The 72,089-nt window shown below is 38.0% G+C and overlaps 1 protein-coding gene across 3 annotated transcripts; it reads left to right on the forward strand.

Moving 5' to 3' along the window:
• The first annotated feature begins 1,307 nt into the window (after nucleotides 1–1,307).
• Nucleotides 1,308–26,979, forward strand: OPRK1 (opioid receptor kappa 1). 3 transcript variants are annotated; one of them, XM_083824824.1, is made up of 5 exons: nucleotides 1,308–2,476; nucleotides 2,996–3,363; nucleotides 3,846–4,173; nucleotides 19,216–19,568; nucleotides 25,409–26,979. In XM_083824824.1, exons 3-5 carry the CDS (start codon nucleotides 3,914–3,916, stop codon nucleotides 25,939–25,941), a joined length of 1,146 nt encoding a protein of 381 aa, XP_083680950.1. In that variant the 5' UTR covers nucleotides 1,308–2,476; nucleotides 2,996–3,363; nucleotides 3,846–3,913; the 3' UTR covers nucleotides 25,942–26,979. The 3 variants fall into 3 exon arrangements, with proteins under 3 accessions (XP_083680950.1, XP_083680951.1, XP_083680952.1); XM_083824825.1 differs by lacking the exons at nucleotides 1,308–2,476; nucleotides 2,996–3,363; nucleotides 3,846–4,173 and adding an exon at nucleotides 11,566–12,513; XM_083824826.1 differs by lacking the exons at nucleotides 1,308–2,476; nucleotides 2,996–3,363; nucleotides 3,846–4,173 and adding an exon at nucleotides 15,627–16,193.
• The last annotated feature ends 45,110 nt before the right edge of the window (nucleotides 26,980–72,089 follow it).

The following is a 72,089-nucleotide window of genomic DNA, read 5'->3' on the forward strand; positions in this document are numbered from 1 at the left end:
TTTGGTCAATCAGGTAGTAAAAACAATTATGGACTAAAAAAAGCATTTCGATAGCCAGCTGCACTTAACTCGTCTTGCCTCCCTCACAATTTCTGGAATAAAAGAGACCTCTGCACATGATCCTGTACCAAAGTGTCTGGCTCATGGCTGGACTTCAAGGTCTGCCCTATTCCAAAAATTTAACTTAAACCTAGAAAGTGGCACAGTCTTCAGGGAAGCAATGTTGGAAACTCAGCAGCTTTCACACAGCACCCAGAACCTGCGAGCTGCTGCGGCACCGCGAGTCGTGCCGGTGATTCAGTACACTTCGTTCTTACCTCTGAGTCAGGGCTGAATTAATGTCCCAGTGCATTATTGTGATTTTGAAGCACAGTGCTGATGGTGGCAGCTCTTTAGTTTAGATTTTGGCAATTACAAAAAAAAAAAAGACAATATGGAAGCCTTCCCACCTGCTATTGTTAAATATCGCATATATCCTTCCCCCACTGCTACTGTGAAATATCACATAGCTCCCTTCCCCCATGTTCTTTATTCATTCAAAGAATTTCACAAGGATTACAAAAGAAAACACTTTACAGTTACAAGATTCCCAGTTTATGGGTTTCCTTACACTTAAACGTAGTAATATCGTGTAGTTTACCTGTGAATGATGCAGAAAGCCTGGGAAAAAAAAAAAACACATTGCTGGGTAAATACATGTGTATTGTACTGTCTAGCTATCAGACAGATGGATGTGGCATTTCTGTACCATAGAGGGCTGGGATTCACATTTTAAATCATGATTCTTAAATATAGGATTTTGTACTTAGTTTTACATTTTTAATGCAAAAGTTTTGCATTTAATGCAAAGTTTTTGCATTTAATGCAAAACAAGTCCAGGTGATTTCTCTTGTGTCTCCTAAAGTCCAGTGAGGTGAACACTGAATCTATAGTATTGTAGTGAAAAAAAATGAGGGTGCATAAGCCACAGGTTTACAACTTTGGTGCAAGAGGCGGGTTATAGCTTAATGGTTGAGACTGTGCTCTTATGCCTTTTTTTTTTCAAAAAAAAAAAGATAAATATTTCCTTGCTTTCCCCTGAAAGCACAAGGCCTTTTGTCTAGCAAGCTCCATCAGGGGGGCTTCAGGCAGAAGTGTTGGTGTGTAGACAGGTTAGATCTGCAAACTCCTTTGTCTTCCCCTGTGACTTCAGGGCATGTGTCCCGTGCAGCTGTAAGGTACACTTACTCCATTAAGGGTCAGTGACCACAGCTGTTAGCACATCTTTTTTGTGCTAACTCTAAGATGACTGAAGAATTTCAGCACAGAATTTAGCTAGGGAAAGAGGAGCTCACTGTCCAGCCACTGATGCTTAAAAAATCTTTGAGTCTGTTGTTAATTAATCTTACTGATTTCTTCACACCATCTGTGCCTGAGATTTATGCAGAGCAATAACAAACTTTTCTTCCTCATATAGATGTTTTTTTATCCAACTGTAGCAATTGCAGGATGACAAACTGTTGCTTCTTCCTCCGTATCACCAGCCTAACCCTTATAATCCATTTTATTGATTATTTTGCAGCTGCACATGCTCACATTTAAGGTACAATCCAAATAAAACAATGGTTTTTAAGAGACGGATTATCAATGAATGCTAAAATATTGCTATCTTTTGGCTTTCCTGTATTTTTTAATTCCAGAATGTGGAGAAGTCCAGTGAAGATGTTCACAAGAAGTTAAAAATTGCCAAATAAATATATGTAGGAGAAGAAGCAGTGGTAGTAATTCCTTTTGGTGCATTTGCATGGGCCCACGGATTACAGAGGGAAAAAATGAGGGGTGGAGGGCGAGAACACTTTATGTTAGGATCTCAGTTTTTCTTCCAAGAAATTATGATTATTGTCAAAGGCCTGTGTTTCTCCTTCAAAATGTATTTGGCTTGGGGGTGTTTCTGCTGTGTGTTTGCTGTCTTGCACTTTTTGACATCTCCATTAAAGGTGAAACTTTCAGACAGCTTTTCAGACAGGTAATGAGCAGATGCTGATGCTCTGGAGGAAGCAGGAACCACTGTCAGAGCCATCACCATGTTTGCTTGAGCCTCTGCCTCTGAGAAAGGGGATTCTGTACCTTTTAAATCTCAATAACTTTTGATTCAACAGCTGACACCATTTCTCATCTTGATTATAGGTTTAGAAAGAAACAGATGTTTTAAAAATAGAAACCTCAGCCTTATCACAGACAAGAGGAACCTGAAGTAAAGTTTCTAGAAGGATGAAGGAAACTCACGACCCCTTTTCTGGATGTCTGAGCTTTGACACATGCCCGGAGAGGCACAACGGTCTGCAGTTGCCTGTGGAGACCTGCTGTCCTGCTGGGAGCTTTGAGGTGCAGCCAGTCTGGACATTTTCCACTTCTTCCAAGGGAGAGGCCACTTCTCAGGTTCTTGCCTCACCTCTCCGATTTGCCATTTAGAGGGAGTCCTGGTGGGGATTTCAAGGTCTGTGTGCAAATTAAGGGGTATCCTGAACACTAAGTGGTGTTGGTACTTGATGGAGTATTTACGGGATCAATTCCGAGGGATTTGATTTCTGCATGTGCCACTTCTCTATCGCTGGTATGCCTAGCTTCTCACACCGTGTGGCACGGCTTGAATAAATTAAGGACAGTGATCGGGGTGTTCTCAGCTGTTTCTGCCTCTCTGCTTTGATACCCTGCTTCTGCCTGAGTTACAGGTATAAGGGAATAGGAGCACAGCCACCCTGCAAGAAGCATTTGGGACGTACAGTTGTGAAGCTGAGGCAGGAAAAGGCTGGTGGACCAGACAAGGGATGTAAACTGAAAAAAATCCTTTTATTCAGCATCTACTAGCCTGTAAAAGCATGCAGAATTCAATAAGGCAGAGGAAATCATTGCTTGAGGCCTGGGAGTGCAGGGGAAATGAGAAAAGGTGATTTGGAAAAGTGAGTAAAACCAAGTATTCATTCCTTACAGAACTTATTTCTTGCTTATCTTTTAGTTTGTCTGCCTCTGAGCGTTTAGGCAGAAGTCATGTGAGCTCCTGAGCTGCAGGGACAGAGACGGAGGAGAATGCGTGCATCAGAGCAGAGTGCTGCCAGAGCCCTGGCAGGGGGAGAGGGAGGCAGAGAGAGCCTGGGAGGGAAAAGGCGAAGTGGTGGGAGCTGGAACAGCAGCAACTGCTGCTAGCACGCCACTGCTCCTGCTCGGGAATTGGCTCGGCTGCCAGCACGCATCTCCAGAGGTGCAGGTGCCTCAGGTTCAAAAGTCCAAGAAGATCTGTGGTACTTCCAGAAGCTATGGGGATGCTTTTTTTCCTGCGAAGAACATCTGTCTGAGGACTCTCTTCCTTTCCCTGGACTGAAAGAGGTAATTCATGTCCCTTCTTCGGAAGCAGATAGGGGATCTGGAAAAAGATAACTCAGGGCTGGAAGTTAAAGCAGATGTGCAGAGAGGTGGTGGGTTTCTCTCTCCTTGCTTGTAGTAGAGCTTAAAGAGCTCCTGTCATTAGGATGCTGTTTGATTTAAATATGGAGGATGGGAGAGACAGGGTTAAAGTGTGGGGGTGGATCTGAGCTGCTTCCCATCTGATTTGTTTCTCTGTGTAATCTCTGAAAGTGGAGGAAAACTTTCCTTGTGCACCCGGAGGAGCAGCACTTACCCATTACACACCGAGATGTAAAACTTGCATTTTTTTTTTTTTTTTGAATTTGAATGTGGTTTACTTAAATCTCTGCTTGGCAAATTACAGTTCCTGCCACAGCAGAGCTTCCCTTAACAGGTACAAATTTTGGAGGGCTGAACATCCAGTGGCTGTGACAGCACTTTTGCCTCGTTCCCTCTCTTTTCAGCACACTTGCCTCCCGCAGCCTGCGCTCCCCTGCTGGTCTCTCTCCTGCTCGTGGGGGCTGTGGCCCCTATGGATGCCCCTGTACAGATTTTCCGTGAGGAGCTGGACTCCACCTGCTTGCCGGGGCCCTGTCGCCCCCCCAGCACCAGCAGCAGCTGGCCCCTGGGCTGGGCAGACTACGACAGCAACACCACCGGGGCCTTCGGGGACACCCATCACAACCACACCAGCATCTCCCCCGCCATCCCCATCATCATCACCGCTGTCTACTCAGTGGTCTTTGTGGTCGGCTTGGTGGGAAACTCTCTGGTCATGTTTGTCATCATAAGGTAAGGGGCTTTGGGGTACCTGTTTGAAAGGGATGCAAATGGCTGTCCTGAAATTTATCAGTTGGTGGGGTGCATATATGAGGAGGTGGAAAAGAAAAGGTAGCTGGAATGACTCCAAACCTTTTCAGTCACTGAGTCTTGTCTGGAAGCGCAGATTCAGGCAGAAGGGAGCAGCTGGTTAAAAGTGATGAATCCTGCAGGAAAGGTGCTTGGTGCCCGGGAGCTGCGTTCACCGGGTGCCCTCTAGGGATGAGAGGCTGCCCTTGTCCGAGGGAAAGTGGAGAAGGAAACTTCTGCAAAGCAGCCTTTTTTTTTTTTTTTTTTCTCCCCTGTGAGGAGTCCCCTAGGGATGGCTTATGTGTCTAGTTGTGTGGACACTGATACGTTGCTGCCTTGTCACCTAGTGGCTCGTTTAACAAGACGAGAAAAAAAGGAAATGTTTAACATAAACCAAGGTGTGCTGTTTCTCTGCTTAGTGGTGTTTAACTCCAGTTGTTGGTGTCTTGAAGAAAGCAAAGCAGATGCAGAGACCTTTCCGATTGTTTTTCCAGAAACAGGACAAAGCTGTGTATCTGTATCAATTAGTTTTTCACATTAAAATACTTAGTGAAATGCACCAATACTTGTACATTAGCATATATTTTAGCTCACAGCATGATTTTTCTCTCTTCTTGTCCTGTCCATTTGCAATTTATAAAGATGCCCGGATAGTGCAGCTCAGCAGAGTGATAATGAGCAACCAAGGGAACTGAAATCGTACAACTTCTTGGAACCCTGCTTCACATTCTATTTGAATGCTGGAAAAAAAAAGGAAAAAAAACCTCTGGAAAAAATAATTCTGTAGAGTATTCATTCCTTATATAACATCAGCTTGAGCACAGTAAGAAAAATGGAAGGATTGCAAGGGACCTTGTTCATAAAGAGTGCATGATAAGGGTCAAGCAATTGCAGAATGGCAAAATAACTCTGTTAGACTTGATATAGAGGGAAGTTAACTGGAAGCAGTGAAGTTATTTATGATGTACTATGTGAAAGATGAGTTATAACCAGGTGAATACCCTTGAAAAATGGAAGTAAAATTCCCTTTAAAAGTTGGTCTAATAGATAAAGATGCCTGTGGTCAATGTGGAGTAACTGGTTTGCTCCATCTTCGTGGTACTGTAGATTTTGTACTCCTTCCCACTTTTTTACCCTTCTTTCAGAGTAGAGATTTCTTTTCTTTTTGAACTTACCTTGCAAGAAGAGAGACTCCATACTTGACATGCATAGTGGCAAAGGCAGTTTTTCTAAATCATCACTTGCTTAACAGCAGTAGTGTTGATTAACTGGCTTGAGAAGTGGAAAAAATTTCAATTGTAGCCAGAGCCCTGAAAGTTAACATGTATGGATTACACTAGTTCATATATATATATATATATTTTTTTTTTTTTTTTCTCTTGTTCTTTTTCTCTCCTAAGATTATTTTTTGTGAGGGTCTAGCTAGCCTTGCCTCCCTCTCTTACCAGTTCCAGCAATTACATTACAAACTTATTTACATTACATTTGGATTGTTTAAATATTCCAAATGTTCATGCAAGAGTTGTATTTTTTCTTTTTCATTTTTGTCTTAGCCTCTCATCTCCCTTTCTCTTTCCCTCACATCCTCTCTCAGCATGATTGCACTTCAGGATAAGTTTTCATGACCCATTGAAGAATGCAGACTGCAGTAATGTGCTTTTGTGTGGGAAGTTTGTGAAAGATGGTGGCAAGGCATAGGGGGAACCTGTCCCCTTGCCATGCCACATTGCCTTTCTTTCAGCTGCCATGAATCTCAAGGAGGATGGGAAAATGGCTCTTCTTTATCCACCAGTTGAGCAGAGGGTTTCTGTGCATCCCCTCTTTGCCATGTCTCATGTCTCCAAATCCTGGATCTGCTCTCCTCTTCCTAACTCTGGCTGGACCAGCAGGCAGAGCAAGCCTGTCTCCTCCTCCCTTTTCTCTATTAAACAACAACTGATATTGTCATTGTCCTGGTTTCAGTTAGGATAGAGCTAATTTTCCTCCTTGTAGCTGTTATGGTGCTGTGTTTGGGATTTAGGATGAGAATAATGTTGATAACACACCGATATTTTAGTTGTTGCAGAGCAGTGCTCACACAGAGTCAAGGCCTTTCCAACTCCTGGTGCTGCCCTGCCAGCGAGGAGGCTGGGGGTGCACCAGGAGCTGGGAGGGGACACGGTCAGGGCATCTGGCCCAGACTTGCCAAAGGGGTATTCCATACCATAGGGCATCATGCTGAGCAAATAATATGGGGTGGCTGGCCTGGGGTGTCACCCTGGGGTGACCACTGCTTGGGGAAAGGCTGGGCATTGGTCAGCAGGTGGTGAACAATTGCATTGTGCATCACGTGTTTTGTACACATTAGTAGTAGTAGTACTATCATCATCATTATTATTATTTTCCTTTCTTTTCTGTCCTAATAAACTGCCTTTATCTCAACCACAAGCTTTCACTTTTTTTTTTCTGATTCTCTCCCCCATCACACTGTGCTGGTGGGAGGGTGAGCAAACGGCTCTGTGGTGCTTAGCTGCCGTCCAGGTTAAACCACAGCAGTCGACCACTGAGACACTTTTTGCGTGACATAAAAAATACCCCTGATGTTCTGAAACTTTCAATGAAACTGTTGAAGTATCAATGCTGTGGTAGATTCGGGAGACTCCAAATGGTCTTGAGACCCTTCCAAAGCAGGCTCAAATTCAGCCAGAAGCTGTAGAGTAGGCAGGCCTTGACCTGTTCCTTGATTTAAGACCAACACAAGGGTAGGCCCTTAGCTATGTCCTCACATGTGCTGCTGAAGGAGCTCATGGAGACCAGCAAGTCACCATCCCAGCAGCATACATGCAGAGTGCTGGGTGTCTGAAATATCTTTCGGGTGTGGTGGTTGTGCTTCTGCTGAGAGGGAAAACCCACAGAAGTGACAGGAGAATGACACTTCAGTGGCGTGTACAAGTCCTGAAAGTTAAGTAGCTGCATCTGATAAATCCATGGGATCTTTCAATTTTGGTTAGGGAGCAAACCATGTCATTTCACAGTTTATTAAAGGAGGAAAGAATTACTTCAAATATATGTTTCCTACATGATTGTAACAACTCCTTTACTGGAGGGCTGGGCTATGTTCCAGACCTTAGCTTTTTCCCAGGATGGACAGCTGGTGTCCAAATACCTACAGTGTTGAGGGAGTGGGTGGGATTTCCCTCTGCCCAGTAATGAGGAGGAGACAACATGCACAGAGATGGTGCATCCCTCCTGAGACAAACAGGTGTGTGTTCTGCTTCAGTGAGTGCAAAAGTGGAAGCAGGAAGAAAACAGAAGTGTTGAAAAGGCAAGAAGAGAAAGACATATATATTCCACATATAAATGGAAAAGTGTAGGTTGAGACAGAGGCAGCCATATATTCTTTCATATAGTTTAAAGACATAGGGAGAAAAATGCATTGGAGAAAATAGAGAGAGAAATATATCTCTTTAATGTGTTGAGAAATCTGTGTGATAGGAAAACATTAGAGTTGAAATAAGGTAATATGGACGTTTTTCACCACTGTACGGGTATCTATCTAATTTCCTCATATTGGCAACCAATCATTCCAGCTCCCATAGAGAGCTGTGTTGAAGGAAGGGCGGGAATGGTACTTTAGTACTGTGGTAGCCATACAGCCTGGTAACCATGTTTCAGGAAACCTGGATTCTTCCCTTGGTTTTACTTTTGGGATACAACACATTGTTCTTACCTGAGAAGGTCACTTTGTGGCTCTGTGGCTCAGATTCCTCATATAAAATGGAAGTATGGGTATTTATTCTCTTTAAACGCACACAGTAACTGTTAGATTAAAAGCCAAAACTCAATCACTAAATATCCTAGGCAAGACCAGGGCTAATGTAAGCACCCCAGGTTCCTCAGGCACATTGATAATGGTGATTTTTAATATGCAGAAAGTAGTTCTGCCTTATGTATGCAGTGCAACCTGCACTCTTGGCACTCTCTAAGGTTTGCAGGAGCTCTCCCTGTGTTATGATCAGATGCGTGGTCCTTGTACAAGCCCTGAGACGTCTGCTGTCAGCCAACAGCCAGCGGGGCACACGGGATGTAAAACTTGCCTGCAGCTGCTGCTTTTCATTGGGAGACAGTAAGAGAGAAACAAGGAATCATGTTGCTTGCTAAACTGGTGGGAATTGCAGATGCAATGTGGGAAGCACAGTCCCCCTGTGGAGGAGAAGAGGAGGCACAAAATATTTTTGTAGAAACCACGTGAAATTATCTTACCTCACCTGCGTAAAGTTACACATTTGTGTGTGTCTTAACATGATGAGAGTCTATTTCAAACCCTCACAGGCCTTATTTTCTGGAAGTAAAATAGATGGCTGAAGCTGGTAAACAAAATTATTTGTCCTTGGAAGCAAAATAGTCCTTTTTTTTTTTTTTTCTTTTTTTTTTTTTTCTTCCTCCCTCCCCCACTTCCCCTCTCCTGAATTGATTTCTCAAAATGTTAGTGCAAACTTTAAACAAAATGGTGCTTTCTTGTGATAGCTGGAGGGGAACAAAAGTTCTCTAAATGAAAGCTGAGTTACGATTTTAACAATGGATTGGCTCTTACAAAAACCATAAACATACTCTGGTAAAAACTCTGTGGGAGCCATGTGACTGCCTCTTACCCGCTCCAGACTGACTTTTTGCATGTGCCTTACCTCCATTGTTAATGAAGTCATTTATTGAGAACAGCTGCTGACATCAAATTCTTAAATAAGCAGTCCTGTATTTCTTTTAAAATTATCTTTCAAGCTTCCAGTGAACTGAATAATTTTCTACATTCAAAAACAGTTTTAATGAGAGGCTGTGTCACAGATATGTATATTCATTCCTAAGTGAGAAGACAAAGCTTGTATTCTGCTGCTCAGTCTAATGTTTAAGAAAAAAAGTAACTAGTAATACCTTTCTGTTCTGATATTCATCGAACCAAGTGGCATCTTATGTAACAGGAAGAGCCTTTTAAGAAATATCATCTAAAACCAGCTCCTTTCCAAATCGTTTTTAAATTTTATCCACTGTTCATTCCAAACCATAATGAAAATAAAGTAGACATATATACAAAAATGAAATTGATTTAATATCCTGGTGTAGATCTATATTAGATTTTGATAACATCAAAGATTACATATTAATGTGCTTTAAATTATTGTTCTAAATTTTTTAAAGTGTATTTGGAAATTATATTGTTCTGAAATGAAAAATGAAACTGGGGACAGTCAACCTAGCTGAATTGCCTCTTCTCTATTACTTGCAGTCATCCATTTCATTCTTTTATGAAATCACGGGATTAGCTGCTGAATGTAAAGGCCTTGTTGTAGTATACTTTTTGAAGTTTATTGATTTTTACCTATTTTTACCTGGTGAAACACATAACACCCGACTATTATCAGTCCAGAGGCATCAAGTAGATTGAAAGTAGTTCATCACAGGACCTGAAGGAACATCTGGCCTCACCTTGCTGAATGGAGGTACTTTTGGTGGGTTCTGCAGAACTTGGCCAGACATGGCATTATTATCAACAAGACTTTGACGGATGGTCACTACTGACAGCTTTTACAGATAGCACAAAGACCAGGGTAGAGCAGGTAGAACAGGTTTATAAAAACAAATATTGGTAGTTTGTCAAGCACAGTTCATTTAAACAAAATTAAATGTTTTAAAATATATTTAATATCCTGCTAGACAGTAAGACCTGGGATTTATAAGCAGATAAGAAACTCAACATGATTTTCTGATAACATGCTATGATAAGAAGATCTGATACTGAAAAACTAGAGAGAGCACAGGAAAGAGTTAGAAGGAATATTTATTGGAGAGAATATTAAAGAGAGGCAATAGCTTATAGTGAGTAATCTCTTTGGCTTCTGGAAAGTAATTTGGTATCCATCCAGACACTTCCGCTGGGCTAGCAGCCAGGTAGTCATCTCTCTCAGAGAAAGGCATAACTGGAATTAATGGCCGGAAACAAGACAAATTATGGGGAGCCCTTTTGAACTGGCAGAAAGTGAAAACTTACAAGAACTTTCCAGTCTGGCCGCTGGCAAGGCAGGAAGCTTGAGACAGATCATCAGTCCTCAGCTGGGAGATGGGTGCGGAGGACTATGCTCCTGGCCAGCATGTGGGGAGGGAGCGCAGCAGGGAAACAGTGAGGGGGACAGAGTGAGGGAAGAGTGGGGACCCTTCCTTTAGTTTTGCACAATGTAAGAGTTTGAATTTGCTGGAAGGGTGTTGAGGTAGAAAATGTTTAACATGGTGACTTTGGCCCAGGATGCACTATGGGCAAGGGGGGATAACCTTACTGTCTACCTACTTTCACACTCTGTTCAAACTGTGATTTGTTGGTCCCTTACCTGAAATTCTTTGAAACACGTGAGTTCCCAAGGAGAGTTTCAATTTCAGTTACTTTCCAAAGGAAAAGCAACCAGGAAAAACTTTATAAAATCTACTTCTAGGAACCTTGCTTAATGTTTCTTGGTCCTCCTATCAGAAAACTCTCTCAAAGTGTGGACCCTGTGTTTACTCCTCAAGTCAGTCTTTGTGCTTTGTTTATTGTTTTTCTCTTTGGGGGAATTTGAGAGGCATGAGGAAATGCCAATATTAATGTCATTTTGTTTACTGGCAGGCATGAGTGCACAAACTGAATTAGCTTTGGGGAAGGGGTGTGTACGGATGGAATGAGGACATAGAAAGAGGTGTGTTTGACCCATGCTGGCATTCTGCAGAATATAAAAAAGATATAAATAAATAATATATAGAGGTGCACAGCATTTTTATGATCCTATTGGGAAATTTGCATGCTAGACTGTGTATTATCTTTGAAATATTTACTTATCCTGAAACCAGAGGGTTCAGATCTCATTAGATTCAGCTTTTAATCCCTAGAGAAGTGAAAATTAGTTCTAGGCAGTTTGCTATTTTCAGTTTCGAGACATTGTTTAAAATGAAAGCTCTTTCCTTTCTGCATGAATGTTAGAACCTAACATGGTTTTCTTCAGAGAACGAGTTTTCATTAATCCATGGCAAGAACACGTGCAGAACCTTTCTGTTTTCTCTGTTCCTCAGACCACTGCACCTGTGCAACACACGGTGCTCTGCCTGGCTGCTCTTCTCTATTATAAAGTTGGTGCCGTTCTGCAGTGCACTGTGAATGCATACCTAGGGTTGCCAAACCTAGCTACCCAGCATATGGAAGACAGAAGACATTGTATTTCCTGACTGACTATTTAGCCAAATTCACTGCCTGCTGCGTTCATAGTCTACCCACAGTGGTTAACATGGGGCAACTAAGAAAGTCCTCCTTGAGTAGTGGTGGGAATCTGCATGGTAGGATTAGTTCAGACAAGCTATTCATTATGTTCAATTACTATTCACAGTCAGAAATTTTATTTTACCATTCTGCTAGCCAACAAACAGCTTTGCAACCTACCCTTTTACATGGCTTTCAGAAAGACTGTTTTGTTAAAGTGCATTGGAGAAGAAAAACATTTTTAATGTGAAAGCTATCAGTTGTGCTTTTCAGTCGACTATATCTTAATGTTTCCTGCATTTCACTTACCTCATCTCCTTTGGAAAACTGTGTGCTCAGTTGGTCTGTGCTGGGGGCTTCTCTGAGGCAAGTGAGGAAAACAGATGAATGAGTAAAGTCCAGAGAGTGCCTCTGGGCTGCCTCCTAAGAGGGACTTATGACTTTTCGCTGAGCTGGCTCACTGTTAGTGTATGCATTCATTACCTTACAACATAATCCTGTACTTGTTACAGAGGGAGGTCCCTTGTCTCCCATTCAACTCCATTACAGGATTGCTGACCTGAGTCTCAGGTCTCCACACAACCCAATTGTGTAGTTGTCCTATAAAACACTCCCAGCAGTGGCAGTTATTATTCATCCCTGTGGCAAAATGGAGGCTGGATGTCTTGTTCTGAGAACAAGAGTGATACCCATTCCACAGGACCCCTCTGTGAGAATTTTCTGAATTCTTTCCTTATTTCTCTCCTGCAGAAACACCTAGATGAGAATAAATGTTCAGTAGCATTTGGCTGCTTCTGCCAAGTTCTGCATATGTATGCTACCTAAGTAGCAGGAAAACAAGACCCTGAAAAAACTTCTGAGGGAGCTGCTATCCCTGTACCCCTGAGCAATGAGATCTGTTCTCTCTGCCAGGCAATCACTATTCTACTGCACAGAAAACTCTCTTCCCACTCCTACAAGAAGATAGGAAGCGTTTTGTTCTGTTAAGGGGGCTCATGATGTCCTTCACGAAGAAAATAGGCTTTCAAGAGGTAAGAGCAATGGGAAAAGTGAATGTTACCTGAGACAGAGACTCAGCTCACTAGGCTAATATGCAGGTGGCAAGTGAGAAGGATTAGGATGGGCTGTGTAACACCCTGTAACACTCAGTGTAACCTGACAGTTTACCAGAAAGCATCTGCAGCTGCATAAAGTTTCTCAACAGAGTCAGTTGCTTGACAAGGACTGGATTCTTCCATTAGATGTCAAAAAAATCAGGTACATAGTCTACATTAGTTGTCTAGGCTCCCTAATGATAATATGAGATGTACTGGTTTTAAGTACCAATTTTGTAAAATTCTGCATTCCCTTTATTTCAATATAAGACATGATAAATCACAGTGCTCTCAAGGTCTCTCTGAGCTCTCCTAGCAAAACCATAGAAGTACAAATTTCGGAGTATTGGTGTTTCTAACATTAAGCATATTTCTTCAAAAAGATGCTTTTGAACTCACACAAAAATATTAAAAGTCCTTATCATAGAAGGAAGAAAAATAGTTCATCCTAGTTATGTAGAGGTTTTTTTTTCTTTTTTTCTTTTTTTTTCTTTTTACTGGGTTATATGTAAACTTGAACCTTCTCTTCCCTAATTCAGAAGCTCAGGTAGGAATGTTTCTACATCTAAATCTGGAAGATCTCGTTCTGGCTCAGCCTATGGCTAGTTCACAAGAATAATTGTAGTGGTAAATTGTCAGGATTTTGGTGATATCTTCTGACATTCCGGTAGATTAAGCTCCCTGAGGGAAGCGTAAAAGCCAAGATCATGTATTATTTAAGCCACTTAAAAATAGGTACCTGCAGGTGTTTATGAGTAAATAGAATTCCACTTTAGGATACTATTTTGAAGGCAACATATACAATTTTTCATAAGCTCCTAACTAATTTGATGTTGCAGACAAACAAAATTTAACTGTGTACAGTAACAATGTTTGCTTTTGCCTAAAGTGGCAGACTCAATTGTTTTCTAATTGTTTGCTCAATTCTGTCTGTCATTCAAAATATAATAATAACATATAACCCAATGTGAACATGGAAGCAGCAGCATATTGATTTTTTGCGTTCTTCTTTTGACCTCAACCTTAGCTTCATATTATCATAAACCTTTTACATTGAGCTTGAAGATCCAAAAGATAGCTGAGCCATCCTTTTGAATTGGTGTTTGGAATGCATACTCCTCCTTTTTTTTTTATTTTATTTTTTTATTTTTTCCTTGTTCTGACGGAGAATGGTATTGAGCGTGCCCTGAATATAGCCTTGAGATTTAGAGCTTTCATGAATAAGCTTTTCAGCTGCTTGATCTCCATATACATCATTCAGAGGAGCCTAGTGGAACAGAGCCTGCATCCTGGTGATAGGTGTTTTTGTAATTTGCTTTTAGATGTGCTTTAGCTTTCATTTACATTCGCTGGCTCAGGTATCTGCCAAAAATATGTTTGTTATACCTTGTATTTCATGCTTTTGTACTTTCACTCTGCTACTGCAGAACATTGTTGTAGTATATTTGTTAGACTTGCTCCCCTCCCTACCCCTCATTTCACACTGCAGGGAACATTTTAGCCTATTTCAGGTACATGACAAATTTTTGACCAGATCTACCTTCTCAGTTTTTATTAACTTTACTAGTATTATGCTGTACTGTAGAACCACACTCCTCTCTTCTTCTTGAGATAACACCTTTAAGGGGCTCTGCTAGCAGGTTTACTAATGAATTTTATTTTTTTTTCTGAAAGTGCACCAACTTCTTACTAGCATGATTCCTTCTTTAATCACCCCAATTTCATTGATAAGATTGGGTTGGAGGTGTAATTTTTATCCTATTTAGTGTCTTAAAAACACATGCAAAGGAAACTCTGCTCCATGAGGAAAAGTACAGTAATGATGATTTAAGTGAGAGATGGTGGAAATTTTCTAAAGGTCAGTCCAAAGTCAGTCTCAGAGAACTTTCCACTTTTGGAAAGTGTACTTAGGTTAAGATGTGATTGCTTTGAGAATTTTACTTGTGATATGTAAGTACACATCATTTTAATCTTGTTTCTTAAAAAACATTACCATATATTCATCCAAAATATATATCCAAATTATAGTTTTCTTTTTATCTTGATTGTTTTTCTGCAGGATTTTCATAAATCTTCTGGGTATTTAAAGCCTACAGAGGCTTGAGACCTGCTTATAGCTTGACAAGCAGTTGCAAAATCCATCAACTAATTTAAGTCATCGGAGGATTTCCTGCTTCTTGCAAAAAGATGCTAGCAGCTGATTTATCAGTGAGACTTGCCATTCCTATGTAACATTAGTATTAATTCATTCTGCTCTGCTAGGCTAATTTAAGCAGATAGCAGTATTTTCCCTTAAATAACATTCAACTATTTGATCAATAGTTTTAATTTTGTAAAGGAAGGCAGGATTCCCTTACTCCATCGCTATTTTTGCCTTCTTCGAGTGCTGATTTAGGTGAATGAAGAGTGTCGGGGGGGGATGCTCAAACCTTCCAAAATATTGCCTCCAATATTTTAGTGCAATAGAAATGAGTTGTAGAAAAGTGATCAAATTGCTCATCTTGTGTTAGAGTCAAGACTCTATCAGGGTCCACTTCAAAGTGTCTGACTGCAACAGCTCTCACTCCATTACTTTAACTGGACTTTTGATTAAGCCTGCAAGTACATATCTTCAGAGGCATCTAAGCATTTAATAATTTTTAGATGTTTAATTCCAAAAATTCAAAAGGAGTTTGGATGATTGAGTCCAGATTCTCAAAGGCTCTTCTGAATTTATGAACTTCTGAATGATTCTGTGATTTAATCCATCTTGCCTAACAGCTTTAAAGGCCAGCATCTCATTTATGTGGAGGCCACTGCTTTCAGATGAAAGTAATCAAGTTCTTTACATTGCGTAAATGTAAAAAAAATAAAAAAATAAAAAAATGATGTCAATGAGATTTAAGGTTACAATAGTAAAAAGTGTTTAGACTTAGCATTGCTGAGGTTAACCAGTGAACCATTTATCCTCTAGTTAGGTACACATCATTGCTCTGCAGTGCCTGGGGGAATTGATTGCCTAAATGTAATAAGGTATTTATTGGAGCATTATTTATTAGTCTTCCTCCTTCTTGTTCCCAGTCTGGCAGAAAAGGGGTGTTGTGGTTTAACCCAGATGGCAGCTAAGCACCACACAGCCCTTTGCTCACATCCCCCACTCCCCTGGTAGTGGGATGGGGGAGAGAATCAGGAAAAAGTGAAAGCTTGTGGGTTGAGATAAAGAAAGTTTATTAGGATAGAAAAGAAAGGAAACAAATAATAATAATGATACTAGTACTACTACTAATCTACTACTAATAATGTGTATAAAACAAGTGATGCACAATGCAATTGCTCACCACCCGCTGACCAATGCTCGGCCTATCCCCGAGCAGTGGTTGGTGAGCAATTGCATTGTGCATCATTTGTGTGCCCAGCGTGGGGCTCAAACCCACGACCCTAAGATTAAAAGTCTCATGCTATACTGAGCATGGACAAGGGGGAAGAGTGTATAATATAGGAGCCTGTTCTGGCTGAGAGTGAATAATGCAAAGAGGCACCTTCTTGTGGTCTATAAACTCAGGGGGATTTGGGCAAGGCCAGCTAGTCGTGAGACTGCTTGGCTGGTGAGCTGTTGGGAGGCAGCAGGCACACAGAAGGTAAGGCTATCAAAGACAGCGTTGGTATGTGCTTGGATCAGGGAAATGAGCCAAAGCCTTTCACAGAGTTTTATAGATAGAATGACACTTTTTTTTTTTTTTAAATATATTTTCAGTCCCATATACAACTTTGATTTGCTTACATTGAAGGTTGTCTAAATGCTGATGCTTGGATGACTATGTATTTCTTACTACCTGTACAAGACAAGACATCCTTCTTGTTGGACTGAGGAAAATTATTTTACTTATTCATGCATACGTTGTGTAGTCCAAAAAATCAAAATTGCTCACTTTACATTTATAATATCATTAATACACACTGTGTATACAGAGAACATGATTCATATTGCAGATTAAAAACTTTGAGTTTTGAAATTACCTAAAAAAGAAGTTCTATTTTACAGAGGGTCTTTCCTATTCTGCTACTGGAAGGCTAGGGGTGGGGGAAAGAGGTAATGGGAAAATATAGTATACATGGACGTGTAATTAAATTGTGTCATGGCGTCACATGCACAACAAAAGTTGAATTCAGGCTGCCAGGAACAAGAAATATGAGACAGAAAGGCTTTCAGATATTTGATTATTTAAGGCTAATAAAACCCTCTTAGTTATTTTTTATGAAAATGTTCTGATTTTCTTTAAAGGAAAAAGATAGACAAATTCTTCTGTATGTGAAAGCAAACTTTCCCTATCCAAATCCGTGGGGATTTTTTAAAAGATTTACAGAAGTAGTGATTCAGAAGAGCTATTAGTAATTTCACCTCTGCTTATCACAGGCCATTGCATTTCATTTAAATAATCCTGTATTGAGTCTAGTAGCTCGCGTTTGACTGAAGCACAGCCACTTGCAAAGCGTCAGACATTGATTTGAAGACATAAAAGAAGGAAAAATTACTCCTTTCCTGTGTAATTTGTTCCCAATAATAATCACCTTAGTTGTTAGGAAAAATCTATCATTGTTTCTAAGCTGAGTTTGTCTGGCTGTGACTCTTATGTATGTCTCCTTGTTAAGCTTTTCTTTCCAATCTGAAAGAGCTCTTCAGTACCTGCTATTTTCTCTCTGTGGAGGACTTCAGACACTGTAATCAAGTCACCTCTTGGTGTTCTTTTTGATAAACTAAATGTTTTGAGGTCTTTAAGTTACTCACAGTAAGAATTTGCCCCTTTTCTTTCACTTATTTTTGTGGTGCTTCAAGGTAGGCTTTCCAAATTTACAAATGTATATATATATATATATATATATACGCACATATGCGTTGAGTGCTTAGTGAGTTTTTCTTTAGTCTTACAACTGAGATGCATCACTCAGAGTTGCTTTTTTTTTTTTTTTTTTCCTCTACCTCCCCCTCCCAGGAGGAAAATGGAAAATTCCTAGTCTGATAATGCATCTTATATTTGTTACTCCTTGCTATATACTCTCATATTTGTGTTTCTACAGTCTCTTAGGGGCTGTAATGTGACCTAAAAGATAGACTGCCTCCCCTGCTGGAGGTTCTGTTGAGGATGCTGTTCTGGAAAGTTTAGGGAAGCCCAGCTTTGACTGGTGGGTGCTTCCACACCTTTATTCTGCCTTTTATCTTGGATAAGCTCAAACCAGGGCAGAGGGAGACTAGACCATAGGGATCACACCATTGCTGTAGAGCTGCTTCATTTGGCCGCTATTCCAAGTGCTATGGCTTTGCTCAAGATATAAACCTGTATTAGAACTGTTCATTGGGCAGCAGGCAACACTCCCTTGGGAAGCAAGTACCAGGAATCTTTACAGTCATCTCAGGCAGCGGGTACAGCTTTTTGGCATCTGAGTGAGAAGGGTTTTTACCTTCTTTCCCCTTGCAGTTCTCATTTCCATGTTTTGAACTAGCATTTGGATTCATTTTCTCACTGAATTCTAATTAGAAGGAAGCATAAAAACTGAAGCTGTTTTTCATGCTTCATGTAGGTCACTAAATGACATTCCTGCTTATATTTTAATTAATATTTAATTTATTTGCTAGGCACATTTGTCAGCTCTTTTGAACTCTGCTCAATATTTTTTTTTTCCAAATTAATTTTGATTTCACATGTCAAAGTTTAAAAGATAAATAGACACATTGCCCAACATGTTCATTAGCTGAACTGATAGAATCTCATTTCCCCATTGCAAATTCGTTAATGATACTTGGCACAATCTAGCTTGATGTGTTTCTGGGTGTGTTGCATGTGCATCTTTTAGTTTGGGGACCCATTCAAAACATGTGGGTGAAACTGTTTTGAGTTTTGAGAAACTCTGTCACTGAATCTCATAATAAATTAACAGCAATAAGCAGAAGTAACTACTTGTTGAGGAATTTCAGAAAGGAGAGTTAAGTATATCGGTGTGGTAATAATGGAAATGAGAGAGGCTGTCCTTCCTGCTTTGTGTCTGTAGCAAAGCTGGCAGCAGTCCCCTGCACCCTGTAACAGAGTCATGCCCCCAGAGTTAGACTGGGTCATTGTGCAGAACAAAGCAGGGTGCTGTCTGGGATCCTATTCCTCTGTGTGGATTAAGGTTCCTACCACATGGACAAAACAAGTGTTTCATATTGGTGAAATTAAAGGATGCAGATAAAACATTGCTGATTTTTTTTCCCCTACTGTTATCACACTTTTTAGTCATCATCTTTTATGTTGGCATTCATGAAAGAGGGGACTGGGAAATGCAGATGATAAAAGAGAAATTGGAAATATAGGAGTGAAGAAGAGAAATTGCTTATAGATGGATTTGAGAATACAGAATTGAAACCAGCTTTTGGATAATTAGATTAAATTTATTCATATGTCTCTTTTCGTCTGTGGTGAATAGTTGTAACTGATTAATGCAGGTGCTGAAGGACAGGGTGAAAAGTGTTTACTGTAATTCCAAGGGTCTTAAACGTGTGCACTTCTGTCACAAAACTAGAAATGATAGTGAAAAAATGACTGTGGCAAAGACTGACTGAAAAGCCATTACATGTTTGAATGTGCTGATACAATCATATAACCTTTACTATTTTTTGTCTTTCAGGTATACAAAGATGAAGACAGCAACCAACATCTACATTTTCAATCTGGCTATGGCAGACGCCCTAGTTACCACAACCATGCCTTTCCAAAGCACAGAGTATCTGATGAACTCTTGGCCATTTGGGGATGTGCTGTGTAAAATAGTTATTTCGATCGACTACTATAACATGTTTACCAGCATATTCACACTGACGATGATGAGTGTTGATCGATACATCGCTGTGTGTCACCCTGTGAAGGCTCTGGACTTCCGTACTCCACTCAAGGCAAAGATAATCAATATCTGTATCTGGCTGTTGTCCTCATCTGTTGGTATATCTGCAATAGTTCTTGGAGGTACCAAAGTCAGGGAAGGTGAGTGTGAGCATTTTGAAGGAACTGAGTCTTCTTGTTTCTCAAATGACATAAAATGTAGCTTTGAATATTGACTAAACCTGTTTTGTTCCTACTTCAATAATTTGGGTACACTTTACACACAGAACACCCATGTTCCTTGGTTCAGAAAGTATGTCCAAATTTCTGACATTTTGAAATATATTGCGGAACATCACTGTATGACGTATAGATAATGTAAGCTCAGATGCCCTTGCCAACTTGAAATGTGGGCTGAAGGTGCTTTCTGTAGGTGTTGTGAGAGTAGTTCTGATGAAGTTCCAAGAGCAGAAAGTAGATTGCTTCTCATTGGCATTAATATTAAAACCATCATTAGTATTAAGACTTGGGAACTTATTATCAAGAGCCATTTCACAGAACTTGAAGGTATGGCAAAAAAAAAAAAACTAAAAAAAATCAGTAGCTGGAGAGAGAAAAGTAAGCTAAATCCAGTGTAAATGACAAAGTCAGAAGTTCTTGTTTAAAAAGGAAAGAGGGTGTATATGGAAACTTGGAAAGGCTAGGAATAAGCTTCAGCAGAGGAATTGGGAATACAAAGCATAGCAGGGAAGCAACTACAAGAACATGAGGTCAATGAATCTGTGTGCAGAGAACTTGTAGGCTTTACTTGAAATTTATAATCCATAAGGGACTGCAGATTTCACTCCTATAACTGGTGACTCATTACCAAAGCTGGCCTGCTCGGGAGTTAATCTTATTTGAAATCCTCCTTGTCAGGGAAAGGGGAGATATATACATCATACCCACAAGCATGACAGTAGTGCAGGAGCACCTCTGTATATTCAAAAGGCTTGAAACCTCTAATGATGTCCTGATGTTGAGGCCATCCTGACACATATAACCTATGAAATACAGGGCATACATATTTATTTGGTGGTAGTGTTCTTTGCAATGTAAATGATCTTCTGAAGAATGATTAATAAGTTCCTGAATTAGCAACCTTTTCTAGTAGAAAGTTTTCACTCCTCCCAAGAGAACTGGTAAACTTTACATAAGGACACAGTTTTATCTGGCAGAGAAAATAAATGGTGTGTGTTAAACTCTTGGCATAGATCAATGCAAACAAAACAACGGTGTTCAGCTGCTCAAAGGCTGATTGATTTCACTGAAGATGTATAGATGTTGTTTTTGCTCCTGGTCTTATGCTGGGTAGGTGAGAGGAGAGACTCTCTGGGAACTCTTCATCAGCCTTTTGGGAGATCAAGCGTCCTGGTCTGCAGTGCTGTAACTCTTCTCCCCAGTAAAGTTTGGACAGGCTCTATGAAATACTGCGTAGCTCAGGAAAAATTCACTTCCAAGCATCTCCAGGTGGGAAGAATGATTGTCTAACTACAGATGAAATCTTGAAGGCTATGAGACATTGGCTCAACCAGGTGTTTTGTTAGGAGTGTTCTTAACTAGCAGAATGTTCTCGTCATTCACTGTAAGCATCACATTGAGTTCAGAGGGCTGCTCTGAGGCCAGAAGTGATTAAATGCCTTTTTCACATTGCATGGCAGGCAGCCTTTTTTTTTTTTTCCTTCCTCCTGAAGCAGCGACTAGTAATACACACCTCACCTGGGCCAAATAAGATTAGGAATTATTAGCAAATGCTTGTCAGCCCCTACCATTCAGCCCTGCTTGTCTGATCTAAGGTGTCTCTTGAGCATTTACTGCCAATTATCTTGTCTGGTGTGTTCATGAATTGCACTGATAAATGGTGAAGGGGAAAAAAAAACAAAGATCCTCCCTTTGCCTGGCAGCTGGATCTTAGTACTGAAACTCTATATTATGTTGATGACAATAGCTGCTGTTTATATGCTCTGGGGCCTCTGTTGGGTTCAGATTTAAACAACAACTGAATATTAAAAGGAAAGTGACTGTATTTAAAGTTCCAAGCCTACACACAGTTAGTCCCTTTTGTTCTCAGAGTTCAGGATTGCTCCCAGAGGTGTCCTTCCAGATGCATTTTCCCTACAGAATAAATCTTATGTCTGTGTAAATCTTCCCTCTCTGGCCTTAATGGAACCTTTATTGCTGAAAAATAATTAAAAAAAATAAAGAAATCAGAGGTACTATTAGTATTCCCAGAAATATTATGAAGGCTCCAATTGAATAGAGAGGAATATGGATGCCTGAAGGTGAGGTATTACTAAGCTACCTAACTGAAATAGACTTCCCGCATAAGGAGTAAAATGAATCTTAAGTGGTATCTTATCAAACATTTTAATATATATTTACACTAAAATACCTTCTGAAGTGCAGCATTTTCCTCTAAATATATTGATCTATTTGGAATAGATGGCTTCCAGAGTGGGAAAAGTCAGTATGACAGTATGAGCATCTTAAGTGCTCATTTTGTGACACTAAATTTAGTTCTGCACATTTTCAGGCAACAAGTATAAAGTACAAATTGGATATTATTCTCTCTCAATGTTCCTGAAAATTAGTATGATATTTTGCATCTTTGACAGCGATATTTTTTGATCCTTGATGTTAACTGTGAAAAAGAAAAGGATTCCGTGTTCCAAACATTTCATTGCATTCTATATATGAAGTGAAAATGTTTTTCACTTCGTTTATAGAGCGCAGTGAAATATTTGGAATATGGTTTATATATTCTTATGATAACATTCAATATTAATGAATTTAGGATAAGATTTTACATATAAATTAAATTGCTGTGAGATCCACCTGGACATGGTCCTTGGCAGCCTGCTCTGGGTGGCCTGTTTTAGTGGGGGGTTGGACCAGATGGCCTCCATAGGTTCCCTCCAGCCATAACCACTCAGATTCTTTAATAAAGGGTTGTTTTTTTTTTTTACATTTTATTTTATTTTATTGAAAATTAGCAATACTGACTTTCACTAGTATATGTTGGAATACACATATAAAGTATCCATGCCTTTATCTTTTTGTAAGCTAAATCCATTTTTGTCTTTTCTATGCATCAAAAAGAAAAAAAAATGAGTTAACTATGCTGATACTTTTTTTATTTTCTGAGAGAATATTTATGACTATATTTTATAATTATATAAATTCCATTTAATACACTGAATTAACATTATTTTATCTTAATATTATGACATTTGTTTATATTTATTATATATAATTGCTTTAGTATTTTTAACTTAATAAACTACATCTTAAAAATATCTTTCAAGGTAAAACTAAAACAAAAGAGAATTTGCTATGAAAAGGTATATCAGAATGATCTATTTGAATACTCTGAAAGTGAAACATTTCAAGTTTTTTTTTCCCTGTTTTTCTTTCAGATTATTTTGATCAGGATGGATTAGGGAAATAATTTTGGTGAATTAACAATTCTCATTTTCTGTTGGAAAATTTCAAGTAATTTCTGATCTTTCCTTTTCTGTCACTGGAAGTGCTGCCTGGACTCTGAATTCTTTGCTGAGGGATGATGACTGGGCTGTGGCTGGTCTTGCTCTTCCAGCTGCAGCTGAAGGTTTTATGCTTCCAGCATGACTCCAGCTGTTCAGCAGCTCCTGTCTTCTCAGGAATGGCTGCAAAACTATATATATATATATATATATGTATTCCTGTGGCTTTCTCAAGATGATTTGGCTGGCACAAACTTTTTAAACAGCAGGAGCTTTTCCTAATCTAATGATTTTGATAAATAAGTGAAATTACATCAATAGACCTGAAGAGGGAGGGGTTATTAGGTGGTAGCTGGATGTGGTCTAGAGCAGTCATCCCTAATCATAGCTCTCATTTGTCCCAAACTGCACATCTGGCTTTACTAGTCTAGACATTGTAGTTGCGTCCGGGTATTATTGCTGCTGTTGCTAGGCCATGATCTACTACAACTAGCAGTAAATAATCAACGTGAAAGTTTTTTTTGAAGATAATTATTGATGTTTCTATAATAATATTAAGTAAAAGTAAATTGCCTTATTAAAATATAATCACAAAGGATTTAGAAGAGTTGAGTGAAAGTTGCAACCTTATGAAATAATGCTTGTGCTGTCATCTTACATTTTCCATCAGTCTTGACAGATGGAGACTTTTTTCACTTTTCAGCTTTCAGAAACATCAATTAGTCATTATATTCTTTAAAATAAAAACTCAAAATATTTAGTTTCAATTTCAACCTTTTATTTGAATGTAGTAGTGTTCAATATCACCCAGTAACATTTTTCTGATATCTAACCATGGAAATGCCTATATGATACTATAATTTGGGGGTTGGCCTCTTTTCACAGATAACTAGTGATAGGACTAGAGGGAATGGCCTCAAGTTGCACCAGGGGAGGTTTAGGTTGGAAATTAGGAGACATTTCTTTTCAGAAAGAGTGGTCAGGCATTGGAATGGGTTGCCCAGGGAGGTGGTGACATCACTGTTCCTGGGGGTGTTTAAGGAAAGGTTGGATGTGGTGCTTAGGGACATGGTTTGGTGGGTGACATTGGTAGTAGGGCGATGGTTGGACCAGGTGATCTTGGAGGTCTTTTCCAACCTTAATGATTTTATGATTCTAGGATAACTTTCCCCACCCCAGCCTCTGGGGATGTTTTTCAAAATAATATCAGCTGCAATATCAGCTTGATTTCTGAAGCATTTTGATAGCAAGCAAATATATTTTGATGTTTTTTTTTTCTTTTTCTTTTTTTTTTCTTTTTTTTCCCCGACTGGTTCTGTTTTAGACATGAAAAAGTGATGTACAACAGTGTATTGAAGCTTTCCACCTTTAGCTCTGACTCAATAAAAGCCAATACGTAATAATTTGTAGAGAAATGTAGAATTCAGTAGGGAAAATGAAAATAAATGGATAAAACATACCACCAAACACTAGAATAATGCAGTGCTTGAGAGGATAAACTCTAAGCTACAATTCAGAGTGAAAAATCCCTGGGTTAACTTGACTTGTCTTCAGAGCAGTTTAACTGCTGATAGTAGCTGTAAATTTTTCCCTTGTCTTGCTTTGCCATTTATCTTATTCCTTGTTTCTCCATGTGGTTTGTATGTTGGAAGGCTGCAATGAGGTCAGCAAATGAAACCTCATATTTCATGACTTAGCAACCTCCTGTCAGATGGAATATTTCTGGGTTATACAACAATGTGAGAGCCTGTGGTTTTGAATCCTGGCATGGGAAAGGAGAAAGGGAGTGGGATGGTGTTAGTGGCTCAGATACTGCAGTCAGTGACATGATCTGCAAAAAGAGCAGTTTCCATTTGACTCTGCACACGCACATATTTTATTTGCTTCTATGTAACTGAAAAGAAGCTGTTGCCAGAAAATGTTTTTTCAGAATACAAGCACTTACATGTACTCTAAGGAGACACGTGGGAAAAGATTATTACACAATTGTCATATATTGGCAAAACCTTCCTACAATCAAAATCTCATTCAGCTCCCACCATTCATGATACCAAAAATCTGCTCCTCCCACAGACAAAAACATATATAGTTTGATAATAATTATGAGTCTTCTACTCCGTTAAACCTGGTATTCTTTCTGGCTTTAAATCTCAGTGAGATTCAAATGGAAACAATTGCTCAACTCATTTTATAAATTTTTGTTTTTGTGACTCTGCATTTTTAGCTTCTCCTGTGGGAAGCAAAGTTTATACAATGTTATGCATTTTAAAAAGCCCATATCTCTCTAAGTAATTTCTAGACAGCTGTGTAAAACCAGTTTCAGTGGTAAGTGAAAGCTTTCCTTGGAGTGATTTAATACTAGCTCTATTTATTAGTATCACATTACATGATAATCACTTTTCCTAGCTTATGCTATGATAATTATATTGTTTAGAGTATCTAATAATAAAGCAATTTTCTTCTTGCTTATTTCATTTCTAGATACCACGAGCACTGAATGCTCCTTGCAATTTCCAGACAGAGATTACGTGTGGTGGGACATCTTCATGAAAATCTGTGTCTTTGTCTTTGCATTTGTTATTCCAGTCCTCATTATAATTGTTTGCTATACTCTGATGATCCTGCGCCTTAAAAGCGTACGGCTTCTCTCAGGGTCTCGAGAGAAAGATCGAAACCTGCGCCGCATCACCAGGTTGGTTCTTGTGGTTGTGGCAGTTTTTATTATCTGTTGGACTCCTATTCACATTTTTGTGCTGGTTGAAGCATTAGGGGACGTGTCCCACAGTACTGCTGCTATATCCAGCTATTATTTCTGTATTGCTTTGGGTTACACCAACAGCAGCCTCAATCCAATCCTGTATGCTTTTTTGGATGAAAACTTCAAGAGATGTTTCAAGGACTTCTGCTTCCCCCTCAAGATGAGGATGGACAGGCAGAGCACGAGCAGAGTCAGAAACACTGTGCAAGACCCAGCTTATATGAGGGAAACAGATGGGACAAACAAACCTGTATGACTAGTCGTGGAAATGTCATCCTACTGTCCTCAAGAGAGAGAAGAATCCAATGATCTAGGACTGACACAGATTACCACTGCAGTTTGAGCTAGACTCACCTAGACAGATATTTTTGGAAAACTTAAGAAATCCTAGTCGTTTGAACTAAAGCAAGTTATTTATTGACAAGCAAGAACCTCCTGAAACTAAGCTCAAATAAGAGGACCTGAGGTTTTGGCATCGTGTTTTCTGTAGTTGATCAGGTACTAATGCACACTTTTTAGGAGAGGAGAGATCCTTAATATTGTACCAGTTTACTCTGGATAAAGAAAGCTCTGAGTTTCCTCTTTACACTATGTAATATAATATTAAGTGACATTTGGCTATAACACCAAGTTATGCCAAAAACAAAGTTTTGCCCCAACATTGAGTGCTTCTGAAGTATGTAGTTTGACAACTTAATTTATCATACTCTTTTACAGTGAAGAGTGTAGGTTTCTGCAGAATGCTGCCAGAACTATAATCAATATTATCCTCAACTAATATATTTGTAACATTTGTCTGTTCTGTGGAAATTCAGTCTAAGCATGATCTGCCTACGTACCAAAGTAATTTTGTTGTGTCTGCGTATGGTAAAGCATTGCAGCATTTAAAATACTGAGACTTAAGGAAAATTGTTAGCATATTTTTGCACGTGTTTAATCACCTCTGTGTAACATTTTCTGTGTGTGATTTTTCCAAGATGTTTGTATACTTATGATTGTGGATAATATAATATACATTTCCAGGGTGTATTTTCAACAAGAGACTAGAAAATTGTAAATTCTTCACTTGTTAAAAAATTGATGAACAACTGTGCCACATTCATTATATGGGAATAAATAAGCACATTCCATTTTCAGTAAAGGGGACATACTTAAAAATAGTGCTGTACTTGTTTTCCTGGGCAACTTGTAGGCAGAGCAAAATAAATATTTGAAGAGTTGTTAGAAACTACTGAATTAGCAAACAGATTAACTGGATTGATAAAGAGGAAATGAAGATTAAATAAGTTGGATGGTTTAACGGTGCTTGATTGGAAAAGTTCCTATTTTTTTGATGACAATACATTTTCTTTGATGCAGTCCTATGAATTCAGTAAATTTCTTTGTGTTCCTATGAAGATGGAAAAAACAAGGCACAGCAACACAAGTTAATGGCTTGCTGAAGGTAAGTTTATGGCAAAACTGTGCCTAAAATCCAGCCTATAGTTTCTTGTTTTCCCAATAGTGATATATTACTATCCCAATTCTTGCTTTCCAGAAGTTTGGAGGAATGCTGTCATTTTCTTCACTAAAAGCAGACTTGGTTACCATATATCTTCCTAACAAACAACTTTATTCTTTATACAAAATCACGACTAATGAGGGTGCCTTCACTGCATAGGAAATTTTCTCAGAAACAAAGACTGGTTCAGTCGTACTGGAGCAACCAACCAAAAATCCTTTATGCACACAGATGCAAATTGTGAGATTTTCTTTTGTCGCTGGCAGTGCAGTTCTTATGGAAGTGCTGTGGAAATTCATCCCTCTGGATAACTTCAACATCTTTTAGTATTAATACAGTGACATACGTCAAATATTTTTGGTACCAGGTGAACAAATGCAGTGCAACATTCATCTTGCAGCACTAGACCAGTCCCGAACAGTCCCTGGTGTCTACAGCCCTCTGGTGGTGCTGCCCTGTGGAGCGCAGGCATGAGGTTCAGGCTGTGGAGTTTGGTGCTTGAAAACAAACTGCTGTCATTCAATTATATTTGTAAATGAAAATATTGAAGATAATCCTTTCTGGACAAGTCTAGCACTTTCTAATTTTTTCTCTATGATAAGAGCATAGCTGACCTCAGGACACTTGATTTGCAAGAGGAAATGAATGAGGTTCACAAAACTGGTTGTATAATTCTAATGTTCTACTCTGTTTCTCCATCTCTTGTTTTTTTTTCCTTTTTTCTCCCTTTCCCTTTCCCTTTCCCTTTCCCTTTCCCTTTCCCTTTCCCTTTCCCTTTCCCTTTCCCTTTCCCTTTCCCTTTCCCTTTCCCTTTCCCTTTCCCTTTCCCTTTCCCTTTCCCTTTCCCTTTCCCTTTCCCTTTCCCTTTCCCTTTCCCTTTCCCTTTCCCTTTCCCTTTCCCTTTCCCTTTCCCTTTCCCTTTCCCTTTCCCTTTCCCTTTCCCTTTCCCTTTCCCTTTCCCTTTCCCTTTCCCTTCTCTCCCTTTCCCTTTCCCTTCTCTCCCTTTCCCTTTCCCTTCTCTCCCTTTCCCTTTCCCTTCTCTCCCTTTCCCTTTCCCTTCTCTCCCTTTCCCTTTCCCTTCTCTCCCTTTCCCTTTCCCTTCTCTCCCTTTCCCTTTCCCTTCTCTCCCTTTCCCTTTCCCTTCTCTCCCTTTCCCTTTCCCTTCTCTCCCTTTCCCTTTCCCTTCTCTCCCTTTCCCTTTCCCTTCTCTCCCTTTCCCTTTCCCTTCTCTCCCTTTCCCTTTCCCTTCTCTCCCTTTCCTTCTTTTTTTTTTCTTTTTCTTTTTTTTTTCTTTTTTATTTTTGGAATGTATGTCTGTAACATGCATAAACATTTCTAAATAATGTTCTCACCTTTAACTAGTCACAAAAAGGGAATGTTTGGGGTAAAAACTAATAGTCAGAGTATTTATCAAGTTAGCAGTAAACATACTATGAGAGAACTGCGCCCTAATGAATTATTTTCGTTCCAAATAACATTTTTTTTGTTCATATTTTAGTATTGCGTTGCATATGTATATCTGTACTACAGTAGAGTTATTGCTCTACACATTATGTACAGTTGCATTGTAATGAAAATCAATGTTTTGAATTTGTAAAAAAAAAAACAAAACAGAGCATTCTAATTATCTTTTTTTTTTTTTTGATTATATTTTTGAGAAATTAGAGCTTCTTCTGTACCACAGTTGGAGGAAAGAACAAAATCCTAACAATTTTCCTCTGGTAGTATATAGTAGGCTTGAAAAGTGATATAAAATGTGTTCTAAAGATTTCTTTCCATAAAACATTAACAGTCAAATTAGTCCTGATGCAGCAGAAGGTTGAAGGTTTTCTTGTAAAATTAGGTGTCCTACAACACTTCGTTGAACAGCAGGGGAAAGTTGGCCGAGATTGTTTTTTAAATAGCTGAGAAAATATATAAAAATAGAATAACATTATGGTGTTGCTTACTGGACCTGCTTCCAGTTGATTACATTCCCATTGTTTGTTCAGCAGTTACCAGACTGGAGTGACCAATTTGCAAAAACAATCGTTCTCACAGGGACATGCACGGTGACTATGGAAACCTGTATTTAATCCTTTTAAAATACCTTTCTCTGCAATACTGGACAACTGTTTTGCCTTCACTGTTGTGTAGCCACCTATCTCCTGGAGGCAATGAGAGGTGGAGGAAGGGGATGAGGGCTGCCTAGCCCAGCTCTGTCTGTGCTGGGCAGGGGACAGGGCAGCAGGGATGGGCTGTGCTGTCCCACAGCTCCTGCAGGAAGGCAGTGTGGGGAGATTTGTGCAGTCAGCCTGACAATCAGCCGTACTTCTGACAGTTGGTCTCACCTCTCTTGCTTACAGAGATTCTAAAAATTTGGTCTTGTCATTTGACCTGATAGATAGTGGGGGCAACTTCCCATTTCATGTTAGGAAATCACTGTGTGTGTTCCTTGCCTCTTTCCATTTAAAAATCCTCGATATGGAAAACAGTGAACAGCGTTCTGGTTCAGTGCTTCTGCTTGTGCTTCAGAAAGCACAGCAAAACAGAATTACCACTGAGTTACTGAAGCTTGCAGACCAAACATCATCTCTGAGATCTCAGACTTGTGCTGTGCAGAGATACCAGATTAACGAGAGAGTGTAAGGCTATTTCACTCTCTCCTCTCTTTCCACTCTAAGTTTAGCTAAGATTTAAATATTTTACAGTTGCCACTAGACAAGCCGTATAGTTAATTTTGTGGATTTTTTGCTGCAGATTGAAAAAGGTGTAAAAAAAACCTAGAAATCTTACTCAAATATCTCTAATCCTGGGGATTTAATTGAGTCCATGGATATTTGTATATCAGAATTCTACCATAAGGAATTATAGTGGTTTTCTCCTTCTCCTCTCTTTCTCTTCCTCCTCTTCTTTTTCAAGTTGGGAAAACACCTAGTAAAATCCCTGTGTGTCAAATGTCCTTCACTTTCCTTAATGCTAAATGTTTTCTACAAGTTGAAAGTGTCTTTGCTTAAATATGAAATCTGTTGCCTAGCTTTGCCATCACCCTCTAAAAACCAAGGTGGTCACAGAGTGTTCCTTCAGCTACAGCCCAGTAGTTCATTGTTTCTTATTGTCCAAGGTTACATTATACCATATTCGAGCTGAGGCCACACCAACACTAAATACAGGGGAGAATTATGTCTTTTGACTGTCTGGCCATGCTGTATTTAACGAACCCCAAATTGCAGTTTGCCCTCTTGGCTGCCAGGGCACGCTGCTGGCTCATGTTCAGCCTGCCGTCAACCAGCACCGCCAGGTCTCTTCCTGCTGAGCTGCTCTCCAGCCACTTCTCTCCCGGTCTGTACCTGTGTCTCCTAGGTGCAGAACTGGTCTGGTCCTGGTCTGTACCTGTGTCTCCTAGGTGCAGAACCTGGCATTTTCCTTTGTTAAGCTTTGTGATGTCTGTGTGCATGAGAAATAACCTTCTTTTGCATGTATGTGCACATGCATGTGTATGTGGAAAACTGTTTAGTCCCTCACTCCTAGTACATTCAACATACATTAAATTGAAAAGGAATGAAATATTCATCATGCAGTTTTCTAGCTACATGGATAAATAAAATATTAAAATAAGATTATGCATCATTACAACAGTACAAAAAATGAGAGCTGTTCTGCTGCTGTATGCAGAGGGGAACAGCTAAGTTTTCAGGCAGTTACTGCTCTAGTTTGAGGCGATTAATGCTGAGAGATATCTTTTATTTTCAGTTTAACATATGCCAAAGTAGCTAACTTAAGTTGCCATTAATACTGTCGTACATTCAAAAACTGGGCAGAAGAGGAATCTTTAGAGTTGCATAGAACACTTTCATTTCCATGTTTTTCTGTGCTGATACCAGATGGGACCAAAAGAGCAAGTTTCACATGCTGTGAGAACAGTAAGATTTTGTATTATTTCCAGTATACTAAGAGAAAAACTAGTGATCTGTGTTGCTCACTGTCACAGAGCTAAGACAAGTATGCAATATTTAAAGTGTTTCAGGGAAAATCTATGACTCTTAAGTGTCCTGGGGGAGAAATTCTGTCACACAAACATCAACATTAGTTCTGTTTCCTATACTAAGTAATAATCATTTTCTAATAGGAAATCTAGACATTAATAGGGAGTTTTATTCAAATAGCCTGTTCTATTTAAATTCCATATTTTGCCTAGTGAAAGCAAAGAGGCTAAATTAATATATATATTAGTTTGAATAGTTAGTATATTAGTAATATAACACTTTATTTTAAAGATAAACTCTGTTAATTAATTCAGATATGTTGTTGTCTTCTTAAGCAACCGTGGCCGTGTAATGGGAAGGAAATGTGTAGTAACACATTTTTGAGGGATATGAACTGTGGAAACAATAGAAGAAAGAGAAGAAAGTGCAGCAAAGCCAATTTATCTCACTGAATGATGAAGGCTGGACGGAAGGACTGGAGGAAGGAAGAAAGGGAAGAAAGGAAAGAGGGAAGGAGGGAAAGGAGGGTAGGAAAAAGGGAAGAAAGGAAGATACAATTAATCTTTCCTTTCTATACTCTTTTTGTGAAAGTTTTCAGAACTATATATATGTATATATACATATAATTTTGCAAATGATACAAGTGGGGCATGGTCAAGAAAGAACAAAGTATTCTAGACTACTGATTTCTGGACTACTGATTTCAGACTGCTTGTTTGAAGGCTGATTTAGTGTTACACTTTGATATGGTTTGGTTGTTCCTTATGCAGATTGATAAAAGCCTCAAGAATTCCCTTGTTTTCCCTGTCCCACCTCCTCAGAGATGTGATATTTCTGAATTGCTAGAATTCTGTTCCATCTCCAGATACTTTTGATGCCGCCTAAAAGACAGAGCTCCAATCTGAAGGCTGTGTGCTAACAAGATGGCACAGCATGAGCAGCAAGCTTTTTGAAACGTGAAATGGTAAAACCAGCAGACAACAGGGAAATGACACCCAGGTGTTGAGACACTCCAAATTTAATGATTGGGAAATATCTTTATATGTCAAGATATTGAGAAGAAAATTTACAGAGCATTATCCAGTGAAAGAAAATGCTAAAACCCCTCACTAATTTGAGCCAGGGTTCATCCTTGTGCCAGCAAAGCAATGTAGCCCAGGCAGAGAACAGAGTCAGGGAATTATGCGGGGATTATTATTATTTTTTAATTTACTACCAGTTCTTAATCAAACACAACCACTCTAGATCTGTTTTTTTCCACTGAGATATTTTCTTCAGAAAATGTGGATTCAGCAGAACTCATTAAGCTTGTGATAATTTACCTAACATGTCAAATAAATAAATTCTTTTTGCCTGTTTAGCATCAAAGTGCTTCATATTTAACTGTATCTTGCAGATATATAGTATAACATAGTGAGTGCATCAGTTAATCACCAGAGTGATAAACACAAAGGAGACATTTCAAGTGGATGAAACAAAGCATTTTGGCTTGTTTTGTTTCTTGAAAAATCCTGAAAGTTTGACAGCTCGTCTTAATTAATAACCAAACGGAAAGCTTCAGAATTTCCGACAGAACAAGGAATTTTCTCTTTCATTATAGACTTTGCATTATTGCTACCCTTCAGGAAAAGCACCTGGCTGCCATGTGTGTGGTATCATCCACCAGAAGAAGAATATGGACCAGGCAACCTGGTGAGAAGATTTTCCTGAGTAGATTAGAACCTGTCTGTGTATAAATACAGAAAAGCTGTAGCTGTGTAATCCTGCCCGAAAAATCACAGCTTAGTGCAATATCATCATAGCACTGTCAAACAAATAAATGTGCAGGATGCAACTTTGCACTATGTGAATTTTTCAGCTTGGGTTTCCATTAGCTAAGTTAAGGTTACTAAGGAAGTGAGCTGGATGAGTCCCACTACACAAAGATGAAAATGAACGTCAAGAGGCAGTAAAGATAATCTGTCACCATAGTACAAGAATAAAGACATGGCTTTTGAAATTGAAAGTATGTTGAAAACTCATGAATAAAAGAACTTTTATACATAAAGCATATATTGCCAGTACATGAAATTAAAGCCCATGGCTCAGTCATAGTCCAAAAGAATTATGTTTGTAGTTGAATCAGAAAGTTAGAAGGATGAAAACCTTCATGTTTTCAAACACCATTTCAGGCATTAAGCCAACACTAAACTAGCCAGTAGCATAAGACAAATTCTAGTTTATAGGACACATAACAGATATTACTATTACCATCAGGGAAGTTGGTGTCCAGCTTTGTTTCAAGTCCCCACTCAGAGCAGCAGGGCATTTCATGGATGTTGCCCTGGGAAGGACATCCAGGAATTTTAGTCTGAACAACAGTATCTGATGGGAAAGGAAATTAATATCAAGAAGCAGCTTTTCTTTAAGACTAAGAAATAAAAATTTTAAAATGGAATCTAAAATGACAGCTATACTCAGGAAAGGAATAGCTGATGATGTACTTTGGTGTATGTGCCAAGGCATTCTAAATCTGCTGGATAATAAAGGAGTGTTAATTTAGGAAAGTGAAAAAAGAAAAGATGGATATTTTCATGAAGTATGTTCTGGGAATAAAGTCTCATAACAATGTTAATTTACCAGTTAATCTTAACAGCTAATAATATTCTCCTCATATATTTATATTCTCTCCTACATTTTAATCTATACACAACTTTAACAAACTTTGTCACCATAATGCTAGTATTCTACTATGCGTGAAATGATCTAATTTTGAAAAACAGAAGAGGTGAAAAACATGTTTTCTCCTTCAGTGTTTGAAACAGTGCTTTGTATACGTGATGGGGATAATTGACAAAATAATCCTGTTTTCAAAAGACATACGTTTAGGCCATATCTTCAAAATCAATACAAATATTTGTCTCAAATTATCCGTGTGACTGATTATAATGTAACTAGGAAAGCAAACACTTTCCTCCCTCCTGCTGTGTCCATACCACATGCAAACAGTAGGACGTGTTGTTCAGCATTACTTGATACCATATTTCAGGAACGTATCTCAAGAGACAAATCTCTTTTATTGTGATTTAACAAGTAAAATTCTAAGGCTGAAATTTTCTCAGAAAGCATATAGTTAGATTAAATGATATGAAGGAGGTAAAAAAAAATAAAGGTTTTCTTATCTGTATGATTTATTTTATTTTCAGCTCTATTTGGAAATTCTGGGGACCTTGTCTCTTATGCCTCTTAAATGGGAATTTGACAGCTTTGAGCATATCCTTGGGTTAGATTAGAACTGTGTGACAGCTGGTAATTAGAAAGCTAAGATTTAGCGTCACTTTCAGAGTCTTCTGCCCATTGTAATATTTAGTCTCTGAGACTCTTTGCTTTTCTAAGAAGGAAGCAAATATTCTCTTCCAAAGGGGAATGTAAAATTCTGAGCCAATACACAACAGTTTTGGTTATTCAAAGACGCAGTGGTATACGTCTTCATAAACTATTTGCTGTGGTGGCAGTATTGTTTTGTAACTGTCCAGAAAGAAAAACAAGTTTACCTTCCTCTTCAGGCATCCGAGTAGCTGACTAATGGAGTGTGCAAAGCTTGGGAGAGGGTGTTGCATAAATACATCCCATGAAGCACTTACGTGCAATGCTTGATCACATATTGAAAAGCAATTTGACATCCAGAAATCCTCCTACTGTTTGGCTAATGCAGGAGAGGTGGTATGCAAACACGGCCAGCTGCTGGCAGGAGGAAGGTGGCTGACAGCAGGAGCTTGGTCCTGTGTGAGCAGTAGGAGCTGCTGTGCTCTGTATGGGAAGGCTGCTGGCTGAGGCACCTCCGTTGCCTGGCGCCTTGGGTGAGTCAGCTTTAGGTGACACTACTTATGGAAGTTAATTGTGGAAATAACCATCCCATTCAGCATGCTTTTCCTCCAATGCCAGTTGAACTTGGCAGCAAATATACAGTCTCTGATCCATCTCTCAAAGCTGTTATACCAATGACAACACCTGAAATGGGTTTAGGGAGTTTTGTAAGGGCAATACCCATCTCCTTCATAGGTGACCTGGTCCAGGGCAGAATGATGGCCCTAGGGATCTACATTGCTATCTCCACACTAAAAAGGATACTGAAAAATATCAGATCCTCTGTACTCCACTGCAAAGATGTACACAAATCTGTAACCTCCTGAAAGTATCCATGTTTATTAGTGATTTAACACTGTGAATACTTGGAAGTAGGAGAGGGGCAACTTGTATGAGAAAACTGTTATAACAGTGACTGATAGCAGATGCTTAGGACAATATAAAAACTAGAAGATATTAGAAATATGTTGTGTGTGTTTTTATGTGTGTGTGTACAAGATCTCTCTCTCTCTCCCACTGGTGAAAAACTGTATCTATTCTACAAGGCCTATCTCAGAAAACTAGCTGATTAACATCTGCTTCTTCTCAGAAATAAAATATTCCACAAGACTCTAGAATCAAACATGGATTTAATTTTGGTCTATCCTTGAAATGAAGACTGCAGGTAAATCAGGAAAGTTAAAAGGTGTTAAGTTTTTGTGGATTCCTCTCTGTAACTTAAAATATTATTTTCTTCTCCTAATGCTTGTTATAAATGTTTAGTTTTCATTGTTTCTTCATACATGGCAGCTTGATTGCCTGGACACCTTAAAGTGAGACTCTGGGAACTTGGTAACAGGAAGACACAGAACTCTGAACTCACAGTTTTAGGAACATACTATAAAGCATAAGCCAGTAGCTCTGGTAAAAAGAAAGATGGTGGTGGGGAGCTGAAGCCCCAGGGAAACATAAAAATACCACATGAAGGTGGCATCCCTTTGATACTGGTTGGCAGCATACGCAGAGATGGAATTTTTGTGAGCTGCTGTGTGCAGATCTTCTCTGCAAACCAGCTCTTAGGTTAGTTGAGTGCTGGATCTCTTCGTACATCCTAAGGTGGACTTTATTAATAGAACAATTTTGTCTTAAAATAGTCAAGTGTTATAAAGTACTACTTTGCAGAAAATTTATCCTGGAATGTTAAGTTTTAATATGTTAAAGTGTACGTATCATGGAGAAACTATTAATGGTCATCAGCACCCAGCAGAGCTAGGTGAAATATTTTGTACATGGCTGAGGTATCACTAATAATCTGTTTGCCATTTCAAGGCCATTTCTAACCTGCAAAAAGGAAGAGGGGGTTATAAAAAGCAGAGAAAAACTTTTACTAAACACAAGTTTTTGATGTGGCTTTGAGGACTAGGGATCGAGATGGGAGGACACTCCAAAGTGTTATTGATCCCTCATTTTAGACAATTTTAATAGAGGAAGGCTTTTATGTTTTGACCTAGAATGAGAACTTGTTTAATTTGCATTTTCTATTATAACATATAGCACAGACAAAGAAAAATTTCTGAACAAATTGGAAATAATTTTATGTATTTTCTGAAAGATGTAAATTTGTATTTTCTCCTATCATTTAAACAGAAAAACAACTTATCTCTGTTCAAATAATCTGAAATATGTTCTGAAAGGCTTGAAAGCAAGCAATTTAGAAGGCTTTAGTGTATGGAAATAAAGTAGAAATAGTGGGTGCTGAAGTACAAAAGGAAAACATGAGATTTGGTGTGTAGGAAAGGATTGAAAGGTAAAAAGAGAGTTCAGAAACTTCTGTGTTATGCAGCAGAATTTCTTGGAAGAGGCCATCATGTCTTGGAAGACTATTTATTACTGCTGATGTGCTTTGTTTCAGACTGTTTCCCATCAAAGCAAATACTTAACTATCTCTCTTCAAACAAGCCATGACCTTTCTTAGAGCATTTTGCTATACAAGGTTTTCAAAGAGCAACCAGAAAGCAATCATAAAGGCAGTCTGATGATAGATCTGAGACTAAAAGATGCTCTTTAGTTACTGCTGTTTACTATGGACAAGAAACCTATTGAATGCATTTATTTTCTATTTCTAAAAACCTGAGACCCAGCATTGAAATTCTTCATCTATTGGACAATTGCTTGACTGATCTGTGAAAATACTTCTGTACTGTGAAATTGCAACGTACTTGGCAAAGCCATAGTTAATCAGCCAAGGAAATGTCATGAAGCATTTTAGGGATACTTCAATACCTCCCTTCTGTGTTTCCTTTCATCCAGAAGAATTTAGTTTGGCCAAAAAATGCCCTTATTAAAAAATGCCCTTATTTAACTCAAAGCTAGCATTAATGTACTGCCCTCTGTAATGGGTAACCTGCTGTTTTGTGGTCCCAGAGCACTATTTCCCCATCAGCCCAGTGATGTTTCTTATCTCTGGTTTGTGTCAGGGTGCAAGAAGCATTCAGAGTAGAAGAGGGAGAAACACAAGCTGTTTGACGCTCAGCAATGGCCTACCACACCGACTGAGGAAAGTGCTGCTGATGTTGACGCCAGAATTAGGCTTACCTTGTGTACCTTGAATCTTTCCTCTTGCCAGTCTTGCTCTGTCTCCTGTCTTCACCTTCTGGGAGCTGAAAAAAGGGATTTAGAAATTTTATGCTTAAACATAAAGCTGCTATATGTACATAGTTATCTTCATTTTTTTTTTTCTTTCATCTTCATATCTCTTATAGATGCCCAAAACTCAGCAATTACCTCCATCTATTTAGAAAAATACAGTGCTTTGTCCCTACATGAACTATGACTGTTTTTACAGTTCTGTCCTATATTCCAGCACATACATGAAGTGTTTGTTGGCAGCTGTTCCTTAGTATGCAGTTTCTCTTTTCTGACAGGGCACAGTGAAATTTAGCCACTCTACTGCACCCCGTTGATATCAGCAGCTGTTGTGGATTACATTATATACTTCACTTGTAAAAGAGAAGCAGCAATATGTTTATTGATATAATGTAGTGATCTAGCAAAGCTTAACTGTAAATAAGACATCAACAAGATTCGAGATGGCAAGGTACACGTGATTATTTACTGCATAGAGGATGGGATAAGCCAGACGTGTCAGGGAGACCCTCGCGCTGAGTCCCAAGGTTCAGAGTGGACCCCTTGCTTTCTGAATGCCTTGAACGGAAGAGGTGAGGAGTTTAGGTGTGGCTGAATCCACTCCTAGTCCCAGGCTTGTTCAGTGGTTTATATCTAACAATTATATGTGCACAGTCAATTTAAGATATAATCTTAGTGAAGTTTGCAAATTTTAGCAAGCTATTAATCACTTACTGAGGACCTGTTACAGCAAGGAATCTCTCTCAAGGAGTACAGGACCTCTGCAGCAGGCCTTGAGAGGCATCCCAACTCAAGGGGAGATACTGTTGTGCAGCCAGGGGCTGTGCAGAGGAGTTCCAGTGGCTCTTGGCCTGCTCACTATTTATGGGGTAAGATGATGGACTAATAGTCATGCTGTTTTTTTGGTGCATGCTCCACTGGCCCTCAGCTGCTGAGCAAGATGTCTGTCTGTCAGTTCCTCCAGCACCCAGCTTAAGCCGGTATTGTGGTCAGCATCTGCATGAGCAAGGCCTCAGGTGAAACAGCCACTGTTTGAGCAAGGCAATGGCCAGGCTGAAGGTGGGCCAGGGGTGGGGGAGCACACCGTTACAGCAGCCTATAATGATATAGATGGTTCTTGCTTGCATTTGTGTTTGTGCGTGTTTTAAAAATATTGTGGTTGTGGTTGTTGTTGTGGTTTTTGCTGATCTTGCCATAACCCAGAGTTACATCCCCATTGGTGTGGCAGCCATACAAATGACTAATAATAATGAGAACAATAATAAATTTTTCGTATAAAATGTTATGAAAGTAATTGAAATATATTTTTCTTGATAAAATGAAACATTTGTGACATTTTATTCATTTAATGAAAAAATATGTTCTGTATCTCTGAGATCAGAGAGAGGAAAAACCCTTCTCATCCTGTGGGTGTGTGGCCATGAGGGTCGACAAGCTCCGTGGTTGGTGATAACATTGGACTCTTAACCATGAGGATATAAGGAATGTAAAGAGTTTTGAGGGAATAAAGAAGGGTGATTCAGGAGACGCCTTGCTGTCTCGGGTTGCTAGTCCTTCAGCTGTTAAGACATGGAAGTTGCTGGTTGTTTGCTGTTGCCATGCAAAGTAGTTGACCAATGAATACTTAGTGGAAAAGTACTGATGTAGAGCGAATGGTATAAGAAGGGAGCCTGTCCTCAATAAATTGAAGTTGAAGTTATGTCATCAATAAAGTAGTAGCAGTTACTGATCCTAAAAGAACCCTGGTGTCCATGTGGTCATTACACCACATCATCCCAGAAGACATCACCACTTACAGCCAGTGGTCTTTTTCATTTTTATATTGCAGACAAGCTTTAGTTTTCCATTTTGTAAATCTTTCTACAGCTTCCATTTCCAAAAAATTTTGGAAACTCCTATATGTTCCATGTGTATTGTTGGGACTCTTTCGTCTGAGCGATACAAGTTTGAACCTCATGTAGCAGGTCCCAGAGCTGGATTTGAGCATGGTGTGAAGTGCTCTGCCATCAAAATAGTTCTGCTACATTTTTTTTTTCCCACTTTCTTGAATACCAGATTATGGCAACTGCAACTGCACTTTAGGTTGAACCCAAAGAGGCACCTGGGAGATTTCCAAGCTGTAACTGGCAGGCAAAGGCAGGAACAAGGCAAGTAGTTGGCTGTCTTGCGCACAATCTGGGCATATACAAAGTGAAAATTTGGACACATAGAAACTTTCAAGAAAATATACAAGCCTGTAGGCTTCTGTAGACTTGGATGGCAGCTGAGAAAGACATTTGAAGTATTCTGTTGATGCATAAAATTATGTTAAATTCCACTTATTCTTTAAAGAAAAGCAGACCTCTTCACAAGCTTTGTACTGAAAGTAATTATTCTGTGGGTGAGAGAAATCACATTTCTGATTTCACTCTGATTAGTGAATTTTAAACAGAAAATAAAATACAATTAAGTCACACAGACCTAATGATAACCCCATGAACACCACAGCTGCAATTCAAACCCCACTAATATCAGATGACTAATACAGAGATCTTTTTTTAGTCTTACAAGCCTAACTCTGCTTGCCAGTTCTGGCTAGGAGCACGCAAATGTTGAATGAACATGAATTTTGAATCTTTTTTCTTCAAATATTAACTGGTGTCACGTATGCAACATGTCAGATCGGATTCTCTCATATAGCCACTGTACAATACATGTATAGCTATTTCTGTTTATTTCTTAACCAGGGTAGGAAAAGATATAAGGATTTTTCTAAACAGATATTTTTCATTTATATAGCTTACAAAAAATTAGTCAAACAACAGTCAGGACAGGCATCATATTGTTCCATGGGAGGCATTTTTGTGTAGTCTCATCAAAGAGCAGAGAGCTTGGAAATAAATTAAAATAGGAAAACTGTATCTTTTTATAGTCCTTTTCATTTGGAGAGATTCCAAGGTACTTTAAAAATGATATACAATGAGTATATATTTCTTTCTTGTTGAAGAATTTGGAAGAAGAAACCAGAAACTTATTTGGTTATTGGGAGAAGTGATAAGATCTTTTTGTTTAAATGCTATTCCACAGAATTTCAGGTAGATGAATTCCCAGGCTTATAACTGGCCAAGCACTTTGAAGAAAATGTTATGGCTTTGCAGAAAACAAAACAAAACGAACAACAACTAAAACAGATAGTGTTTCCAGCCAACCTGATGTTCTTTACAGCAGAGGAGTTCCCAAAGGGCAAACAGTGGCTCACAGCAAAGGAGAACAATTGGTTTAACCAAGTACAAGAACAGATGCAGGAGTCAGGACTGGAGGTGGCATTGGTTGGATAAAAGGGCGTGAAAAGGGCTCATGGAGAGGAATCACTGTCAGCTCCTGCAGCTTTAAAGCAGGACTTTTCTTCACAGTGTACCTTCCATATGAACAACAAAAGCTGTTTTCAGAAGATATTTAGTCCCTCAGATGGTACTTTGAAGACCTTCTGTTTTATAGAGTAACTGTATCTTGTTAAGGCAATTCAAAGGCTGAGGCACCTACAGGGGTATTGCTGGAGTGGCATCTTCTCACCCTGTAGCCATCAGAGGAAATACAGCTGAAAGCTTTTGTTTGCACTTCTTTCTGCTCAGAAAGTTTTAATTCTTATGCTCCATCTCAGAAAGGCTGAGTTTGAATGTGGGGTATTGCTGACTAAGAAGCTGAAAGAAGTAGAAGCACTTTGGATGAATGAATGCTGCCATTCTCAGGCAAGAAGATGGACCAATACCACTTGCATCCTAACTATCACCAAGTTGGATACCTTCAGACAGCCTTAGTGCAGCCTTGTGCATTAATTATGATACATTAATTCACCTTGTCTTGTCCTTTGCTACCATATTGATCATAGATCCTATAAGGCTAGTTTTAAGTTTATTTAATTATAAGAATGAAGATTTTTTTTTTTTCTGTTAGAGAACTGAAGTGATAGTTAGCCTATTTAGCTGATCCAATCTTTCAGCACATGCTTTAGTAATAAGTAGTTGAACATTAGCCCCCTCTCCCAGCACCTTCTACTTTCCAATTTTATTTTATTTTAGACTGCAGTATAACAAACTTTGTGTCACCTCATGGCAAGATACAAATGATGTGTAAGATGCACAGAAAGGACTGTGCTGTCCCAGCATGCACTGTGAGAAATTCAGTCTACTAAACTAAAAACAAACAAACAAGCAAACAACAAAACCTTTCCTTATACACTAAGAATTGTTATGCCACTTTTTATTTCAAAAAAATCTTTTCTTTGAGCAAACACTTAGAAGACACTTCTTGGATATCTTATTCTTTTTACCTTTTCTCTGGTTTCCTATCAGAACAAGTCATACGTGGCAATGCCTTTGCAAATGTGCCTTGAAAGAGAATAAAAAACTTTTCATAAATTTGTTCTTTAATATCTTTCATTTCTCCAAAGGGAGATTAAAAAGACCTGCCTTTTAAGAGATGCTAGCTACTTCCAGAGACAGATAAAACACTGATATTGATGGGGACACCTGGCTGTTTGCCAGCTATAGCACTGCATGAATAAGAACATATGCCATGTTAGAAGATGCTACAGAAATGATTAGGGTGGGCCACAACCTTTATATATCTGTCTGTTACTGCATATCCACTGGTTGCAAAATATTTATCTTCAGAATAAAACAGGAAACGTTCTATTTTAGTTCATCCTCCTACTTTTACTACTCTTAAAGGCTTGTAGTAAACTCAGGCAGGGCCTAGAGTGTCATATATTTAAAGTGATTGCTTGGGGAAAGAGGTCTTCATGAGATGACTATCGCGGAATGAGCTTTCACCTCGCTGCAAACAACTAATGGTCAAAATCTGGAACCGAGAAAAATATTTGTACGTTTCTGTGATATTAACGCCTTCCTACACAATTTGTAAACTGTGTAATGTCTTGTGGCTTGGCTTGATTTGAACATTTCACACATCCTGGGTGCTTCAGCCTTACAGGAACCTTATGAGGTATAATACATATCAACTCTAATAAATGGAGGAAAGAAATAGAAATTTGCTGCTAAGCATGAAAAGAGTTGGTAGACAGAGAAAGTTGCCTTGTTTATTAATACAGCTGTTGTGAACGTGGAATTCCTTTCAGAAAAGCATTATGATATATGGGGTGAAAAAGAGAAAAGGGAAAGAGTCTTTTTTCTCCTATCCTGGGGAAAAAATTACATACTGTAGCCTGACTCTTAGGTCCCCAGCCTGTGAGGGGGCTGGCAGTGGGAAGATGTTCTTGGAGCAGAGGGAAAATGGCTCAGGAGGGATTGTGACAGGTGTCATGGATCAGGATTGCTTGTGGCATATGCCTGTGGCCTTGGGACATAGGCTTTTTCATAGGCTCCCTCACCTCAGGGCAGGCATGCCTAGTTCTTGTCCTTGTCATGCCCATGTCAATAATAAAGGGAAAGTCATGTATCACTGAAGCAGTCTTAGCTTGCTTTCGTCTGCATCATTATTTGTGAGCCTCACATATATTTCTAACATGTCCTGTGCTCTCAGTTTGATGGCTCATTGTAACTTTTCCTCAGTAACATATTCTTGCTGTAGGTACATATGCTAGAAAAATAGTATCAGATATAATGCTTCAAAGCATTTATCAGTGGTTTTAAAAGTCAATGAGAAACTTGGAGGTTAAATGTGAATTTGATATATAGCTGTTCTGTTTAAACTGGTATTGTGGTCTAACCCATCAGGAGCTCAGCACTACACATCCCAGTGGGATGTGGGAGAGAGTCAGGGGAAAAATAAAAATAAAAAAATCTTGTGGCTTGAGTTAAAGACAGTTTATCTAATCTCTTTTCTTTCTTCTCTCTCAACAGGTGCCTATTTCTGTTTGTTTCCACTCTACTCACAGCAGCTGTACACAGTTAAACCAAATCTTGATTTAAACATGCTTAAATGCTACTCTTATTTTTCAGGTCTGATAAATGTTCTTTTTCTGATTTTCAGTTTTCTGGTTGACAACTTGCCAAAAGCTTTATTCAGTGAACACTAACTTACTGCTAATTATGACAGATGACAAAAAGAGTTCATTCCTATGCCTTCATTTCTGTAAACAATGAACAAAGCTCACCACATCCCAGTAGTTTTGTACATTGATGTGGTTGGATGCAACCATGAGAGCTGTACTTATCACTAGGCAGTACTGTTTTATCAAAAATGAAATTCTTCATAGAAATATTTGTTCTGATAAAACTTTTCTAGAGGAAAAGGGTGTAAGGTTTAGTGAAAACAAAAACAACCCCAGAAGGGCTGCAGTTCAAGTGCTGTGTGCTTACTTGGAATATAGGGGATAGAGTCTAGTACAGCTGAAAAGAGGTGTTCAGGGACTGAAACAGGGATCTTGTCTCCTAGAGAAAAGGATTCATCACTGAAGTGAATGTTTTCTTTTGTTGTTGTTGTTGTTTGTATGTTTGTTTGTTTGTTTTTGCCAATCACTTTCCAGTTGTGCAGACATCTTCTCTGGAGACACGTGAGACCCAGGAGTGGCTGATGCTATGGCAGAGGTGACCCACATGGGGGTTCTCAGACAAGCTACATTATCATGAAGGGCTGTGAAGGAAATGATGCTCTGTCTTTTAGCTGGGCTCCCTGGAAAGTGGGTCCTGGGCAGGCTGTGCCATACCTCATGTGTTAGACCCAGATACCTGTGGCTGTGTCTGGTGTGGAGCAGGAGAGAGGTTGTGACACCACACTGCAAAGAAGCAAGGTACAGCTCTGCTTGAGGAGGAACAGGAGACAAGAAACAGCTGCATGAGTGTCTAGCTGAGTGGGAAGCGGCTTGCCAGGTTTGCATTTGAGGGCTTTTCTTTTTCTACTTGAACATTTTCAAGTGGTCTCTGTTTTGTTCCTTGCTACAAATTGAATTCTTGTCTTTCAGACAGCCTGAGCAGCTGGTCTTAGTTAAAAAGTGTTCTTTTTTTTTTCTTTCTTTTTTTTTTCTTTCTTTTTTTTTTCTTCTTCTTTCTTTTTTTTTTCTTTTTTTTTCTTTTTTTTTTTTTCTTCCCAATTCTTTGTTCTCTTACTCCCCTTTTTGTTGCTAAGAATTCACATGGACAACATTTTTGCTGATAGGAGATTCATTCACATTTCAGCTTATCATATGGCAAAAGCATAGGGTTTGGGGTACAAGTAAAACTTCAGCTGCCAGCTCTGCTCCACATTTTTGAATTTCAAAAAGTGGAGTTAAATAATAATATCCATGGGAAATCTGCATTGGTGGAAACCAGCTGTGAATTCCAAATTTTCTCCCTACAAAAGCTATTTCTGGTGCTTGTCAAAAAAAAGCTAGCTATGTTTTGTCCCTTACAAAGCTCACGGTCTAGCTCTTCAATTTGCAGCTCCAGGAATGGAAAGATGATGCTGCAGGTATACTGGACAGGGGCTTAAGAAGGTGGAGCTCACTCTCAGACACTGCCACAGGTACTTGTCAGAAGACCAGGGAAGTCATGCAGGCAAATTTCTCAAGGTAGTTTCCAGAAAGATTACTTTGGAAATGCTAAGACATCTGACACCCTAAAGGAACTGAATGCCTGTATGCTTTAAAAATAACATGGAAGCATATCTACATTTTCAAATATCTCTACAAAGATGGTCTGCATGATTTAAATCATTTCACAGTTGCAATGGTATGACCTTCTGTTGGCTGAATAAACCATCCTGCTCTAGGTCTCACTGTGAAGATTAAATTTGGATCAGGAGACCCCTCTCTGGAGGATGTGGCTGCAGAGAGAACTGGTTGGGAGCATGAAACAAAACTTAGCATAAGTGACTCAGAGTCTGGACCATGAATAAGCCTGTTTTCATCTCTTTTCCTGGATATGGGAGCATCATCTGCACATGACAGCCTTGCCGTTTAGAGGGTTGAGGTACTGCAGTGATGAGTCTGGTGTAAATGGATTCCTAGAAAATAGAACTGATGATTTAAAAGCCTGTTTATTTATTTTTTTCTGAGTAACCCAGTTAGTACTAGAAGTGTGTGAGGATAAAGATAGCACACAGTGGGAAATAAAGTAAAGAAGAGCATGTTTGCATAACCTTCGTTCTGCCCAGCACCCTTACAGAGTATGAATTCACTGGGTTGTGGTTCAAAACCATTTGAAATACTACAGAAATTCTCTGCCTGTCATTCATGGTTGGGACAGAAATGGTTCCTGGAAATAACAGCAACTTAATTTTGGTAATTGTTCAAGGAAAAAAAAAAAACACAAATATTATTTTATTCCTTCTAAGAAATTACAGAAATAAAATGAGAGTGCATTTATCCTATAACTACCTTGATATTTGTTTAAAATGCAGTAAGGCATATATCTTCTTGAAGGCTCCTTCTGATGTTCTCTGGAATACTGATGAGTTATTTAGTTTATTATAATCCTTCCTTCCTTCCTTCCTTCCTTCCTTCCTTCCTTCCTTCCTTCCTTCCTTCCTTCCTTCCTTCCTTCCTTCCTTCTCTCTTTCTAGAACTTCAAAATTTCGTGATTTTATCCAGCTTTTCTGTCTGTTTTGTGAGATCGAAAGGGTTTCTGTCATGTGTTGTAGGCACATGTAACTATGCAGATGGACAATATGTGTGACCCTCAGACTCCCCTAGCACTGAGGTGGCCCTGGATATATTCTAGGTAACCTTGAAGTCTTCTGCAGGCATGCTGGGAACCTTCACTCTTTAGTTTCACATCAAGTCTCTCTTGACTCTGAGTACCAATCTTTGACATAAGAATACACTAATATTTTTAAAAAGTGGTAAATGCCGTCTTTGAAATCAGAATAAAATTCTCACACTTAAAAGAAACAGTATGCTCCTTTTTCAGTCTTCTGTCTTTCAAATGATATTTTTTACTGACATATTTGTCATGACTATAGTGACATAAACTCATTTCTTTATTTAACTTCTATGCAAGATTTTAAATTATTTTAAATCCATTATGATAATTTGTTTTTCCTGACAAATGCTCGTAACTCAAATATTTATGTATGCCTGGATGTAAGATTTTTTTTTTTTTTTTTGCTAAATCTTGGTACTGATAACTACAACTGTCACAGTTAATTCTCCTATTCCCATCTTGGGCACTCTTTCTTTCATGATCTGCACCATCAATGTCCTTGGAACTCTGATCTGATGGACGAAACAGGGAAGGAAATATCTTAACCTTTGTATGCTTTTTGGTTACAAATTCCTGTTCTTCACAAGGACAAATGTAAAACCCCACAACAAAAAAAATGAGGCCCCAGATAGGTAAAGGGAGTGGAATATGGAAGAACTTTATGACTAACATGAAAGAATATAATAGAAGACAAAGCTAGGACTTATTTCAGGATCAAGAGTCAGTGATATCTCCAGAGATTTTTTCTTTTGGGGCAGTAGAGCTTATCACTGCTTTTTCTTGTGTTATTATTTGCATTTATGAAGATCAAAATGTCACTTTAATTTCTATGAATTATTAGTTTGTTATTTTAAAGACTTGGTCTGAAAAAAAAGCATACCCTTAGACGCATGAAAACACTGCTAACCTAATTCAGGCTCTAAATTATTTTCCAAGATCGGAGAACTTTACTGATTTTTTTTTCTCAATAAAATACGGAATCTAATTGAATTTATTGTCTCCTAAGAATAATTGAATGCTAATCTGTGTACTATAAAGTAGTTCATTTCAGATCACTGTAATTTAATACATTAACTTGTTAATTTTGATTTATGTACAATTTATCCTGACTGTGGGTACTGAATGTTAATTTACTATTATAAATCAAAAATGCAAATGTAACTACCTATAGTTTGAGAAGAGAGTCATGGAACTTTTTTTTCCTTTCCTTTTTTTTTTTTTTTTCTATTTTCCATGCATTCCAGGCTTACCTCCTTGCTTTTGTTAGAAAAGTAAATGTTGTCTCTTACTGTTGCTACTTAACATTGTAGAATACTAAAAGAAAATCATTTTGGTCCTGCTTTTCCTTCTGAAAAACAAACAAACAAACAAACAAAAACACTTAAATACATATATGTACTACATTCCTGCTGAAAATGGTGATACCTGTGCAAACACAAAGGTAAGAGACTATATAGGTCAATGCCACACTGAAGACCAAGAAGTTTCATGGATAAAATAGGTATATTTCAAGGTGGTAAATTAGCCAGTGTTCAGATTTGCATCCACCTGGTAAAGCAGTTGTGATCTTAACTTGACCTGGGTAACTATAAGCTTAACTATAGCTTGGGTAGCTATAAGCTTTTGTCACTTTCATGATTGATTTGCTGATATGCTTTCAGAGTGGAATTTAAGCTTTTATTAAAGATGAGATGGAAAGAAATCGGGTTGGCATACTGTTGTTGGTTATTTATAGGTCTAGAAATATTACTTGTAAACTAAACAAGTTGATATGGAAAATATTGCATCAGTGAACATACAGCTGCACAGACTTGACTGTGCTATCAGATTTCAGAAAAATAAATATGTAATTTAATGTTCTTCCATATTTAATATGTCATTGGAATAAGAAACGTGGATAATGGAGGCCATCATAATTTATGTGAGTGGAGACCAGGTTAGCTTTACAAAGGTTAGCTTTAGTCTATTGGGGCTCACCACTTCTGTTTTCCTCAAGAAGCAATGGAGCTCTAAGCACTCTCATCCTTCCTTGGGAGAAACTGATCTCCCTCTTTTGCCTGCACAGGCAGTCTAAGGAGACCAAGCTCACAAGGATAATTCGCCTTTGCCAGCATGTGTACACAGGCTGAAGGTGAAGGAAAGCGCTGCCATCTGTAGACAAGGCAATGTACCATGCAGACACAAGACTATGCACTTCTCATGATTAAAGAAGAAAGTGATTAAGTGCAAACTGTCAGAGCCAGTATCATTGGAGGATTTTTCATGCCCTGAGTAGTTATGCAGGTTGCCTAGGCAATTTTCAATTATTATATGTGTAAGAACAGCTGGCACGTCACTGAAATAAAGCATTTAGTTTTAAAATATGTAGTTCTTTTTATTAAAACCAAGAAATCATGAGTGAGAAGACATGCTTTTAACAAGTTCTAAGTAAAAATAAGTTCTTTAAAAAAAAAAAAAAAAAGAACATGAGTGGAAAAAACTCTAAGCATACTTTTCCTAGCCAAGTGTTTTAGTCAATGTTTTTCTAGTTTTAGAAAGGAAAAACAAGAAGAGGACATGACAAAGGAAGGAGGTCTTCCTCTATTAAACATAAGGTACATCTGAGTACCAAATAATTCTGAAAACTTTCAGCTGACGGGTACTTTAAATACTGTGGTTTAATGTTTAGGGGCAGATTTCTCTGCTGCATGTGTGTAGTGAGGGACATGAGTAATAAGCCTTTGACAGAAGTGTTAGTGATTTATTGATCCCTCTGAGATTAGCAGTGATGGCATTGATGTTACTGTAATTGGATTGCTGAAGTACATCTTCACAAGCAATATAGTACAATACAACCTGGGAAATTTGGCTTTCACAAAAGTTAGAAAATTGTCTACCAAAGCCAAATATATCTGAATGCTGTAACTTTTTCTGGGAGGAAATATTAGTAGACTTTCAATTTAACAATTGCATATCTGTATTTTCTGAAGTAATAGAAAAAGATTTTTTTGTGTGTGTGACAAAGTGCATATAAAAAGTTCATACTTGTGGAAAAAAATAAGTGGAATTTTCTGAACAATGCAATTTTATTCTTACAATATTCAAGTATGAAGAGGCTTTGCATAATAATAATATAAAAATATAGTCTAAACAGATTTTTTTCCTGTCTCATGTTCTTAAATGAAAAATTATTTATGTGAATATTTCCTGCATCTATGTACACACCATTAATGAGATCCAGACTGGAAAACAACTGCCTAAGCAGCTTCTTTGAAGAAAATTCTTTGGGGATAATGGGTTACTCACTCCACTTCACTCAGTGATGTGATGGTATTGGAAAAACAGACGTAGATTTTGCTGGGGAATTGCAAAAGAATATGACCTGATACCATTCAAAATAACAATTTTCCTCCCACAGTGGTAAACTTTCCACTGGGGATGGTGTCTAATTTTGGGCCAAATAAGATGTGCAATAGAAGGAGCAGATTCAGGGAATAGTACTATATAGGAATTCTACAAATAAAATTGTTGAATGAATTTGGTTTGTTCACATTAAGAACAAAGATGGGGAAATATAACAGTATTAGAATTTTAAGAGGCCACTTCAGAGAGAAAATGAAAAATTTTATCCGAACTTTGTAACTGTAACTGAAGTTTCTAAGCTGTGATAGGAAGCCTGGGGAAGACATGGAGCCCCCACCACTGGACTTCTTGAGGTGTTCCTCAAGTTTCAGAGACCAGTGACCTACTTCCTACTTGCTCCTGCCTCATAGACAAAGCCAAATGAAGGCTTTCCTAGCTTATCATTCAATTATTTCTGTGCAACAAACTGTTATGCATTATGCAATATTATAGTTTTTAAACTATATAGTTTCATACTGAATTTACTGAAAAGCTGAGAGGATACTTAGCTGTTAAAAATGGATGCACATTAGTGTTGTATTGATTTACATGAGGCAATGATCTAAAGAATTATACTTTAACAAGTGCAATGTACAATTTATTGTAATTATTTTAGATAAGAAATTGATTAAGCAGTTCCAGGCTGGCAGAGGTAGTTATTTTACGTTTGACAGTGAGGCTCTCTGCTCAGTTCACTATGTTCTTAACACATGAACTAAACGGCACTGATGTTAAATTTATTTACACACTAACTTAGAAAATTTCCTCTCAACTCCCATTAGTGACTCATTTGTGAGTATGCTTATTGTTCATAAGAACCTTTTAACGTACAGTAGCAGTATTTGTTTCATTACTGACAAGTCAGTCTGATTCTGATCTCACAAAGTGCTGTAAATAGGCTTTTTATTGTGCACTAATGTAAGAAAAATAAAAATCAATCTTCCTTAAAGAGGTCAGTTGAATGACTTTGTGTATTCAATGGCCTATTAAAGTACTCAATTACCAAAAGCATGGAGTAAATAAAAGGAAGGTAAAGTTCTCTAGGGAAAGCAGTTCATCTACTTTATATTCATTTATTTATTTATTATTTTTTGATGAAGGGCTAGTGTAAAAAATCTCATAATAGGAGAATGACTGTGTCCTACCTCATTTTAACCCTTAATAAATAAACGAGTATTTGCCAGAACAGCTGTCTTCATAATGTTGAGAATTTTGCTTCTGAATCACTGAATCACTTTATTAGTTAGTAATCCTTTTTTATTTTTTTTATTTTTATTCGTTAATTTTGGGAGGAGTTACTGCGAAAGTTTATGTTTTCCTCTGGAAAAGAAAGATCATAAATCAATTACCCCTTATGAATTTTGTTATGATTTATTAGGTTGCTGGGAATTTGCCTTGCATAAAGCATACTGAACCTGTTTTCAGATTTTTTTCATACATTATTAAAATTATTTCTGGGTTCATTCAGGCAAGTACAGATGATAAACTAGAAGTTGACACTAATAACGTAACTTTTGAAGTGGATTACTTAGATCACAGAGAACATCTACAAGGATTTTTTTTTTGTTAGAACTAAGATATAATTTGTTTGTTTAATTCACTCTGAAAATGAATTATGCCACACTATATTGATTGTATTTTAATTTTGAGTGAAACTCTCCACTCAGAGATTTAATTTTGTTTAATCAATGTATTTAAGCTTGTAGCCAGTTTATCCAATTCAAATTAAATTTCCTCAGTTACTTTATGTAGACTAGCTCTGTTTAAAGTTCACTGTGGAAAGCCAGCAATAGTTTCTGCAGAAATTACTAAGAATATTGCATATTCATATATTTGCTTAGAGGACCTTGCAAAAACTTTGTTATCATTGGTACCTGCTGTGATATTTGTAAACTCTATTTTTTCAGCTTTCATCCTTGTTCCTGGTCTGAACAGAATTTGCCTTGACAGGAAAGTGAATTACAATCATTACTGACTACGTTATTATGAAGCCTCCATATAGGCATTCTTTATAGTCCCCAACCTCTTTTGTGGATGCAATGACTTGTAGAAAAATCAGCATACGTATGTTTCTAGAGTCAATTAGTCTTCTAGACTTTGATTTTTTTTCAGCCATTCCTTCATTCTTAGCTCTTGTAGACAGATTTTTTTTTTTCCTGCTGTTTATTGTTGACCTTGAACTAAGAGTAACATGCACTCACAACTCCACCTTTATTTTGCTTCCTTTTACTGTGCCACCTCCAGGTCCTTAAACAGGTCTCATAACTCCAAAATGTCCTTTGCATAAACATGACCTTGATTATGCTCAATAACTCCAAATGAGTTATTTCTTATTTATGTCAGTATCGCTGTAAAGAGAACTGGGCCTTACTGGAACAGCTGTGTCAAAATTGTCTTTCATTCAAGAGTTCACCTCTGTTTCTATTTCCAAACTACTGATAAACCTCGGTGCTTGCAAGTGAGCTTATCCTAAATGCCATCAGTTTTATTCCCCTACGATCCCCAGAAGTCTCTACTATTTTCAGTTCATTTCAGCGTCTCTTTGCAACTTGGATTCTGGAAAGTTATCAGACTCTTATTTTGTGCAAAAGAGATGTGTTTTGGCCTGGTGTCTGAAGCATGAGATTGAGGGAGCTGATTGATCCCATTTCTAACTCCAGCAGTTGTTAACTCTGCTGTGCAATCTTGTTTTCATCAGAACTACTTTCACTGCTGACTGACTGCAAGGGGAGTTTCTCAGTGTGTGAGAGGCCCTCTCAATCCATCTGTTCCTTGGTTTCTCCATCTTCAAAGCTGAAATAAAAACTCTGAGTTTTTAGTTCTTGCTTTTTAAAAATATCTGAATGTTCTGAAATTGGCAAATATTCTTTCCTACTTTGCTAGAAATTTCCCAAAAGTAGGAGGTAAACTAATTCAGCAAATTAAGCAATTGCATGTTGCAATTTGAAAAAGTTTTTCTCCATTTATGAACAAGTATGTCTGTGTGTTTTTCACTTGGCCATCTGTTGTGTTTCTTAGCCATGAAATTCTCAAATATGCTGATGATGTTCAGCTGATTTGATGATTTGCCTTGTCTCTCCATATTCTGTATGACTATGATAAGGCATGAGGGCACAAGCTTCTTTTTTTTTTTTTTGTAAAAAATTACTTTTGTCAATTCTTAGCAGCATCCTTGCATTAATTTAATGTAATTCAGTTTAATTTAATTTCTACCTTACTTTGCCATAATTTACTTGCTTCTTGATTTTTATCATCAACCTTCAAATAAACATAAATTTACAAGAATAAAGTTGTTGTTTTTCACATTTTCTAACCATTCTCCCACTGACTAAACTTTCTATAACTTTTTATTGAATGATTTTTTTCATTGTAACTTACTTTGTGTGATGAGAATTCAAGTTTCTGTACTAGTAAAGTGGTAATTTCCTCAGAAAGTATTGTACAAGTGACTGAAAATGATATGAAAGAATTCATCAACAAATAAAGAAGTAGGCTTGATCTTTGCCCTTACTAAAAAAGCTGTAAAAGAGAAGTTCTGTAATGAGATGGAAGAACAAGAAATATTCCATTGACTTTCGAAAAAAAAAAATAAAAAATAGTGCAAAAGAAACCCAAGGGCCCCTGAACTGGGAAAACAAGGAACTCTTTACATCACAAAAGAAACCCAAGAAACCCATGTATTGACAGCAGTGGAGAGAATACAGGAGTGGTGGAAGGGCTTGTGGATGCATGTAAGCATGGCACACATGCATAGTGAAGCAGAGGCATAAAAGAGAAATGTGTGAAAATTATAAAAAATCTTTGCAAAGATGGGAGCAAAGTAAGCAGTAAGTAAAGTTTACACAGGTAACTGGAAAGTATTGAAATTCAATATACAGACTCGTGTCTTTTTGTTGTCTTTTGATTTTTTTTTAATTTTTTTTATGTTGTTACAACTATAGCACTTCATTAAAAATCTTCAGTTACTGTGCGTATTAGTGATAGCTTTTTGTAGTATGGTGTGATTTCTTCTGACTCAGTTAATCAAATCATCAGAAGCCTATGGGTTATATAGGATATTTTTTTTTTTGAAAGCTGTGGATCTGCAGTTATAGGAATCTCCTCACTGCTTTCTTTCTAAAAGAATCATATCTTGAATGTCCAAATGCAGATGCATTTTGTATTTCTCTCCTTGAAGACCTTTTGCAAAAGCAAAGTGGGTTTCTGTATGAATGTTGTGGTTTAACCCAGCAGGCAACTAAGCACCACACAGCTATGTACTCAGTCCCCAACAGAGGGCTGGAGGAGAAAAATCAGGAAAAGGTAAAACTTGTGGGTTGAGATAACAGTAGTTTAATAGGACAGAAAAGGAAGGAAAAAAAATAATATATATATATATACACACGAAGCAAGTGACACACAATGTGTCACTTGCCACCTACTGACATCTGATGCCCAGTCAGTCCCTGAGCAGCTGCTGCCCCCCCTGCCAACTTGCCCCTTTTTATTGTTCAGCAAGATGCCCTATGGTATGGGACATCCCTTTGACCAGCCTGGGCCAGCTGCCCTGGCTGTGTCCCCTCCCAGCTCCTGGTGCACCCCCAGCCTCCTCGCTGTCAGGGCAGCACGAGGAGCTGGAAAGTCCTTGGCTTTGTGTAAGCACTGCTCTGCCACAACTTAAACATCAGTGTGTTATCAACATTATATTTCAACTAAATCCAAAATGCAGCACCATACCAGCCACTATGAAGAAAATTAAGCCATCTCAGCTGAAGCCAGGACAACGAACCTCTTTGAGAGTCATTATTTGCTTCTGTGGGCTTTGAACAGGGTAATTCAGGCTCCACTATTTTCAGGAGTAACATTTAGTTGTGAAAACCCAGCCAGAAATGGCCCCAAGGAGCTGGCTCCAGGACAACTGAGTGCCGTGCTGGAGAGCCTGCTGCTAACTGTCATCTGGGGTTGGGAGCATTCCAGGCTTCACTCACATTCCCTGAAAGCATCTAAATGGATTAGTTTATTGTCAGTGTTATGAAAACCCATTATGAAGAGAATTCGGGTGAAAAAAAACAAAAAAACAAATCCTCTGCTCTGAGCCTATTATTTGGTACATTGTGATCTCAACAGTGTTAAAAGCTTGTGGTTATTCTCAAATGTTGTTCTGTCTTCAAGGCTGGAACAGGATGTGAGGGGCTTAAAAAAATGACCATCATATTTTTTCTCAGATAGATATGTGACCAAGCTGAATTGAGAGATGTTAAAAAAATAGAGTTTAAAACATATGAAGGCAACAGCTGTTGGCTGAAGACATTGGTCCTAAAGAAGAATATAAGCCTGTTTCTGTGTGCATCTGTATCCATCCTCTGTTGTCTGTGTGATCTTCTAATGGTACAGCAGTTTTATATTCTAGGTAAGAAGAAAAAACATATCTGGTCAATACTCATTAGGACTTCTTCATTAAGCTGTATTCTAGGTTTAAGTCATTCAGCAACTTTGCAATAGTGAGTCAAGCTCACCCAGAATAAACTGTGGTCTATCCTCTAGAATTAACTTTGGGAAAGACTTGGAACATATTTAGAACAACCCTTTTTAGGAGAGGAACTTTTAGATACAGTTGAATATTTATCCCTTAGCTTAGGAGAAGAAAGCACCACAGACCCCCAGGCTACTACATCAGATTTATAGCTTAATCAAGGTTATTATTTATTTATTTATTTTCATCTTTCATTTCTTGGTCATCTGAAAAGGGGGTTGGGCATTGCAAGGCTGTCTTGCACACATTGTTTTTAGGTTGCACACATATTTTTATGTTGCATACATTATTTTTTACTTAACTTGCAAGGTGAAATCTCAGATCCTGTGGAGGGTACCTATACATTATGTGGTGAATGGAAAGGTAAGTGGAGAAAATTAGCCACAAGAAAACCCTTTGATGTTGGGAATAAGTTTAAAGTCCTTTCTATATAGAGCTCAGGTACCTAAACCTGGGCTTCATGGGCTTGTACCCTCCTGTAGTAAACCTTCTACTTAAGATGAAGGCCCAAGACAATTTACTTTTAGGAAAAAACTGAAGTGTTTCACCAGCCTTCACTTCTGGGTAAATTATTATGGTTTCCTGCAGGGTCTGAAACAGCTGTCAGTTCTCATGGTAATGCAATAAGCAGTAAGCCATATACTGGGGATGCTTTAGGTATGTTTTTTTGCTCTAAGGACTGCAGGTTAGCTAACGATTGAGTAAAGACAAGGACAGAAATCAGCTTTAACATATGAACATAAAAGAGGATTTTCCCTTTCTCAAGAGAGCTGCCTAATAATTAATCATAGTCATGCTGATTTTCTTTCATTCTTTTTCTAACAACATTTTAAAAGTGTAATAGCTTTAGTTTTGTTGGGGTGGAGAGAAGTCCACCTGTATCTTTGAAGTCTCTGACCAGGAGGCTACTGAAGATCATACGTGGGAAGAGAGTGCCATTCTATGCAAATTCTGCTCTCTTTAAAAATAACAGACTTTGTGTGTTTACCAAGAGTTACCAGGTAAGCTGCTGAGCTTGCCTGCTAAGTTGGACCATTTGCAGTAGAAGGCTCAGCTGAAAGCATGAGGTAGCTGCTGAGTAACTTTAAATGGTACTTAGTGTTTTGAAGTCTAAGTAGAATCTTACAGTGAAGTGTGATGTTTCTCTAAAGATATCAGTGTGCTACTTCTTGCAGGATTACTCCTAAGTATCACTTATTCCCACAGTTAGATTATCCATGATTCTTTATGGCATTAATTGAGAGGCCATTAGCCTCTAGATACAGAAATATGCAGCAGGATTGTCAGTCCATAGGCCATTTTTTAAATTTAACTTTTAATAGACTTGGCACCAAGTTAGTATGCTGGCAAATATAATCTCAAATGCTACCTGATACTGGAAAGAATGGACAATTTTAATGCTCTTAAGACTAGTAATCTTCTGTGTATGTTCACAAGCATAGAGGCTTAAGTGACTTGGTGAGTGAAAATACAGGTGCATACGAGTCAAGGCACAAGTACTCGTGACTGTGCTCGTTCACATTTTTGTGTCTACTTTATTTTGATTGTTGGAATACTTCCGTGAATCTTAGAGCTGATTTAATATACAAAGCTTAATAAAGTAATATGATATATACACTAATAAATGCAAGATTAATCTTTTCTGTTGGTGATTTTCTCTCCTCTAACCAGCTGCCTTACCTTGTGAAATTTGTGAGAACTTCAAATGTTTGCAAAGCCAAATTTTCTGTCAATTTTTATTGACATTTGATCACCAAATTTAAAATTTTATTATGAAGAAATGATTTTCAAAGGCACATGTACATGCACAATGATTTCATCCCTTTTTCTGAGAGATCATGACTCGAAAAAAAATAGCCAGTCTTCTGGCCTCTCTTGTAACAAATGAATGGTGGCACACCACTGAGTTCCGCAAAATTACCAAAAACCTTTCAACAGCAAATCAAAAGCTGCTAGCACAGGAAACATTTGTAAATATGGAAAGTGCTTCATAGGAGATATACATGACCATTAAATACAGTTTTCTTCCAAATCACTGTTTTTATTAGGAAAAAAAAGTTTCAGTTAAATGCACTCAAAGTCTCACTTCTAGCTGAGGTACTTAGTGACTAGCTGTACTAACAATGACACTTAAGACTGTCTGGGCTCCATGTAAAACAGGATGATTGGCAGCTAATGAAGGGGAGAAGACAACAGGATGAGTCTACAGTGTAAGAATAGTGGAGGACTGAAATGAACAATGTGTAACAGTAATGAAAAGAGCCACAATGTTCCTGTCCTAATAAAGACACAAAAGAGTGACTTTAGATCTGGCAGAAATAAATTCAGCTGTAATCTGAACTTGGCCTTCTATCTTCTGTTTGGAAAATGTATTCATGTAAGTATAGATGTGGTGGTAATGGAAAGATTTCAGGCAAGAAGGAAATAGTTGCTTGTACATTATTGAACAGAAAAAACTACAGCTAATAACTAAAAACATGAATGTCTTGAATTCCTGACTGGATTGTGAAAAGTGGAAGATGGTCTTTGAATAGAAGGAGAAAGAGAGAGAGTGAAAAAATAAAATTAAATACTCATTAGCATACATAAGGAGAATTCAGTGCATTTATTTTTCTCTGGCAGTAACAAAATGGACCTCAAATAAGTAATTACAGCAAGTAGATGTCATATACAGCAAGTAGATGCAGGATATGATGTAGCAAACAATGGAAGGGAAGAAAAATGTAAAATCTGACTTCTACTTAAGCTAGACAGCACAGTGGAGCTGAATTCCCTCAGCCAAATCACCGTCACTCTGAGACAGATATCTTGTGGTGATTAATCTAAATTAAAAAAAATTGAGCCCCTATGAAGGTATTTGACCAGTACTATTTTGGATATCCAACTTTAGGCTCCCTGTGTAGTTGGTGGATAGAAGGAAGGTGCCTGGAAACAGGCTGAAAATGTCACTGTCCTCATGAGAAAGATGCTTGAAATCTGACTTTTGCCCTTAGCAGATGCCCTTTGACTTTTGAGCGTCTTCTGCCACATCTCAACTGGACCAATTATAATTTTTTTTTGAGAACAATGTTTTCTAAACTGGGGGAATAATAGATTTAAAAAAAAAAAAAGTCTTTATTACTATAGTTTTATGAAGGGTCATCTCTGCTAAGAATGGCAGAGATGATGGGATCAAATAAATGGATTCTGACATGCTTGGTTTAGAAATGTAATGTCACAGTTCAAGACCAGCAATTCTCAATTTTTGACATATTTCATAAAAAAAAATCACCTTCCAAATTTCCATAATTTGTTCTGACTTGGAAAGCAGTTACATTTCTGCTTTGTTTCTCCTTAGCAACTATAATTTAATATAGACAACACTAGTTAAAATGGATTATTTATCTGTAACTACTTAGCAATGTAACAACTATAGAACAAAGACACAAAATGATTAGCAAAAACTTTCAAATCTCTTAACAAATTAGACTTCAATTTTTCAACAACTCATTGGGGTAATGAAGAGGTAACAATGAAGGAGTAAACATTTATTTTGGTAATTAGATGTCAAACGAGATTATTAGTCAGTTGCAGAAAAATGTAATTACAAGAATTTTAACAATTATTTCAGTAGTTTTAGACTATGGCATATGATAATGTATTTTCCCCTGAGGCTTACACTATCACATATAGGTATTTTTTGAGGTGGAGGAATTGTCCAAGCAATTCCTTTCAGAATAATACCCATTCCAGGTTGTCATAATTTTTCATATACTCTTGCATTACTTGGATGATATTGTGTAAGCTCCTGGGCTCTGAGGTACTTTCCTTCTTCAAAAAGAGTTGGTGGGGGAGCTGCAAAGATTGTGGCTGCTCTAAAAATGTGGGACTGTGTGGGCTCCAGCATAAATATGTCTTACATGTGGTGATGGGAATGAATGTGGCAGTTCCCTAGGAGAACATCCCAGCTCCTTCGAGCAGTAAAGGTGTAAATAGGCATGTTAAAGTTGTATACTCTAAAGTTTGCCTCTTACAAGTTCACAAAGAAACAAAACTCTCTATATGGCAGTGTTTTGATTTCCATCAGAGCACTTTTACATTAATCAGGAATCACAGTTTAATACTGCCATGAACAATAAAAGCGGGTCAGTGTTCATGTTAGGATTTTCTTGAGGGGCTGAAAGCTAACAGCTGGCTTCCCCCTCTCCTGGGTAGGTGTGAGGAGCAGATGGTTGAGGTCACACCAGTTCCAGGAGATTGCTGTAAAGAGGAGATGGAGCTGAGGGGTGGTGGAAGCCTAGAGGCAACTTTGCAGCTCAGTATTGATCCCACAGGGTTTGTCACCACAACTTCTGTCCTCCTACTTGGAGCTATTCAGGCCTACCCACACACTGTTGGCTACAATTAAATATATATACCAGGCATGACAAACAGACAGGCTCTATCACAGTATGTGAGAAACAGATTTTGTGTACCGTCTTCAAGTGACTGAATTACTGGGGGCACAATAAGCCATGTAATACTGCAGTCTGACATAAATAAATGAAAAGTCTCTGGCAGATCAGTCAAGATGGGGGTTTCTTTTACATCAGTGAGTCTCACAGTCTCTAGTAAACTGGATCCTGACATGCAGGGTCTAGATATGCAGCATGTCACATATCAGGTAAAAATCACGATTGTCCAAGTTTTCAGGCTTGGGCCTGCATCCAAATGCAGTGGAGTTTCTTCTAAGCAGCTGAGTAGGCTGGAAGTTGCAGGATTTTGTCACTTTGAGAAACTAGACCTGGTAAATAAATAAATAAATAAAAATCAATGACATTTTTTACATTTAATGTCATCTTGATGAAATCAAGTTAAGAAAATAAATTAAAACAACCTCTTTTCATAAGTTATATTGAATATAACAACAAAAAGTTCAGATATCAATTGTTTCTATAACCTCTGTGCTTTTAGAGTGAGACTTTACAACACATTCTTACGTTTCAAAAGAACCAAATAATTAACTACTGCTGTGAGATAAATGGCTTAGGCTGAAAGCCCAAATCTACTGTGTTTTATTGTCTAAACTGAACCTAGATCTGATGCAGAAGCAGAGAAAAGAGTTTTCAAAATTGATTCAAAGGTGTTGAGCTCTTGGACCATGTTTCTGGTGTGAGACTGGAAAAAGAAATTTGCCACAGCAGAAAAAAATGGCTAGAGAAGTCCTGCTTGCTGCAAACTGATCTGCATTGGGAGGACATAATATCTTGCTTCTTTTCATTTATTATTTGTTATTCCGTAACAGTAATTAAAAAAACAACAACAACAAACAAATATCCAGGTTTAGAAATTAACTGAGTGAATTTTAGAAATTACATTAAATAAAAAAAGTTTGTGAATGATCAGCTTCTGTAATGAAAAACAGTATAGCATTCACCTAGAAGGGCAAACTTTGCACAGCAAGTTGTCCTAGCAGTCCTAAGATTTGTACTTGATATGGTATTCTACTGAAGGCTTTAAATGAAAAAATAAAAATAAAAAAAATCCTACAGATGTTCTATGTTTTCCTTCTGGCAAAGAAATTCTGCAATGAGAAGTCTTAAAATTTTATACCTTCTGTTTCCACTGATTTAGAGAGGCAGTCTCAGAAGGATTTTTTTTTTTTTTTCCTGTAGATTATAATTATCCTGAAGTCTGTGCAATTCCAGAGCTAACAGACTTTATTTGTAGATGAAAGCTCATTTCAAAGTCTACAGCAACACAAAGTAGGAGCAAATAGGGCGATCTTGAATAAAAAACACCAGATGTGATGTACCCGTAAAAGTGCTTGTTTTCTTTGAGGACAAACACTGTTTCGGGGCAAAAAAGCTTTATTTTGTTTACGTATTTATTTTTGTAATGATCATACATGACAGACCAAGTTGTCTGAAAGGGACTAAAACAAAAGCCACCATGAGTAGACCTGGACTTAGTGGAAACAATTTGCTTATCTGTGTAAGAGAGAAAACATCTATTGATATAGTCTGCCTTGCTATTTTTCTTGCTGCCCTTTATCTTGGTAATGTTAATGTAATACAGGAAGGGTCTCTTACCGTTGTCCAGACTGGTAAGATCACTTTGTTTTCTTTAATTAGGTGGCCATTCACCAGCTTAGCCCATCCAAAAATTAGGAAGGACCTGATTTTAGAATCTGAGGTATTGTAAATGTACTGAAATCAAAACAGCAAATATGCCTTGGCCTTTAGCAAAGTTTTGTTTTACCCTTATCACTTGTGTGCTTTTCCAAAGACAGTGGGGATTCATAAAAGGTTCCGGAAGATGCCAGGGAAAGAAACCAGTTGAGTGAATTTTAAATATCAGTTTTCAGAAATTTAAAGTGCTCATGGGATAAAGAGACAGCAGAGAATGGAAGAGAAACAAAACATAAGCCCAAAGAGGTGAAATTGGTACCCTAAAAGCTGTGGGAAATAAACAAACAACAAATCAACGCTAAAGCTCTTTAATTTTATTGCCAGGTAAAAAGTTATTTCAGCAGAAAAGAAATGTCTTGGTGTGTTGAACAAATATAAAATTAAATGCTACTAAAATAATAATAATAAAAAAAAACAAGTAACACAATGCTGAGATACTTTTTAATTGTAGGGTTTGAAAACATTTCAAAGTGAATCACAAAGGAAAAGATTTGTAAGAAAATTCTTAATTGTTTGCATGGAAAATATTTAGAGGAATTTTACTGCTATTGAAGGGGTTATGTGATGGGTCATAGATTATTAGTGATAAGTTATAAAATAAAAATAAAAATTAAAATATGAAGTTTTATATTTTCTTACTTTTTTTTTATTTGCCTACTAAGTACAGATTCTTAATTGTCTTGAATTTCAGTGTAAAGAGTGTTGTACACAGCTATTTAATTTTGAAAAGACTCATCTTTAGAAACATCCATAATATTATTTTTTAATTATTATAACATAATATTATTATTAGTTATTTAGGAACAGCTCTTTTGCGAATTGCACATCTTATTTGTTAATACCAGAGTATCTTTCAATGACATGAAAGTGAAATAGCTTTCTGTTTCAAAATTTCATAGTTTCTTGTACCTGGAAGAGGTCAGCATGTTCTCTCAAAACTTCATCTTCTCCAACTGTAGAAAATAATTTTTTGCTGAGGTTCAAGAGATCTTGGAAGAATCAAATGATGTTGCTGCCAAAGATTGCGGGACCACGTGCTTTAGATCCACTTCCATTAATTCTCACTCTGCTGTACTTCTTATTTATCTTAGAAAAAAACCTACAGCTTTCCTCTTGGCTGACTTGTTTCCCATTCCCTAATTTATCCTTCCCACTCTCCTTCTTCTCCCAGCTTTTACTCAATCCTTTTTACTTCCACTATTTTCTCTCTTATCAGGCAGATGTTTTTCTTGACATTAAGAGCAACGTCTATTCTTACAAGAGAAGCATTTCCTTCTTTACATAGTCTTTCCCTTCTCTTCAGGACCTGCATATCCTAAGGATGTTCTGGTGTTCTTTCTCTTCTAACCACTGCTCTTCATTTTCAAGGAAGGGAATGAGAATTGTTACTGCCATGGGCAAATGAAGATTGTCATTATCTAATCTCTTCCTATTTTATAATTCAAGGTTCTTGGCCCAGAAAGACATTTGCTGCAATGAAAACTCTCCATAAGTGAATAAAAACAGGTAGGTAGGGACGGAAGGACTATAAGTATATTGCAGATCTAATGAACAAGCAAATCCTTTTACATTTTGTTTAAATGCAAAGAGATGTCCATATCCGATCACAATAGACAGGCGTTTTTAGGCATGTATTCCTCAGATTTGGAACAGTACTTCACTTTTGGAAAAGTTTAAGATGTTCTACGCTACATTTTTATTGCAAGGGCAGAAGAGATAGCCTGAAGCTAATACAGATGATATAGGTGACAGATTTACTTGATACTGCTGATACAAAAACCCACTCAGCAATTTCAAGATCACACTTTATTAACCTTACTTTTGGCATGCTGAGATGATGCAGTGTAATATGCTGTTCATCTCAAATGAAGGTATTTGAACTCATAATTTTTCGAAGTCTGGAAGGGCAATGCTTATCAGAGAGAAGGTAATTTTTAGTGAGGGATTGTTTATGAATGTATCAATTTTCAAGAGCTGAAAATTATTTAAAACTACATTATTAGACCAAATACATCTTTAGTATAATTTTGATATACCAATGGAAGTTTATCTGAAAAACATTTGACTATAATGTATATTTCAATATAACTGAAAACAAAACAAAACAAAACAACGTTACTTGTACACAGTTTAAAATTAAAGGAATATTTTGCTGTTTCTATGTAGTCTTTTACATCAGATGCCTAAGCTGGAAGTGTTGGTTATTTATAAAGACAGAGTAGAACTAGTGTCCAGATTCAGGTATTCTGAATCACCTTTGGATCCTTACTGACAACATTAGTTCAACTATTGAAATTAGATTGTCTTAAAGTCTCCTTCCTTCTGCTGATTTTCCCTTTCTTGCTGTTGCCTAATAATTCCTTTATCTTTCTTAAGCCATTACCTACATCCCTTACCCTTAATACAATTCACTTAATCTAACAAAGCTTCTTTATAATCTTTTAAAATAAAAACAGGCAAAGACTATAGAGACTAAATCTCTTTAATGCCCATCTTTTAATATTCACTGAGTTCAGTTTACTGAAAGACAAGCTGTTCTGGCCCCTCAGCTTAACAGTGCAGTAACACCCTGTGGGCAGGCTAAAGAAACAAGTGCCTAAAGCCAATTAGTAAAGCATCAACTTCTGTCAAATAACTGTTCTATTTTTGACACCTTTGGAGGTATTAATTGTTTTGAACCAAGGTTGTGACTGTTTGAGGAGAAGTATGCTAATGTCTCCTGGGAGTCTTAATATCCACCTAGTTTCAAGTTACCTGTAACAAAGGCTTTCTGCCAGGCTAAGAACAAAGGAAATAGATAATCTTTTCTGCTCAGGATATTTATTTTAGAATGAGCCGGGCATGACAGTGTTAAAATAAACGTCCTATTTATACGAAAAGGACATGTTGTTTAAAATAAAATAAAATAAAATGGGGGAAAAAGAACTTAAGCAGCAAACCCCAAAATCATTAAAGCATTTTTGTGGTCAGAATAGTAAGGGAAAATCAAATATGCAGTGAACAGAGGAAGCAATGAATACTCAACATTTAAAGTGTTATAGAAGACCAACTGCAATCTCTTGGAAGTTCATATGGGGGGTATTGATTAGGATCAGTAATATGGAATTTATAGTAACTTATACCAGGATCTTCAAATAAATCCTCGAGAGTGAGGTAATTCTCATGGAAATTCAGTTATAGCTGAAAGTGTAACATTCATGGACTCTTTTTTAAAAACCAAGATATTTTACAGTCTTGGTGTTTTTTTTTTTTACAGTATTGGAATTTTTTTCATTTTATGAAAACAACTTGGTGCTCAAGAAAAGAACCAGTTATTACTAAAATAAGCATTTAGAAAGAGATTGTAAATAGGGACTTCTAAGGGCTATGATAAATTATTCCAGCTGTGGAAAAGCTGATTTCATTAACGTTCAGTGACTGTTATTACTGTGTAAAACACAGTGATCCAAAACAACTGGGGTTTCTAAAGCTTGTGTTCTCTTTTCCTCTTTAATTCTGTTGAGGAAGTATTCTAAAACTGGGGAGAAATAGGGCTTACAGAAAGCCTAGTGACATCAGGTAGGCATTAAAAGAGGCAATATTATGTAAGTGAGAATGAGATATTTCGTTACAATTGATATAACCATGCCCAACCTCTGCAGTTTTCTCAAATTAGTACCCCAAGATAAATAGCTGAGATCATGATGCACACAATTGGTGTGTGTTATGAGGCCGATCCAGTTACCGAGAGCATACTAGCAATCACCTTACCCTGTGTTTCTCTGCTCGTGGGGATGAGCCCTCCCCATGGGGACTACGCTGCTGGCATCCAGCCTGCCAGCACAGCACCTAAGGTTACCCGCATTACCCTGGTAACAGCACTACACTGTAAGGGATGTGTGAAGCTTTTGTTGCCAAGGTGGAAAGAGTAAAGAATTTTAATGTGCTTTATATTATTGTTATGTGCTTCCGTGTATGATGAGGGACTCTGAAACATCAGCAGGGATGGCTTATTCAGTTACATCCAATTAGAAACTGTTATATTTTACTGCACGCAGAAACCCTTTCAAAAGATCCAAGCCTTCCCCTTGCTTCTCCCTTACTCTTTTTGTGAGTGAGCAACAGATGAGAAGTGGAAATGCTGCAGTGAGAAGGCAGGGCAGCAATACACTCAGGCTGGGTTTGTGCAGGAGAATAATAATAATGGCAGAAGTAGAACAGAAAGCCCCATCCCAGAATAGGGCTGCTTTGCTCTGCTATGAAATTTAAAAGGGAAAAATGACCCAAGGTCTCAATTTTGCAGTGGTACCTTATTAAATAATAACAAGCGATGACTTCAGCAGTTTTACTAATAGACTCCGGAAGTTTCCAGCCTCATAAGACAAATAGAAGACAAGGATGGATTTACTTGGGGAGAAAGGGACGGATAAAATTAGGGCCTTTAGCCTCCGCTGCCAGGTAACAGGAGAGGCAGGCTACACTTTGTCCTAGCCCCAGTTGCCCTGTCTCCTGAAGTCAGGCAAGAGCAGCATCTTCCATTGAGAAGGCAGATGGGATTTTCTTCAAACTCAGAGCTACTAGGTTAAAGAGTTAAGTTTTGGTCTTTCAAACACACCAGTTTGGGAAAATGAAAAACTGCAAAGTAAAATTGAAATGGGAAAGGCAACATCACAGAAGACAACTATTTCATTACACCAGGGAAAAGCTAGCAGTGTTACTCAAGATTAAAATTGTCAAAAACTGATTTCAGTCTGCAAATGAACAGTGAACTCTAAATGCAATAATTTAATTTAGGTGAGTTTTAGTTTCTAATACACCTTAATAATGATGTTATTATGAAAATGGGCAGGAGAGTGGAATGTATTTTAAATGTTAACAAACTGATTTATTTGATGATCACTGCTATTTTTACTTATTTATTCCCCTCCCCCCCCCCATATTTACTAATTAAAGCCATACAAATGTGTGAATTTCTGTGGCATTTCATAGCAGAAAAACAGAAAAATAAGTGGGTTAAATGTATTATACTAACTGAAAATGAAAACTGTGTTAAATTTTCCGGTTGATTAGAAACCTCTATTTAAAAAAACAATATTTAGGTCATCTTAAGTAAACTGTCATAATATCAGTAATTTTGGGTTTTGGGTCATTTTGTTCTTTTTCTTTTCCTTTTCCTTTATTTATTTATTTATTTTATTTTTTTTTCCCTCCCAGATGAAATGGTTTGATTAAGGCAGTGTGAATTGGTTATAATTACTAGTCACTGTGAATATACATTACCAGTGAATTTATTTTTGCCCAGTTCTATTTTTATATCCATTAAAAACTATTATATGGAATGTCAAGAGAAAATTGAAACTGTGATACCAGAGGGGTTTAGTATCCTCAGGTTCATTGCAAAGCTAGTTTGAAAGAGATCCTTTCAGCTGGGGAAGGGAGGTAGGAAGCCTTAAAAACAACTTTGTGCATGCAAACAGGTGTAAACATGACTAATAGATCAATGCAAACAATAAAATCAATGGAGTTAACGTGAGATGTGTATTCAGCTCAGTGAATTTGAACTTCCTGACATAAATACAGCAGTCTGAGGTATCTTGCCTAAAAGTGCACGTTGTGCTCCCACAGCATGAAAGATGAGGGAAAAATATGAGAAGCACCTTGAAAAGCTCAGCACAAAGTGTGTGGGAGTGCTCAGAAGTTTGGAGGGAAGTGGTGTGAAGCAAAGGGAAGAGAGCACAGAAGGGTAAAATTGTCATTGTGCCTTCCTTCTGTCAGAAGTGCCGCTTCTCTGAGTCACTGCTGCCACATGACATCTATTGCTTCGAAGCAGTGATTTCAGATGGAGCAGGAGTTTCTAGGCATGGGAAAAGAAGAGATGTTCTTGCCTGTGAAATGGAATAGTGTACTTTCTGCCAAAATACAAACAGTGTTGGAATAAAGCTACGCAGAGATGAAGGAAAAACATTCATGTCTTACCATTGGCCAATGCTTTCAACAGATGCTTTAGCAACAAGCCAGAATATGTGAGAGATTGTATAGAAAAATGAGGTTCTGATACATTTTTGCACCAAAGTGGAATTCCAAAAGATAAGTGACAAAACAAGTAAAATTAGACTGGCATCGATGGGCTGTTGTATAGATCGGAATCTATCAACATTAACCCAGTAAACACTGAAAGAAACATGAAACAAGAAAGACTACTTATTATAACCTATGAGTTCTTACTTTAATGACTGTTAAATATCTATCTAGGAGATAAAGTGTAGCTAAATTTAGAACGGGAAGATTATGGTACCCTTAAGTAGATTCAGAAGGATCTTGTGCTGCAAGAAGTTGTACTGATCTCAGTAGCATTTAATCTCCGGAGTAGGTGAAAGATGAACGTTTTTCCCTATACTGGTAGAGATATTTTATATCATGAGTTTGCAAAGCAATAATGTAAACTGAGGTATAGGTAAAATTGCAGTACACTTCAAATTAAATTAAATCAACATTTGTTGACATTTAGTTAATCTGAATATTACTACTCAATAGGAAGTAAATCTTAAAAGTTAGTGTTTGTATCAATTAAACTATATTGGTTAAAATTCAAACATTAGATTACATTGGATCAGACTTACATGACCTTCCAAGAAGCTACCTTAAGTTAAAAAGGAGCAAACTGGAGAAAGGATTATTTTTTTTTAATAAAATTATATGAATATTTTTAATAATTCATCAAATACACTGTCAGCATGATGGCAGCCAAAAGTTTGTCCCCAGTTCTATCCAGATGCTTATAGAAAATCAAATAAACACTTTTCTTGTTTTGTGAGGTTGATGAGTTCATTATAAACAAATTACTACTTCAAATGCACTAAACAGGAAGTATCTCCCACCTTATGGCTTGTGCAAAATGATTTTTGTAGCTGGTGAAGAGCACCTTCTTCCTGCAAAGATCAATATCCAGAGCATAGAGACATTTCTGGGCATAGACAGACACATTAGATATTGACTTCCACATTTCTGAAGTTGAATCCTGTGAGAATTTTTAGGGCCGCAATTCTGACCAGTGGTCCTTGAAATGAGATTTGAACACAATGTAAGTAACAATATTTGCATTGGCACACAGTGAAGCACAAGAAAAAAAACAGTTCATAGAGTGAAATGGCACCGAGGAGCCAAGGTGTGCATAGTACACAGTCTAGCTCTAGACTGAGCAAACCACTGTCACAGGTGTGCTCCTGAGCTCATCTTCCCATTTAGTTTCATCTGAACGGAAGGCAGCTCACGTATGCTGAGACTGCGATATGAACCTAAGCCTGGTAAATGGGGACATCCAAGAGGTTAGCTGTAAAACTGAAACCCTGATTTTAACTAAATGTTAATGTAGATGTACACTATATATATATATATATATATATATATATTTTTTTTTTGCTCCTATTGCTTTTGGAAGAATTTAAGGACTTATGTTGTAAGAAGGAAGTATGCTTGTTGGACATGGTCCCCAGGGTCACAGCAGAATACCTGGGATAACATGATAGCTCATGTTGTTGCCTTGTTAGATAGGAAACACATTTCTTTTCACAAACCACTATCTCTCTTTGGTCTAGGTTCAGTTTGCATGTTCAGAGCTGTAGAGACTAATCAGGTAGAAATTATTTGGAACAAACTTTATTTTTTCTTCCTTATCTTCCTCCCCTGCATCACAAACTTGAAGTCTTTTACCTTCTTAGCAAAGTTTATTTTACTTGTACCTCTAGCTAATCAATGCAATAAGCTTTATTGGTGAAATGAGAAGCCTTAGCATATTTTTTACTTTGTTTTAAGTTTTGAAAATTAGACTTAAATTGATGAAGAACCTCTTCTTAGACTGTACCAGCTGGTAGATATTGGCTCCACTACCAAACTTTGTCTTCACAGTCATTCGTGGTGTAATAGATTTTTGGATGGCATCTGTCTTCTTTGGAGTGTACATTCTTATCACAACCATACTATGTAGAACCATGCAAATTAAAATAACATGAGACCAAATCCTACTTGTACTTTGTTAGCTTGTTCATACTTGAGCTAAAAGAGCAATTCTTCCACTTGCAATGACTTGGCAGACAAAAGTACTCCTGGCTGAAAAAACAAACAAACAAACAGAAAAAAAAACTTGAAGTAAAGTAATTGAGATAAAAGTTTAAAATATTTTGAAGCAGTCCTGAACTGTGTAAGTCTTATTGCTTTACATCAGAGCTAAACCAAACTCATTGTGAGGAACAACTTTGATCCCCAGATTGAGAGGCTTGCTCCAGCTGGTTACTGCTTTAGATGCGAAGTTGCCATGTAATCTGCATTAATGCAGCTGCTTAATTGTAGTCACTGAGCTCCTCCTTATCACCTGAAAACATCTCACAGGCACTTGACTTCTCATATATGTGCAGAGAAAAATCCCTTTAAGAGAGAGAAATTCTTGTCCTTAATCACTGGAAACACATAGCTCCATGTATGTGAACTATGGTGAGGTGAATTAAAATACTGGGGACTCAGGTTGTTCTTGTCTTCTTTAAGAATCTAGAAACAATACACTTTTTAAACAAAAATGTGAAGAGTACACAATAAAATTATTCATTAATAATTAATTAAACCTGTGAGCAAAGACAAAATCCATGTTCTTTCATAAGTTAAATTCCACAGTTTTTTGGGCAAACTCCAAGCTGAAATGGGAAACCTTGTGAAAGGATGCAGGATTTGGTCAGAATTTTCAGTGAAATAACTGATTTTTTGAATACTGTGGGCTGTGCTGCAACCTGTCATGTCTTTATGATGTGCCATACACTGAATGTACAGTAATGGGTTTCTATTTTAGAACAGAAAATATGTTGTCCATTGCAATGAACTTGTACAAATTGCTGAAGTTGTGGAAATGTTTCTTTAAAGCTGGCTAGCTAAACAAAAGTTTTTGGCCATCACTGATGCTTTTGAGTCTGATTTTTCACTATAGGTGACCCATGGAATTACTTAAGAGCATTTGTTTTGATCTTTCAGTATATATGGCTGTTTTTTTATGTCAGACCTGGTTTTCCAAAGGAATAAAACAGATTCACCACATAATAATCATTTCTTATGTCTCAGCTTACTGGCAAACATTGCCTATGTGAAGAAGGCTTCATAATCACCCACTTTTGTGTGTGTGTGTGTGTTAAATTTGCTGATTATTATTTTTGTTTTGTTTTATTATTTTGTTTGTTTGTTTTTCTCAGTGTCTATTGGCAAGTCATACTTGAAAACAGATCAGTGAGTAGAAATGAGAAAACTCAGAGAAATTAGTCCTGTGATAATATTTATTAATTTCAACACAGTAAGTGAGATTTCCTTTGGGGTTAGAGCAAAACTGTGTTTGAAGTGTTAGCAGAGAAAAATTTTAAAAGTAGGACTTTAAAGCATTTCCAACACATCACATTGGGATGCCTGGTCTGAGCTGTGGTCTGCCAGGAAAACACTCACCTGATCGTTTTATTTGGTATAGAACTGATGAATTGCTGTGATGGCAAGAGACATTTCCTAGTCACTCTCAGATCAGGTTCACAGTATGTGCATTACACATTATGTCCACAAATCCTTGTTACTTGTCACAACAGACAGCCTGAGGTGAACCTCATGAATTTTCTTAGTGGCGTACAGATAGGGAGTTAGACAGACAGGAAATACACACTGAAGATGTAGCACTGCCAGTCTGACACTTTTAGAAAGGGGTGAATTTAATGCACACTTGCAGCTGGACTGCGCTACGTGCATGGTGGTGTGCAAGTGTGAACACTAAGCTCGGGAATAGACATCTACATCTCTAAAGATGTGCTATATTTCATATCCGGCTGAACAGTTTGGGCATCACTGATCATTGTACACATTTTCTCCTTTGCTAACATTTCATGGAATCATAGAATAGAATCATAGAATGATTTAGTTTGGAAGGTACCTTAAAGATCATCAAGTTCCACTCCCCCTGCAATGGGATGGGACAGCTTTCAGTGGTTCAGATTGCCCAAAGTGGTTCAGATTGCCCAAGTGGTTCAGATTGCCCTGTCCAACCCAGCCTTCCTGTGGATGTCCCATTCCTGGGGCATCCATAACTTCTCTGTGAAACATGTTCTAGTGCATCACCACCCTCATAGTAAATAATGTCTTCCTAATATCTAATCTAAATCTACGCTCTCTCAGCTGTTTCTCATAGATGGAGAACTTGGAGCTTCTATGAGCTGTGGTGAAATTCACCAACCTGTACACAGCATAACCAGGACAGTAGGGAACTCTCTGCAGGTCACAAATGGTCTAAAATGGTCTGACAAGCAGACTCGTCACATTAACACATGGCTTCAGGACTGGTGCAACCGGCAGAATTTTGGGTCTTTCGATCATGGGAAGGTCTACACGACCCCAGGCCTGCTGGCACCAGATGGGATGCGCCTCTCTGAGAGAGGGGTGAGGATTTTTGCTCAGGAGTTGGCTGGGCTGATAGATAGGGCTTTAAACTAGAGTTGAAGGGGGAAGGGGATAGAACCAGGCACGCCGGTGACGAGCTAAGAGATGGTGTGCTAGAATCAGAGGAACTGTATCCTAGTGAGGCCCTTCGGTCAGATACACAAGGTGCTGCGTGTAGGGACGCGCATTTGAAGTGCTTCTACACAAACGCATGCAGTATGAGGAATAAAATGGATGAGCTGGAAGTCTTGGCCCAGTCCCACAGCTACGACATCATTGGCAAAAGCGAAACCTGTTGGGATGAGTCCTGTGGCTGGTGTGTTGCTGTAGATGGTTACAGGCTCTTCAGGAGGGACAGGCAGGGTAGGCGAGGTGG

The sequence above is a fragment of the Anser anser genome, assembly GCF_964211835.1.
Source record: "Anser anser genome assembly, chromosome: 2".
Lineage (NCBI taxonomy): Eukaryota > Metazoa > Chordata > Aves > Anseriformes > Anatidae > Anser > Anser anser.

Coding starts and splice junctions, on each gene's coding strand:
- OPRK1 (XM_083824824.1), top strand. CDS start 3,914: ATGGATGCCCCTGTACAGATTTTCCGTGAGGAGCTGGACTCCACCTGC. Junction 4,174..19,215: donor GTCATGTTTGTCATCATAAG/GTAAGGGGCTTT, acceptor TTTGTCTTTCAG/GTATACAAAGATGAAGACAG. Junction 19,569..25,408: donor AGGTACCAAAGTCAGGGAAG/GTGAGTGTGAGC, acceptor TTTCATTTCTAG/ATACCACGAGCACTGAATGC.